Source organism: Cucumis sativus, chromosome 3, assembly GCF_000004075.3.
Source record: "Cucumis sativus cultivar 9930 chromosome 3, Cucumber_9930_V3, whole genome shotgun sequence".
Classification (NCBI taxonomy): Eukaryota; Viridiplantae; Streptophyta; class Magnoliopsida; order Cucurbitales; family Cucurbitaceae; genus Cucumis; species Cucumis sativus.
In genome coordinates this window covers 25222011-25283357 of record NC_026657.2, presented here as the reverse complement: position 1 = coordinate 25283357, position 61347 = coordinate 25222011, and the positions used below count along the sequence as shown (strand labels likewise).

Genomic DNA, 61347 nt, shown 5'->3' with positions numbered 1-61347 from the left:
TTTCTATCTCAAAATGGCCATCCCATAGCTTTTTTCAGTCAAAAACTATCGAACCGAGCTAAAACCAAGTCCATATATGAGAGGGAATTGATGGTTGTGGTTCTGTTGGTACAGAAGTGGAGACATTACCTCTTGGGAAGGAAGTTTACAATCATCTCAGATCAGAGGGCCCTCAAGTTCCTTTTAGAGCAAAGGGAAGTGCAACCCCAATTCCAGAAGTGGCTGACTAAACTCCTCGGGTATGACTTCGAAATACTTTACCAACCCGGACTACAAAACAAAGCAGCCGATGCCCTCTCCCGAATAGAACAACCAGTGGAAATGAAGAATATGTCCACCACGGGTATTGTCAACATGGAGGTGGTAGAGAAAGAGGTTGAGTTAGATGAAGAGCTTAAGGCAATCATTGAAGAATTAAAACAGAATCCTGATGAGCCTAGTAAATTCCAATGGGTGAATGGAAACCTATGGTATAAGAAGCGGATTGTGTTGTCAAAAGAATCCACTCTGATTCCCACCTTACTACATACATTTCATGACTCCATTTTGGGAGGCCATTCCGGGTTCTTAAGGACGTATAAAAGGATGTGTGGGGAATTGTATTGGAAGGGTATGAAGGCGGATGTAAAAAAATATGTGCAAGAATGCGAGGTTTGCCAGAGAAATAAGTTGGAAGCAACTAAACCAGCTGGAGTTCTGCAGCCAATTCCAATTCCAGAAAGAATCTTGGAAGACTGGTCCATGGACTTCATTGAAGGGCTACCTAAAGCAGGAGGTATGAATGTAATAATGGTAATTGTGGACAGGCTGAGCAAATACTCCTATTTTATCACCATGAGGCATCCTTTCAATGCAAGGCAAGTGGCTGAAGTGTTTATTGACCGGGTAGTGAGTAGACATGGAATACCTAAGTCAATCATTTCCGATAGAGATAAAATTTTCATAAGCAACTTTTGGAAAGAAATATTTGCTAGCATGGGAACCCTTCTAAAAAGAAGTACGACATTCCACCCTCAAACGGACGGACAAACTGAAAGAGTAAACCGTTGTGTAGAAACTTATCTGAGGTGTTTTTGTAATGAGCAGCCGACAAAGTGGAATAAGTTCATTCCCTGGGCAGAACTATGGTATAATACAACTTTCCATGCCTCCTCAAGATCAAATCCCTTCCAGATTGTATATGGACGATCACCTCCTCCGCTGCTATCATACGGCAATCACAAGACTCCTCACAATGAGGTGGAACTAATGCTGAAAGAGAGGGATTTAGCACTGATTGCTCTAAAGGAGAACCTGAACGTGGCGCAGAACCGAATGAAGAAAATGGCAGACTCTAAGAGGAGGGAACTTAAGTTCAAGGTGGGAGATGAGGTATATCTCAAGCTTCGACCCTATAGGCAACATTCTCTAGCACGAAAGAGATCGGAGAAGTTGGCCCCTAAATTCTATGGACCTTACCGCATAATTGAAGAAATTGGAGAAGTGGCATATAGGCTGCAGTTACCGCCTGAAGCTTCTATTCATGACGTCTTCCATATTTCCCAACTGAAACTGAAATTGGGAAAAACTCATGTAGTGCAAATCCAACAACCAGTACTACAACCAGAAACCGTGCTGGGCATTCGATGGAATAAGGACTTGGGGGCCAATGAGTGGTTGGTGAAATGGAAAGAACTACCGGAGAATGAGGCTACTTGGAAAGCAGTGTACCAAATGAATCAACAATTTCCCACCTTCCACCTTGAGGACAAGGTGAACTTGGAACCGAGGGGTATTGTAAGACCCCCAATTATCCATACTTATAGGAGGAAGGGTAGAAAAGTAACTGCACAGGAAAATATTATGGAGGAATGATTGGAAGGAAGATCGTGAGTGGTAGGGCCCACTGGGCTGAGAAATATGTGAGTCTATAAATAGGAGTATTGGGTATGGAGTAGCTAGGGTATTTTTTATCTTTTAGAAGGTAGGGCTGCAGTAGCCACCAGGGTCTCTTAAAGCAAGGAGGCCGGTATGTTCTTTCTTTGATTTTCCTTGTTGTTCCTTGTTATTTCTTTTCATCTTGTGACTCTATAATCATTTGGCTATATATAAATAAAGTAAACCAGAGTACTGCCTCTGTTTAAGCCATTTTTACAATATTTTCGACCTGAATTAGTGTTAGTATCCTAACACACAGTTTGTGATCAAAATAGATATAAAGTTAACTGATTAAGGGTATATAGAACTCTAGATTAATCCTAAAAAAGGTTAAAGAAAGTAGAAGGAGAACAGGATAGGAGGGGAACTCAAATTAGGAGATTGATGTTGAATAAAAATAGAAATATGAGACATTAAAGAAGGATGAGACAATTTAATTAAGATGTTTTTGAAGATTACCTTCAAATACACATAATACCAAAATTATAAATGAATCAATGATAATTAGAAGTTGAAAACAGTATTATCAAATATTTCTTTAAGGGTACATTTTGTGGTTCTCACACACATCTTGTGACTATGATAAAAGACATTGAAAGTGCAAGAGTATAAGTTATAGAATAGATAGATTTAAATATATTAGCAGTATTTTTTGCATGGTACACATCAGAGATTTAGAAGTAAGAAATTAATTATATGAACGAAAACTTAAAATAGTTAAGTGACATGACATATTTTCCACAAATCTCAAACATCAAAACATGTTCTCCTTCTGCACCTTAAATTGCACCTTAATCCTCACAAATCTCGAACATCAAAATGAATTAACATAAAGACAAATACCAAAAATATGTTGTAATGCTTTACATATACAAAATGAAGATATTGATTCCAGACTTAAGATTGGAATTTTTAATCATGTATTACAAAAATTATTTAAAAAGAAAAATTAAAAAGGAATTAAAAGGGATTTATTGAAGTGGTTGATTTGAAATTTTGAGGTACAAAAGTTTTAGAGGAACTTTATTGAAGTTTTATAAAAAGTATTATGGATTTTAAGTTATGATTTTTCAAAGAAATGAGTCACGTTTCTGGAAGTTTAAATAGTGATTGGGTAGCGGCCTTGAGTCATGCATGTGTGGGCGAGATGGGTGTGCTTTTTCTGTATAGAGGTTGTTTTGGGTCAGGTTGCACACACATAACCAAGTCATGGCATAGCCGAGCGGCAAGACACGCGCCCAAGCTGAGTGCATGGTACTGCTGTAAGAGGTTAGTGCGATGCACGATGGGTGGATAGCACAAATGCGCGCACTAGGCATGCGAGGGCTACTGGGTAGGTGGCAAGCATGCGTACGACAACTCCTTGCAAAGTTAGGACGCGGTGCGTGGCCCCATTGTAAGGTTAGTACACGCAAGGCTTCCAGGCCATGCGCGCACAGCCAGCCCCCTAAACCATGTCTTTGGATTCCAATGGGTTGTTTTCAAGCTGTGTCGGGTTGTTTTGATAGTTTTAGAAATTTTTAAGGATATTTTGATTATTTTCATGTTCAAAGAGTTAATTAAAGACAAGGAGAATTAGAAGGAATTCCCGAGCCAAGGCTATTCAAGTGTTGTGAGTAACACATTGATTTCTAAATTATTTATGGAGCATGTTTTCAGGCTCTAGAAACAATAGCTTGTGAGTAACATCATGATTTCTAAAGTATTTATTGAACATGACTTCAGGATTACAAGTAAAATGATGTACTAAACATGATCTCAAGTTCTTATACAAGCCATGTTATTGATAAATGGTTACTAAAATGATATTTCCAAGCTATGTTATGATTTCATGATTCAAGGAAATATTTCGAATATTTTCAAGAAAATATTTCATGTTTTCAAATGTTTTTGTGTCATGCCCGAATATTTCATGAGTCTTATTGTATACATGTGGTTAACTTCATACTAATGGTACGTTTGACGAATCTATTTTTAACTATGAGCTATCAAGAAGGGTATATTATTATACCTTAAAGGAGGAGAGTTAACTACCTATCGACTGTTCCGTCTTTGGATGAAGGGATAAATACTGCTTGTGGCTATGAAGGACTGTCTTCGAAAAGCTATGCAAATGTTCAAAGTTTCATGATATGATTATTTTCTGTTAAATGTATTTAAAGCTTCGACTTTATACTAAAATGTTTATGAAAACATGTTTTATAAAATCGTTGCTCACTAAGTCTTTCGACTTACCCTTTAAAAAATGTTTTTCCACTCTTCAAGTACAGATTGTCGATCTCCGCGTGCTGAACATACTGTTGCAAGGCCAACTTAGTTTTTCATTATACAAAAACATTGTTTTATTTCAAAATAGTTATGTGATTATTTAAATACTTATAAATTAATGATTGTTCTCTATCTGTGCTACATTTTTTAAAAGATTTCAAATGGGTCATGCTACGATTTTAAAGTATTTTAAGTTAAAAGACTTTCGCTGTTAAATGTTTTTCGTTTCCATGTCATGTGTTAGTTGAGGTTATTTCGAAGATGAATGACTTCGGCTGACATCACGCCACGTCTCGAGACAAGCAAGCAGGTGCCTGAGGTGGGGTGTGACAAAAGAATCTAAAAAACCAAATCTAAACAATCATTTACCAAATAATCTTGAAAAAAATTGTTTAGATTTTCCTATACCCAAATCCAATTGATCAAATCTCGTGTACCAAAGAAGAGTGAAAAAAAAATCGTTTAGATTTGAGACCCAAATCTAGACAATCGTGTAGCCAAATCTAAACAGTCTTAGTACAAGATCGTGTACCAAATATATAATGCGTGTGTTGACTGTGGCATTTTTATATTTTTCATTATAGGCTTGTGGGCTTTTTTTATTTTCAACATTGTTCTATACAATGTAAATATTTTGCGGTTTTTTTATATTTTTTAAAGAAACACAAATGTTTATCAACCCAAAAAACAAATCATGGTATACTTTCAAAAAACTATATAATTTGTTCAATAAAAAAATAAAAAAGAAAAAACGTATATACATTTATACAAACTATATAATTTGTTTAATAAAAAAATAAAAAAGAAAAAACGTATATACATTTATACAAAAGTCGAGCCACATAAAAACATAGAAATTAATGAAAACAATATACTTACAAAATCATATAACAATGACAATAAAAAGTCAAAATAAATAGAATTTATATGAAAAAGAAAAAATAAACCTAATATTTACCATTAAAAAAATAACTATAATAAATCAAATTTCATACAATTGAAAAAGTATATATATATTATCTCATATTAAATGCTTCAAACTAAAAATGAATAATAAATAGTGAAACTCTAATTTGAAATTAAGTTAGCAAGGAAACTATTTTCATTTTATTTCTATATTTGTGTTATTACCGATTTCTTCTATTTTATTTAAAATAATAATAATATAATGATGGATAGTGTTGGTCATTTGGACCTTACTTTTGTATAAATTTAAAGTCCAATGTGTTTTCTATGAAAAGGAATAATTTTAAGTTTCTTACATAATTTAGTCAATATATTTAGGTTACATGACTTAAAACTCCTATATATATATAATTAAATTAAATGCTATATATAATAATGTTCAATTTTTTTCCACATAAAATAAGACATGGGAATGTAAAGGGTACAAAAGTAGTGTTACAAGTAGGGGAGCCAATTATGGCATTGATTATGGTATGATATAGATACAATGAATTAACTAAAACACAAAAACTCTTTTTTATAATTGGACCTTTAGTGAACATCGTCCCTTTCATTTTGGCCATTTTCATTTTCAAACACTTCCAAAAGTCTTAGCTAACTTCAATTCAAAGACCATCAACTAATTCTTTAATTACCCCTGTCAATATCATTTTCCATAAATATATTTTTAAATTTATCGTTTTTCTTCACATTTATTCCTTTTAGTTAATAAACCCTTCAAAGTTGGAGAAATTAAATAGAGTTTTAACTTTTTTTTATTTTTTTGTTTTTATTATTTATGTTCTATTAATTAATTAATTAATTAAAATTTACATTAATTCTAAATTATATATATATATGTTATTATGTAGTATAAGAATTTTGTTGATTGGTGAAAGTTTGAGCCAATTTTCCAATGGGTCAAAATTGTTAATGGGATTTTAGGTGTATGTTTGTTTAGTATGAATATTAGACTTTTCTTTGAATTTATATAGTCAAAGTCAATAAGAAAATACTTTTTTCTTTATATGATAACATTAGAGTTGTATTAATATTTGCATGTTTTTAAGGGTAATTTGGTCTTTTAGAAAGCACAATTAATGCCTTTGATTTTGGTTTTGTATTTTAACTTAATCTCTCTTTTTTTTCTTTCTTTCTTTTTTTTCTTTCTTTTTTTTGTGTGTGTCTATCATTCCTTTGTCACATTAAAGTTTAAGAAAGATGAGATAATCTCATCAAAATTATATAAATATATTCAAATAAAATGTACTTAGGATTTCAATTGAGACTTTCATTATGAGTTGATAATTCTTTTAAATAATTTAGAATAAATGATTTCCATCTTATTGCCCCACCAATTGTATAAAAATATTTTATTTACTTTGAATTCAAAAATGGGGGAAATAAAAAAGTTTTTTTTTTTTTTTTTTTTTGTCTTTTAGATATAGGTTAATTAATTTGAAATAATTATGAAATGGAAATTTAATTTTAATAATAATAAAGAAATTAATTATATAATTCTTTTAAATTCTTCAAATTAAGTAATAAACCAAATGGAAAGTGGAAACCAATTAAAGGTATAAACTTGAAACCAACCAAACAACAACAATAATAAGGTTCAAATAACAAAGGTAATTCTAAGTAATTATAACATTTTAAAAACTAAGACGTTAAATCTAAAATTTAAAGGACTAGAAACAATTTAATACTTAAACGTTATAATTAATTGAATAACTATTACAATAATCATTTTTATATTAAAAAACAGTAATTGTTTTTATATTATAAAAAAGAATAAGTAAAATTCAATATAGGTCTCTATTATTGACAAAATGAGGTTGACCCATGCATTATCTACAAGAAGATGGAGACATCACATTTTGAGTTTGGCACTATATATAAACAATTTTGTAGATCCAATCATACATATATCTTTGAAAATGATAGACAAGGCTACCACACCTCTATTAATTTCCAACTATGTATCAACCCCTAGCTTCCATTCCATGTAATTAACATCTCATTTTTCTTTTCTTTTAATGAAAATCATATAATATATGATAGTCCTATTTATTATATAAGTAGCAAAATTAACATGTACATATATATTATTAAATTAGTGCAACTTCAAAGAATAGAACATTGCTTTTGGTGTAAGTAACCATTTGTAAATAACATGACAAAGTATACATAAAAAAGTGTGTGAATTTACTTTTGGTCCTACTCCTACACATCATGCTCTTTATATTATTGTAATTATTTAATGTCAATACCGCTTTTATTTATTTATTATTTATGGTAAAAACTATTATTGTCATAAATTTCTTTATGTCACATATTTTCAAAATTGACCTATTCATTTTATAAAAGAAAGTAGTTGCCAAAATTACTTAAATTAGTCCATAGTATCTTTAGTTAATGATGAGTAATGACTTAGGACTTTGTGATTCATGAAATATGGGTTAACTGTTAGTGTTTTAGTCCCTAACATTTTATGTTTTTTGTTTTACTTTTTATTGTTTTAATAGTTTTTTCCTATCATTTTCCTCTTTAACACTTCTATTCACATTTCTAATTTTATTAAAACATTCAAAACATTGAACTAATTTAATATAATATATGATAAAATTTAATTTACATGAAGAAGGAAGATATCATAATCTTTCGTATTTTGAAAACAAACTTATTATGGATTATTTTTAAAAGAAGTAAAACTGAAGTAAAAGGTGGTGGCGCTGGTAAGTGAAAACCGGCAAAAACAAAACGACGCCGTGTATAAAAGTAAAAAGCCGGGTAGAACCGTATTCGGTTTGGGAACACTTGTGTATGAAGAACCGGCAGATCTTGATATCGAAGAGTTCGGTAAATTTCACCAGAAATTCTGTTACTTTTCAACATCGGTCACGTGGAGACGTGGAGAAAGTGTATGGCGAGTGAGTCGAAGGGTCCAAATTGTGCGCGTCAGTATTGACAATATGGAATAAGAATTAAATATTATGACGTGGCAGAGATGGTGGTCCCAGGGAGGATGTGGTGGTCAAGGGCTTTAAAAGTTGGCTGAGGTGTCAGACAAGAAAGAGTAGGCCACGTGATCGACCGACAGATTTGACACGTAAGCAAGGTAAAAAAGGAAAAGTAAAGAGCAATAGTTAATGAGTTGGTTAGCGACAGTTACCATAGGGATTCGTGGGCTTTATTACTACAATTAACTGACGTTTAGGGCAATCATATGTTTTCACCATACACTCCTAATTTCCTATATATATATATATATAGTCATTCAAATTTGAATCTATTTTAATTTATTCTCTATACTTTTTTTTAAGTGAATTTATTCTTTAAACTTTAACATATGTCAATTTTATTCTTGAATTTTCAGTTTTCAGATTTGCTATTTTAATTTCATTTTGATTTTAATAAATACTTGTTTTTAATCTTTAACATTAATGTCTGTTCATTCATACAAAACAATTAAGTTTTATTATTTTTCATCCTTATTAAATTTGTTTTTACAATAAATAAGTATATGGTGTTAAATTTTATGTGAATAATAATGTTATTATGCATTTCACAGTAAAATAAGAGATAAATTGAAATTTTGATACATTGTTTAAATTTAGTAAAACACAGAAAATAAGTAATAAATGTTTATTTATTTATTCAAATACCATCAAATACCACATTTTCTATATGAAAATGTAGAAAAAATAATTAACAATTTAAAGTGTAATTTTTAGTATAAGAATTGTCCAAATGAGAGAACAAATCTTTCATTTAAAGTTAAATTTGCTTTCTTAATTCAAATTATGTTTACTATAAGTTAAAGAAATAAGGAGAGTATTTTGCCATTAAAAATAATATGTCAAAAACGATATAATAAAGAACAAAAGAAATCGTATTTTGAAATAACTTTTAGAAATTATATATTTTTAATTGTGTTTGAATTAGAAGGTATTGTGGAGTCCAAATATTTGTTGGTTGAAATATGTCAATTTAAAATAGCAACAAATATATGTATTCAATTATATTTGCCATAGACTTTAATTATGTAAGCATTTACATTGAATGCATTTGAATGATATGGTATATAAAACTTTAATAAAATTTAATACTTTGAGATTTATTACAAGGCAAACTAAAATAAACACACTCAAATAAATACGCAAACATGTATAATGCAAAGTTATCTATTTATTAGGTTATTTGATTACTCTATTTTTTGGGTTTTTTAAACAAAAATTAACAAACATAGAATAAAACCACAAAATTTATTAAATTTAGATTTTATTTTATAAAGAGTAAATATTTTGTCAAAATTAATTTTGATAATTTTTTTATTTTTTTTATTTCTAATTGCTTAAAATAAATAATATTCATTTTCAAAAAATATTATTTTTTAAATTTATTTGATAAAAGTAGTTTAAAATACACTTTAACATATTTCAAAACTATTTTAACTATTTTGTATGATGGGAAAAGAATTCAATTTTTCTAAAAATAACTTATTTTTCAGAATTAGATACACTTCAAAAGTTTTTAAGTTTTTTTTTATCTTGCAAGACGATAAGTTTTGGGCAGTTATTTTAATAAACTGTTAGTAATAAGTAAATAAATCGACAAAAATAGCCTAATCAAAACTTAATTCATATTCATTTATTAATATCTTACAATTATAAATTTATAGAGATCATTTAAAAAATATAACCAAATCTAAAATATTTAACCTCCCAAGAATTTTAAAAATGAAAAAAAGTCCACGAGCCTACAATAAGAAATACAAAATATGTTTCATGATTAATTGACATTCATCCCAAGTTATATATTTGGAATGATATTTAGATTTGGCTAAACGATTTTTTTCAAGATTTTTTGCTACACGATCGGGATCGTTCATGTTTGGTATATGATCATTTAATTTGATTGTTTAAATTTGGATAACTAAATCTCAACAATTTTTTTTAAAGATTTTTTTTTATACACGATCATTTAGATTTCGTACAACATTATTTATATTTGGTAGACCATCGTTTAGATTTGACTATTTTTTCATACGATCGTTTAGATTTAACTATTTTTTTATACAATAGTTTAGATTTGACTATTTTTTTTTGTGTATAAGATCATTTAAATTTGGGAATCACATCTAAACGAACTTTTTTTCAACATATTTTATATTTGATAAACAATAACAACCAATTGTTTTAAAAAATAAATTGAAAAAATTAATATTTTATATTTGGTACACAATCTTAAACGAAATAACAATGTAGAAAAAAAATAAAAGAAAAATTAAAAGTTTGAAAAAAAAATTAAAAGAAAAGTGTGGAAGAAGAAAAATCACACAATAAGAGAAGAAAGATGATGGAAATTAAAAAAATGGTAGAAGGAAAGAGAAAAACGACAATGAAAAATAGGAACAAATTTAAAATAATTTAAAAAATGGCTAGCTTTAATGAACTTTCTCGTTTTCAATTAAACTTTCTCGTTTTCTTAGTAAGTATTTTGAGTGTTCGTTATATTTATAAAAACTAATCAATTTCTTTTGAATGAAATAATTGAAAATTACGTAATAAAATTTAAGATTTTATGAAAGAGTGGTAGTTGGTTTAGTTCTATGATTATCGAAACCAATCGCCTTCTACACGTAAGAGATCCAAACGAATAATTTTGTTTTATTTTGATTGATTCAATATTGCTTTGGTTTTTGATAATTTGGTTTTTTTTCAAAATTTTATTTTTTTTCAACTTTTTTTAAAAAATTCATTTTTTTTTGCTAACTTTAAATTATAATTGGGTGTATTTTGAATTTCTACTACTATCATAAGTTAGATAGTTTAATTTTAACTCTTACTTAAATTCAATGTTCAATTTGTACAATGTGTAATTTCAAGTTACAAAATTACCCTTACAATTTACCCGACTTTTTTTAAAGATTATTTTTTAAAATAAAAGAAAATTAAAACTTAGCTTACCGAAAATCAAATTCAAACTTCAAACATTCACTCCTAAATAAAATATATATAAACTAAATTTAAATATTTTCCAACAAAAAAATATTGATTTACAAACTTTAAAATCGAACAAAAACCCAAATTCAAAAGTGAGAAACCAAAATGTCAAATATCAATATTAAAACTAAATAAAATTGTAATCACGTTTTTTAATTCTCTTAATAAAAAGGATTTTTTGTTGGTGGAAAATATGTATATACAAGAAATTAACGGCTCAGAAAGATTAGCAAACCAAAATAAACGAAGAAATATATCATGCCTACATCTATAGCTAACTCATGTATAAACAACCTTATTCCATTCACGTACAAAGCAAACTTTAATGGAATAAGAAGGAGAAACTAAACTCGAGATATTCTTTAAAATAATAAGAATGTAATCTTCAACGATGACTGAATACAATGAATGGCGCTAAAAAAATAATTAGTAAACATTGTAGCAAACCACCCTGTAAGAGGAAATAGATAGACAAAGATTAGCATGTTAGAGAAATAATATAATAGTTTATTATTGACTATTTTTCAAAAACGTTTTTATCATTTATTAACATTTACCTAATAAATTTTGAAAATATATTTACTTTGGCATTAGTTTTTTAAAAATTCTAGAGTTTGTGATTTTAATTTAATTTGTAGATTTTAAGATATTACTAAATAAGTTTTTAAAATTTGGATTATAATTTAGTTAGGTTTATGAATTTGAAGATTTATGGTCTCAACCTGTTTGTTAAAAGTATAAATATTGATATTTTTTTTTGTTTGAATTTAAAAAAAGAAAAAAGAAAAAAGAAATTAAGAAATTAAGAAATTAAGAAATTGTGAAAAAGTTTATAAGGTGGGGGCCTATAAAAGGAGATTCTACATCTCAATTTCGTTTCCCATTGAATTTGTGTATTTGGTTTCACAACTACTAGCATTTATCTCTGTCTGTCTCTCATACAAATCTCAGAGATCAAAGAGAGAGAGAGAGAGAGAGAACCCAAATTGAATTCATTACATACACACACTCCTAGCTACTACTATTTCCTTCTCACAACCAAAAACAAGGCTTCACAAAACTTGAATAATGGCGGTTTCTGTCACACTACAAACCTCCACATCCCTTCTCCTTCTCCTTCTCCTCATCTTCTTCTTCCTTCATTCCAGGTATTTCAATTCTTTTCATTTCTTCAAATATATCTTTTTCTCATTATTCTTCTTCTTCCTTCTTCTTAATTCTTTTCTCTTCCCATTCTTCTTAGTTTCGCTGAAGACGAGAGACTGCATAGCTTCAATTCTTCGTCAATGCCCTACCGGTCTGTTTCACTTACAACTACACATATTCTCTCTGTTTCTTTCTTTTTCGTTTTCTGCTTTGATCTTCATCCAGTTTCAATATGAGAATGAAAATGAGGATGGTGTAACATTCTATTCTATTTGTTTATTCAATCCATTATTAACAAACCAAGGTTTAATTTCTGGCATTTGAGTCTGTTCGATCGTATACAAAAATGTCAATGTTGAGATTTCGATTTTAAATATACTTCACGTACTGCGCTTGCTAAACTGCTCGATCACCTTACGAACAAGCATTTTTTCACACTTGCCATAAACTCAATATCTACGCCTAAAGCATAATTTAGGCCGTTGGATATATTCAGAAAGTGCAATTTCGAGATCGGATCACGAAAATCTGGGCCCTTCATTCATTTTCCCTTATTAATTACTTTCATTGACTCTTTTTTTTCTTCTAATCACCAATTTACCCTTCAGCATTCCATTTCAACTCTCGCCTAATTTTGGACCTTTTGGTCAATGGCCATTTTCTCCTCCACGTCCACAACTTTTCTAATTTTTTCACATTTCTCAATTAAATTACTTATGTTAACTTTTTCTTTTCTTATTACAATTAAATAAAATATTTCATTAATGAGCAAAATTTGAGAAATACCAAAATATTAAAAACCTATAGAACAGCCTTCCACCGACCAAGAGCTTATTATTATTTTATGTTGAGATATTTTGATTATGTATTTAAATGTTAATAGTTTTTAACAATATTTTGTTTTAACTGAAAATTTCAGATATATCGAGAATGAGCATGCTGTTGATAATCCAGAGGAAATTGCATCAATGGTTGATTTGTAAGATTCCTGTCTCTCTTTTTTTTATATGTAATTTAATGGGGGCAAATAAGAGAATTAAAAATGATTAATACTAATAATAATAGGTTTTGTTTTTTATTAGCACGGTAAATATGTTAAGTTTTGATGGAAATGTGAAGTTTTAAATAAATATTATAATGAAGAAAAATAATTATTTTTAAGTATTGGAAAGACTTCTAATTGACGTTTCTTTTACTAGTAATAAATGGACTCGGAAAGAGGGAGATCTAATTTAATGAAAAAAAATAATACTTTATCATTAACTTGAATATTAGTTACATTTACCCTAATTGTAGAAAATGTTAGATATCCATATGTTTGAGTTTTGACGGTGATTTTGAGATTTCCAATTTTTCAAATTTAAAATTAATAATATTACCTTTGTTAAAGCTAAATTCTTTTTTTTTTCTTTTTAAATCTAATCTGACGATGATTAGAAATAGGTTGATGATTTAATTTTTCATTATATGTCACTGTCACACCATTTAAGTACCAATTTTCTGAAACATTTTTGAGATTTTAAAGATAATATTCAAAGTTTTGAATCAAATGAGTTTTGTATACTTTAATTTATTGATTAATTATTTAATAATAACATAGTGTGAAGGAGGATATTAGTGATATAAAAATTTATAATGATTGGGAGGGACCCAAACACCACGTTCTTTGCTACTGAAATTTCAATCTCTTTCACACATGCCCATGTGGCGAGATCCACCTGTCACGCTCATAATTTAATTCTTGTCTTTTACCTTATCCAAATTTTTGGAAAATAAACAAATAAATATATAAATAAGCATACAAATTTTATTGAAAAAGAAAGGAAAAAAAAAAAAAAAAAACACCCATCCCCTCATCTGTCTGTGAGATGCATCACTGTATTTTTCTCCATTGCCCAAAAGCATCTTCTTATTTCAATCCTCAAAAAAAAGGTTCCCTAAGGAATGTGGCTAAAGTCTTACATCTACTTTGACAACGTTTTATTCTATTATCCTTTGAGTGTGAAGCAAACGAAACAAGATATACATTGATCTTGTATTTAAAATGGACAATATTATTTCAATCTCAATACAATGATAATTACTTTGGATATAAATGTATTTGTATTAGAAATGTAATGTGATTTCATTGCTTGAGTCCTACACTACATATATGCTAAATATATAAATTAATGTTTTAGATCTAGTTTTCACATTACATTTTTCTTCTCGTTAAATTAACAAATTCAAAATATTTTTTTATGAAATCTTGAACTTCAACTTTGGTGTCTTATAGGTACCTAAACTTAAAAAGTAAGTGTTTAAAAACTTTTTCAACACTCTAACTTGGATGATGTATTAAATAGGAAGTTGAGAGAAACTTGTAAGTTATTTTTTTTGGGTTGAATTTATTGCAGAAATCATGCAAGGGCAGCTGCCTAGCTTGCAGAAACTATATACTAATCAATAAATGAGACCACCTTTTCATTTAAAGACATTCACCGACGCATCAAATTTTAGTCAAATAAACACAAAAAAGAATGGAATTTCTCTCTTTCATCTGTAGCATTAAATTTTCCCATAGAATTTTATTACTTTTAAATAAGGTTCAACATTTTTCGTATGGTCCGTACCCACCTAACTCATCATGTAAAAATGTGGGGTTTTAATTCATAGATAAACGAGATTTGAACCTAATATACATCTTAATCCGTTGTGATCCATTGTGCTTGGTAATATCCCACAGGAGCATTCGCAATAGCACAGAGAGGAGGAACTTGGGGTTCTTCTCTTGTGGAACAGGAAATCCAATAGATGACTGTTGGCGTTGTGACCCACGTTGGCAATTGCGGCGAAAGCACTTGGCCAACTGCGGCATTGGGTTCGGCCGTAATGCAGTTGGTGGCCGTGATGGTCGATACTATGTCGTCTCCGATCCTGGTGACGACGATCCTATCAATCCCAGACCAGGGACCCTTCGCCATGCAGTGATTCAAGACAGGCCATTGTGGATTGTGTTCAAAAGAGATATGGTTATCACTCTAAAGCAAGAACTCATCATGAACAGTTTCAAGACAATTGATGGCCGTGGTGCTAATGTACACATTGCTTATGGAGCTTGTATTACGATCCAATTCATAACCAACGTCATTATTCATGGTTTGCATATTCACGACTGCAAGCCAACGGGCAATGCCATGGTTCGAAGCTCACCAAGTCATTATGGATGGAGGACAATGGCTGATGGTGATGGCATTTCCATTTTTGGGTCGAGTCATATTTGGATTGACCATAATTCTCTTTCTTCCTGTGCTGATGGGCTCATTGATGCTGTCATGGGATCAACTGCCATCACAATTTCTAACAACTACTTCACCCACCACAATGAGGTAAAAAAGCTTACTACGCTTTTGTTCAATGATCCATCAAATGTGTGTGTGCATCACAAATTGGAAATTTGTCTGAAATTTTGGCTGAGAATCATTTCAGGTGATGCTCTTGGGTCATAGTGATTCTTATGTAAGAGACAAGCAAATGCAAGTCACCATTGCTTATAACCATTTTGGCGAAGGTCTCATCCAAAGAATGCCAAGGTACTCTTCTCTTCCCTTCTCTTCTCCTCTCCTCTCTCTCTCTTTCTTTAATTGGTACTTGAACTTTCAACTTTCTATCAGGTAAATCATCAAATTCTAAAAAGTGACTCATAGGAGACAAAAAATTGAAAGTTTAAAGTTTCACACACCCAATATAAGAAGTTTTAGAATGTACGAAATTTATTAAAGACTCGTTATACAAGTTTGAAGTTGAGGGATCTATTAGATATAAAATCGATAAAACTAGATCAATTAAACACAAACTTAAAAGTTTATAACTAAACTTATAATTTAACAAAGAAAAAAAAGTTTTAATGGTTGGTTGGGACCCATCATTTAATGTTGCAGGTGTAGACATGGGTATTTCCACGTAGTAAACAATGACTACACTCACTGGGTAATGTATGCCATCGGTGGAAGTGCTGATCCCACCATTAATAGCCAAGGCAACAGATATCTTGCCCCTGTCAACCCTTTTGCCAAAGAGGTATCTTTCCTCTCTTTCTACATCTCAATCCTGTTTGGAAGTTTGGAACAATAGAAAATATAATCAATATAATGGTTATAATTCATAAGCAAAGATTACAATTCAAACATAGCAAGGTCAATATGGCACCAATTACCATTCTAACGATCGATAATTCAATCTTCCACTCCTGCAAACTCTAATTGGTTCTACTTGTTAATGTGTGAAGGTAACAAAGAGAGTTGAAACACATAATGGTATATGGAAGCACTGGAATTGGAGATCAGAGGGAGATCTTATGCTCAATGGAGCCTACTTCACTCCATCAGGAGCTGGTGCAGCAGCCAGTTATGCAAGAGCCTCAAGCTTAGGAGCTAAATCCTCTTCCTTGGTGGGCTCTATTACTTCAAATGCAGGTGCCCTTGCTTGTCGTAGGGGATACCGGTGTTAATTTCAAGTCACAGTTAAAATAAGATAAATATAAAAAAGGAAAAGCAACGAAGATAAAAAAAAATTGAACATTTAAAGGAAGAAGAAAACAATTTACTCATTTTCTTCTTCCTTATGATTGTTATAGTTATAGCATTATGCCAATGAGTTTGAGGCTTTGAGCCATCCATTCTGTTTACAAACCCCCCACTTTGTACTTGTCCCAATCAAGAATTGGAAACTGTACATTTTTCTTCAGTTACATGTTAATGCCAAATGTTGTAATATTCATATAATTTTATCTTCTGACAACATTACTTAGAAAGTCAGGTTATGGCAAATGGGAAGGATTATGATAATTGAACAGTGGACGTAAAGCTAAAGTGAAAGACTTGTGACTTGTCCATACTCTACATCAAGATTCTTTCCCACTTTAAAACTACTACTTTTCCTAAGCTTCACAAATAAAGGATGAAAAAGGGGGTTTCGACCCAATTTAGAACACTACAAAAACATTCAAACTAACCCACAAGAGAGAATTGACAATGTCATAATCATCTCAAAACTAAGACCCAAGCTGAGCAAATTAGTAACAAGAAATTTAATCCTAAAGAGGCAACCTTGTCTTATTTCTCTTCTTAATCAGGTTCCTCTAGTGAAATACTCAGTTATTTTCTACTGTTCACCACTATCATTCCTTTGCATTTGTGTAAAAAGTGAGTATTAGAGACATTAATGAACGTCAAATCATAAAATGAGAATAAGTCTGAACTAAAGATTCTCCTTCCACAATTCATAAACAGGAGTCTGATATAAAGATTTTTCCACAATAATTCATGAATAGATGACAAATACTACAACTTGGACTGTGGACACGTGGTGTTTAGATGGCCTGTAGTCATGTGTCCATTTCTTATACCTTAAAAAATAATATCGTTTTTTCTTGCCAACTAGTTTGTTTAAACCACCCATGTTGCAATTATGAACTTCACTTGAGTTGTCATCTTTTGCCCATGTGAACTTAGAAGAGGCACTGAGCTATAGCTGTACCATGCCCTCATTGTCTTCATTTTGTACAATGAACGAAAGAAAGGAATCAGGAAGATAAGATATTTTGCAACTTGATAAGTTCTGCAAGTTATCTAATCATCACCATCAGAATTCATTAAAAAAACTAATTAGCTTGTCAATAATATCATATGAGTAGGCATCATGGTAATGCAAGTTTACATTTTTCTTTAAAGGAAACAATCTCTTTCGTTAATATATAAATAAGAAGACAAAAACTTAAATTACAAGAGGATTATACAACGAGCAAAGGAACTAAACATGAGAAGTATAGCAGGTTTACATTAAGTGTCCGTATGAAGGAGCTTCAAAACGAAGCTTCATATGAGCTATACAAACAAAGCCACTTGTTAAAACTTAACTATAAGTGAGATTTTGTCTTCAAACTATGATTGAGGCCTTGCTCAAAAAAACGCCATTGATATTGATAGGGAAAAGAAAACTTACAAGCTCACATGCCTTCAAGAGGCCGTGTCTCTCCTCACCAAACTCAGCAACATCTAACTCGTTTTGTGTACCTATTCTTTCTTAATACTAGTAGTATAACAAAAGCAGGTCCCTACCTCATTCAAAACCTCTTACTTCCGCGTAACTAAGTCATACATAACATGACAAGCCCACAAGTTAGCGAGATACCATCTCCAATACTGATTATAACAAGGGCATTTTATCATGAATCAGAGTCACATAGGAAAACAATAAACTTAGACTTCACAAGTACATTGAAGATAAATCTCAATCTTCACCAAGGATATCAATGGGTAGAGTTCAAACATCAAAACAATTACAAAAAAGTGATATCTGGAACATTGCTTCAGCAGATAAAATTGGTCAAAGTGTACGGCCCAGAAAAATATAGATTTGCATGTTAATAACAAAAAGAGCATTGCATTCGTTGTACTTGTACTCCTCAAATTCATGGTATTTACAACTTCCAATTGGATAAGATACCAGCAAGTATAGCAACCTCTTGTACGGCCGTGTGAGCCCAAAAAATAATAAAGCAGACAAAACTCAGGATTGTTTGGATTGTGAAGCAATTTTAGTTATGTTGACTAATGTTATCTTCATATCCTGGTAGGAGGCAAGACTAGGGGGACTATGATATTTGACAAATTATGGGAAATGATTATACCAAATTCTTACGGAGTATTTGACACTGGCTTTCAGCAGGTGTTGCTACTTGTACTTCTCCATTATTCTTCTGGCTTCTTCAAGAGTTTCTTCTGTAGAGGTTGGGGAGGAGGAAGAGCCTCCACCTCCTCTTGGCCCTTCATCTTTATTCAACGCTATAAATATGAAATAAATTGCTCCCATCATAGCCTGCATTCACACAATCCCTTTTTTTTCAGTATCTTTGCACAATTTAATTGATTGCGAGTGACAATTTCAATGTAGTCGTCGAGGAAAGAAACAGGTCCATGATCAGGCAATCAGAAAAGCATTAAAGATATTCCTTCTGAAACCAGATTTAATCACTACCAGGCATGGCTAAAATGCTCACTGCCAACCATGAGTTGCAATCGATTGATGAAACCAAAAATTAAGTGCTGAAGACTTCTACACATGAATGTTGTAAGGCATGTTGATTGCGAAACTAAAGGTTACTGGGTTGTGAAGCAACATGCTATCAGGGTGTTAAAATTATCACCATGGATCATGGTAGTCCTGAAGGACAGCACAGGACCATCCTAGGCCCCAATTTCATTTCCTAGTGCTTGCGAAGAAACTAATGTTCCCTTCTATAACCAATTTTGTCTTATATCTTAAAGGGTGTTTTCAAAATCTGTGCTAACTTTTTGAAAACTGAAAAGAGCAGTTTTTAAAAACTAGTTTTCGGTTTTGGAATTTGAAAATTCATATGTTTCTTTACGGAAGATAAAAAGAACGTTATAGAAAAATTGCATAAAACAAAAAATCAGATATAACTCTTTCAAATAGCATAGAATTTAGAATGAATGGTATCTATATAAAGAAATAATTACAAATAAAAATTTGAGTAAACAGCTGAACTAGAAAAGATCTTGTCTTGAACTAAGGCAATCAGAGAAGAACCCTATAATGATGATTATTATGATTATTATTATTATACTTGTTACAGCAGTATGTCGTCTGATTTTATTAAAGACAAAACTTGAGTAACATGTTGTACAACATGCCAAAGACATTGTCAATAACATTGTGCACGACAAGCAAGAGCTTTAGTAGGTTATTATTTCCATATATAATATGTAAGCGTGATTTGCAAATTTTCCGATCTGCCTGGAGAAAATTTTCCTGCAAGGAATATCTATTTTCTCCTAAAATATATCCTCAAAGCTAGCCATATTTAAATGGTGCTCTTATTCAATTTTAGGATTAGCCGCCCTATTAGAAAAATTTGTACATTGAATGTTTTGAGCTTAAGGTTTGTCTAAGCTTCAACCTTCAACCTTGATGTATTGTTATTTTTTTAAAAACAGAAACATATCTCTTCATTGATTAATAATAATAATAAAAAGTCGAAGCTCAAAGTACATGAGGGATATACATGAGCAAAACCTAAGGATCAGTAGATGCACCAGGACATCTTAACTAGGTTGACACCCCATTAGCGCCCCTTCATGTAATGTTATTAAACCTCCTTTTACTTATCCTTACGACATTTTTGGTTCGGTAGCCATTGTAGAACTCAAGAGGTGTTTATTTTGATACAGTATTTAGGGGAGCCTAAATATGGTCTTTTTAGGGAGAGCCTAAGCATTTTGTATGGAGGGGATCTCATACAAAGCCTAAAGAAGCATTATTGTGGAAGTGAAAAGAGCTCAAACTTAGGGGGAGCCTAAGTTGAAATAGAAGAGGAACTATACGTAAATCATTGAAGAGGGAGTCTGTCAAATAAGTACTTTTGTTGTAATTGCTAAATTGTTTCGTTCCATCGGGCACACTTTCCTTTAGACGTAGGGGATTTTGCACCAAACTGAGATATGAATCTCTGTGCCTTTATATTTATGTTTGTTTCCATGACTGCCCATTTGCGTACATATTATTTGTGACATTGTGCTCTGCCTGTTAGATTCATTTGTTTTTCAATACTATTACTATTTTATTTATCTTAGTATATAGGGAAGCACCATGTTTGACACATCCCAGAAATGGATACAAAGGGTGTAATGGGTCAGGTCAGACTTTCTTCAAAACAAACTTGACCAAACCTGGTTCAGTTTTTGTCCAGACAAACCCGACCAGACCCAAGTAAGTTCGAGTCAGGTCGGGTTGAGCAAACCTCGTTCCCCACTTTATACCCTTCTTAGTCACATAAGGGGATAAAGTGGGGAACGAGGTTACCGGACTAATACAATCCGCTTCTTATGTGACTAATAAAGTGGCACAGTCTACGGGATATCATCTTTCAGGGGAAAAGTTGAACGACAATAACTATTTCTCATGGTCTTAGTTAGTGAAAATGGTCCTTGAAGGACGACATAAATTTGGTTTTCTGATAGGGGAAATACCTAGTCCTCCACCGAATGACCCATAGGAACGATACTTAAAGGCAAATGACTCTCTTCATTGATCCATATTAATCAATAGTATGGAACCCCATATTGGCAAGTCATTACTGTACGCTGCAACAACCAAAGATATTTGGGACACTACCCAGACACTCTACTCCAAATGTCAGAATGCTTCTCGCCTATACACAAGGAAGCAAGTTCATGAATGCAAGCAAGGAACCATGGATATCACATCCTTTTCTAATAAACTCTCTTAATTGGCAGGAGATGGACCTATGCAGAAAACTAGTATAGAGTAGTCCCAGGGATGGGTTACAATACTCTAGAATTGAAGGGATTGACAAGATTTATGCCTTTCTTTCTGGTTTTAATCTGAAGTTTGATGTAGTTCGAAGGTGTATACTAGGCCAGAGACCAATTCCCTTGAAAGGTTGTTATGAAATTCGCCTCGAGAAAGATTGCACAAGTGCTATGAGTATTTTGGCAACTCGTACTATTAACTTCGTTGCTTTTAGTGCGAGGTCCTCTACCAGTGGCAGTGACAAGCACAATGGAAAACCAATTCTTGTCTGTAAGTATTGCAAAAAACAATGGCATACCAAAGAACAATGTTGAAAGTTACATGGTCGTCCCCCCAAGAAGCAAGAAATGCTCACCCAATGACAAATAGAACACAGGGCGAGCGTATGTGAGTGGGTCTGCTAGAGATTCTCAACCACCTGATCCACACGAGAACCGGACTGATCCTAGTCCTACTACTTTAGGTATCATTGTCCAATTAGGTATACCTCAATCCTTCGGTCTTATTAGTGTTGATGGGAAGAACCCCTGGATTTTGGATTCTGGTGCCACATATCATTTAATTGGTTCCTCTGAACATTTTGTGTCTTATATTTCATATGCTGGCAACGAAATAATTAGAATTGCAGATGGTTCCTTGACCTCCATTGCTAGGAAGGAGAAGATTTCTCCCTGTGCAGGGCTCTCCTTACATAATGTTTTGCATGTGTCCAAAATTTCTTATAATTTGCTTTCTATAAGCAAGATTACTCATGAGTTAAACTGCAAAACAATATTCTTACCTGATTCTGTCCCTTTTCAAGACTTCAGCTCGGGGAAGATGATTGGCATTGCCCAACATAGTAGGGGACTCTACCTCCTTGATGATGACACCTCTTTTAGTAGCATTTCTATAACCAGTCTTTTATCTTTCTATTTTATTACTTCGGAACAATGTATGCTGTGATATTTTCGTTTAGGCCACCCTAATTTCCAATATATGAAACATTTATTTCCTTTTCTTTTTTCTAAAATTCATGTGTCTACCTTATCTTGTGATGTATGTATTGTTAAACAACATTGGGTTCCTTTTTCTTCACAACCATACAAACCAACTCGCCCTTTCACTCTTGTCCATGATGATGTCTAGGGACCATCCAAGATAACTACGTCATCTGGGAAATGGTTGTTTGTAACCTTTATTGATGATCATACTCGTCTTAATTGGATCTTTCTCATATCTGTCTTCAAGGACTTCTATAACATCGTAGAAACATAGTTCAATACAAAGATTGTTATTTTGCGAAGTGACAATGGTCGTGAGTTCCAAAACCACACCCACAATGAGTTTTTATCCTCTAAAGACATTGTCCACCAAAGCTTATGTGCCTACACCATCCAAAAAAATGGGGTAGCCGAGCGCAAAAACTGTACCTTTTGGAAGTTGCTCGTTCTCTTATATTGTCTACTTCCTTTCCTTCCTATCTCTGGGGCGATGTTATCCCCTTAGAGTGTCTTAAAGAGTCATATCCTTCTACCCGCCTCATTTTTTATGTACCTCTTTGGGTATTCGGGTGCACCGTCTGTGTTCATAACCATGGCCCTAACCCATCTAAGTTTACCCCATCGAGCTCAGACATGTGTTCTTGTTGGTTGATACAGAAGGTAACCAACAAAAACACATGTTACCTTTCTCTCGTTACCCGTTTTTGTTGGTTGATGCAGATGGTAACCAACAAAATATTGGGTGATAACCTTAAAGTCTACTAGTCCTGCTCTCGTTACCATACCAAGCCCAGATCCTCACTACACAGTCCTACCTACGAACCAAGTTCCTTGGAAAACCAACTATAGGAGGAATCTTAGAAAGGAAGTTGGGTCTCCTACTAATCAATCAGCTTCGGTCCAAGATTCTGAACCTTTACGAGATCAAGGTATGATTCTATTGACTCACATATTGATAGTAAAATGAGTGAAATGACAGGTTCGAGACAACTATTCCTAAAAATATAGGTGAACAGGGTAATGTTGATACTGAGGTTATCTTGGATGGAAAGAGTAGTAACAATGAAAATGAGATCAGTGCAAGAGTTACTAAGAATAAACTTATGGAGGATCGTTAGGAAAATATCAGTAAGTATGATCTGTCTCTTGATTTGCCCATTGCACTATGGAAGGGTACCAGGTCCTACACTAAGCACTCTATTGCTAACTATGTTTCTTATGAGAACCTATCTCCTCAGTAGCCTTCACAGCCAGTCTTGACTTTACCATGATACCAAAAGATATCCACATTGCTTTAGAATGTTCTCAGTGAAAAAATGTTGTCATGGAAGAGATGAGGGCCCTTAAGAAGAACAAGACTTGAGAGATTTGCGCTCTATCTAAAGGACATAAAACAGTGGGATGCAAATGGGTGTTCACTATCAAATATAGGGCAGATGGAACCCTTAACTGACACAAGGCGAGGTTAGTTGCAAAAGGTTTACTCAAACCTATGGTGTTTATTCAGTTTTCCCTAGTTGTTAAACTAAATACTGTTAGAGTCTTGCTATCTGTTGCTGTGAACAAAGATTGACCTCTTTATCAGTTGGATGTTCAGAATGCGTTCCTGGACGGGGACCTAGAGAAGGAAGTCTATATGAGCCCTCCTCCGAGGTTTGAAGCACAATTCGACCATTAGGTATGTAAACTTTAAAAATCTTTATATGGTCTAAAACAATCACCTAGTGCACGGTTTGATAGGTTTTCTATCTTTGCCAAGTCCCTAAGATATAGTCAGGGGCACTCTGACCATACTTTATTTACAAAGATCTCCAAGGTTGGGAAGGTTGCAGTATTTATTGTTTATGTTGATGACATCATTCCACGTGCCGCTCATTGCTTAGATTTGATGTTGGAGGATATATACAAGATCTCTAATATTCGCAAAGCATTGAAAAGAGGCATGGAGATTAACAACTTCATATATGTTCGTCCTGGATTGTTAAACATGATGTGACGTTTTACTAATCAAAAGGAGTTAGTTAGACTAGCTAAGACTCGTTTTACTACTGCCTACATTACATTATCGAGTATACATCGTCAAAAGAATCCTGAGGAAGATGTTTACTTCAGATTAATGGAAGGATAGCAAATGGAGTTAGGAGCAACAAGGGAAACAAGTAGTTCAGACTATTTTGTTGGCTAGTTTTTGGACAACAATTGTTTTCGCTCTTAAAGTATCTGACCCACTAGTTCAAGTTCTTAGATTGGTTGATGGTGAGAAGAAGCCACCTATGGGATATATTTATAAGGCCATGTATAGAGCTAAGGAAGCTATTGCTAAATCCTTAAATAGTAATGAAGAAAAATACAAAGACATTTCCACCATAATTGATAAAAGATGGGAGCTTCAGTTGCATCGTCATCTGCATGCAGCAGGGTACTATTTAAACCCGTCATTCTATTATTCGAATCCTAACATCGAGGAGGATGATGAAATAGTTAATGGACTCTATTCATGCATAACGAAAATGGTTGCTTCATTGGAAGTATAAGACAATATACTTGCAGAACTAAGCAAGTATAAAAGAGCTGAAGCATTATTTGGACAACCTTTAGCAATCAGACAAAGGGACAAAATATCTCCAAGTAAATTTCAACTAAACGATTACACAACGATACCAGCAACAAACTATTCTATTAATATATATCTTTTTGCTTGTGCCTATAATGAAATGGTGGGCTAATTTTGGACAATCAACTCCAAGCTTGCAAAAGTTTCCTATGAAAATTGTAGGTCTTACTTGTAGCACTTTTGGATGCGAGCGTAATTGAAGTGTGTTTGAACAGGTTACCTTTTCTCTTCTTAAGTACATTGAGAATGAGAATCAAAATTTGTTGATTCACTGGCAATGAAACTTTCTAATTTTGCAGCTTCATAGCAAGAAACGAAATAGGCTTGCTCAAAGTTGTTTGAATGATCTAGTGTTCATCAAATACAATAGAGCATTAAAACGTCGATACAACCTACGAGATATTGTCGACCCCATCTCCTTGAAAGATATTGATGATAGTAACGAATGGTTGATTGGAAGATTGGATGACGATTCTGAGGAGGAGGATGAGTTGGTATTTGACGATGATTCTTTAACGTGGGGTGGTGTTTCAAGAGTTGCCGGAGCAAAAGAACCATCATTCTATTCTAGAGCTAGTACTAAAAGAGCAAAGACTAATGTTTCATGTTCATCCTCGTCTACCACGCGACGCAAACAAGTAAATTTGGATGACTTCGATTTGGAAGAAGAAGATACTGATGGCTATAAGTCTAACGGGAGTGAATGAAGACGGGGATCAATTTAGTGACGATGAGTTTGATCTTTAGGAATGAACTTTTATTTTGATTGTTGATTTGTTGAATACTCAGTAGTTTCTATTGTGTTTTGTTTTTTAGGTAGAAAACTAATTTTATAATATTTCATACATTACAGTTAAGTCTCTATTCCACCTTGGTTATATACTTATATTTTATAAATTGTTGCTCTCTTATGTGTGTGTATATATATATTTTATTTTTATATATAGTGCGCCTTTTTGTGCACCTAGGCTCCAGAGGACCATTGTGCCTTAGTGCGCCTTGAGCCTTTAAAAACACTGCCGGAAATACTAGAGTACAACTACAGACAAATGGAGTTACAACAAAAACAACTAATTTTTTTTATAATATCAAAGGTACCTGAAGAAAATAGTACAAACTTCCAAAAAAGAATAAGATACACAAAATTTAAAACAATATACATAGGCAGTAGAAAAAAAGAAAAACAAAAACAGTAGTCCATCACTAGGTAAGAGTAGGCAATACCAGCACAAATAAGGCTGTAGACAAAACTGACTTGAATAAAAAGAGTCCAATTGTTAATGCAACTATTCCAACAGATATCCTTGCAATTGGTCTTGGTACAGAGTCCTAAAAACAAGGCCACAAAATAGGCAATCAGTTCTTCTATGATGCTTCGCCCTTGAATGAACTAAGAGCATATTCAGAATTGATTTTTAAAATGGTTAAAATCACTTGCCTCAAGTTCAAAATCACTAAAATGTCTTATAACCATTCAGAAACAGGCGTGCCAATTGCATTTGAAAATGTAACATCAAATATCTTTTAACACATCAAATATCTTTTAACAGTTTCAAAATCACTCCCAAATATGTTATTTCACGACTCAAAAGAGAGAGTTATGAGAATATAGAAGAGGGGGACTTACAGGTACTAGGTCTGTTCCTGCCTCAATTCCATCCTTCCCAATCTTCCAAACTGTCTGAAAGACTGTTTCAAAGCATTTCTCAACAGAATTAGAACTTTATAATGTCATTGCAAAAACATAATAATGGAGTGCAAAGACAACAAACGTACAACATCTTTTGACAAATTCTAATGGAGACCTTTAGTTAGAGAAACTCAACCACTTAAATTCCAACTCACTTCAATTGAGCAACTCAACCACTTCAATTGAAATTCGAAACACAAGCCATTAGAGGACAGCAATGAAGCAAAAACAGAAACCTTAAGAGAAATAAAGCCAACCTCTCAAGAAATTGTTCTGAGCGGCATATACAAGAGGAAAAGAAGGAGAACCTCGAGTTCTTAGCTTTTCAATTTGTGGATTAAAGAGGAAAGATTGTTCTTTGAGTTTTAAGGAATTCAAAGGGAGGATCTGGGAATGGAGGGATATAGTTGGATTTCTATGACGTGTTAACGGGTGTCCTGAAATTGAAGGGAAGTTGTGAAATAGACATGAAGAAGCCATTAAAATGGATGATTTTGAAACGATGGTGGAATTGAATTGAGGAAGAAGGTGAGGTTTTCTTCATTGGAAGCTCACAGTCGACTAAGGAAAAGAACCACAAGTTCTCAGCCTCAGGAAGAAAGGGCCCACTCCAACTCCAAGTTTGTTTGGGCTTTCCAAGCCATTTTATTTAGGCCCATCATTTGGAGAGCCAAGCCCAAAGCTAGACATCATATCCTCGTGTGTTGTGAAAACGGGGTATAACCAGAATATAGAATCCCATAAAATATAATATTAAAATATAAAATATAAAATATAAATAAATTAAGAAATTAAGAAAATTAGGAAAATTGAAATTTCTCCTTTTCCGTGGAATTCTCACGGATATTGTTCATACTTACAAACTCACCAAATGTCACTATTTATAGGCAATTTGACAAGCATGAGGTGTGTTACATAACTAGTAAGGATAGATCTCTTTATAGACACATGACATGGGTGTTGGATGATTGATAATGAAGACCTTTGCTATATAGCCACTAAGCACACTAATGGACATCTACATTATTTTATTAATATTTATAATATCTAATATATTTTTATTTTTTCAAATTCTCCCAATAAATTATAAATCTTATTTGTAATATTTAAAAAAAAATATCGATTCTGGTCAATATTTTGTAGATATATTATATTCAAGTATTTTCAAACTATCATAAAATAAATTAAAATATTTTAAAAGATATAACAAAAAATCTCAGATTTATCACTGATAAACACCAATACAATTTTATCAATCTCTATCAGTATATGGATAGAAACTAATAAAAGTCTATTATTGATAGAATAATTTGGAACCATGCTATATTTTGTAAATATTATTGAGCAGTTTTTTTATTTACCATCATTTCTCTATATTATTTATAAGAAAATTCTATTGATTATGTGTCAACTTTATTTAAATCCCCGTATTAATAATTTCAACGATTTACTAATTAACTTTATTTAAATTCCCACGTTAATAATTCCCACCATTTACTAATTAACTAATTTTAAAAATAACACAATAAATTAAAATATTTACAAACTATAACAAAATTTTTGATTCTATCAATGATAGTCATATATCATTATAGCATATCAATGACTATAAGTGATAGAATTTGCTTAAGTTGTAAATATTGAAATATTAAATGGGTAACGAAATAGCAAACATTATGCTTTTTGTATATTGAAATATTAATTGGGTCACCGTTCTTTCTTTAGAGAATGAAATAGTAACATTAATTTGAGTAATATTGAAGAGATTTGCATAGAATAACAAATTTGACAAAATCTTTACAACATACGACAAAATTTTAGATCTTAGACACTGATATATGTTTCTATAAGAAACATTAATAAATAATAATAAAAGTTTATCAGTTTCTATTTACTATAATTTATAAATATTTTATTATAATCGAAAATGCCTCCAATATTTACATATATAAAAAATTGTGTTTCATGACATTATTAGAAAAAAAAAAGGTAGCTTGCGGGTTTATAAAGCTAAAGTTGCATTATTGAAATTAATGTGGTTGTTAATTAGGAAACAACAAACTTACTAATTAAAGCTTAGATGGACAACATAATATCAGGATATACGTATGTTAAGTACAAAAGTCTTCCAACACCCACTATCTAATTGCAACTTCAAATTGGGATCTAATGGAAGATCAGAACCATGGCAAAAGACCATATAATTCACAAGAAGTTGCAATACATTATTGCAACTTTAAGAATCAGATCCATCGAAACAGATGATCGAGCATGCAATGAAAAGCCCAAAAAGTATATGAGAACTCAAATGATCTTTCAACAACAAAAAAAAAAAAAAAAGCACTCGCAATAATGTCCACGTAAATAAACAAAAGTAAAACAAAAAAGTTGATATAGAGCCACAGACAAATAGAAATAATTAGATTTTGATTAGTAATTAAACTAGGACTAAAGCATGAGAAAACTTATGAAACCATAGACAACAAGTCTGTTTTAAGTCATAAATAAAATTGTAAAGATGACAAACCAATCTTCCTTGATTTTCCAACTACATTATGTTTATATCATCTTAATGCAGTATAAGTCCATATATGTACCGCTTCACCAAAATCTTCTAGTAAATATACTTAAAAGTAAAATCACTAAAATAAAACAAGCTCGTCTTGAATTACTAGAACTAAAATTATATTTCAACGAAATACATGCCATCCTGGAGTTATTGCTGGTATAAATTTCCTGTGTACATCAAGAAAGTGATGTATGACATTTATGTCAAAGCTAAGGTGAGTCATATGGTATAATTTTAGGTCAAACAGGGTATATTTAGATTGGAAAATATAAGAAAGGCTAGTTATTGTTGTTCCTTTTTTATATTTTGTTTTCTTTGTACTTAAACCCTTGTTTTTATATAAAAATTCAAAAACTAACTAAAGTTAAAAGAAAAATATATAAATGGTGAAACTTAGTAATTTAATTAAAATTTAAAAAGAAAATATAATAACAAATAAAAACTACAATAAGAAATATCATAAACTCAGAAAGGTGGACATTTAAGAGAGTAAAAGATTGTTGAGAAAAGGAGAATTAATAAAGGGATTTACTCCCAAATAAATCAATCTAAGTTAATAGATCACATGTATATTTGTTAGATTTAGATTTATTATTTATTATTTGAGAATTATATTTTGAGATTAGATGGTTTTGTGTTTAACTTTCAATATACCAAATATATATACACACTGCATTTACCAAATCTTAGTTAGACGTCTAAATTTAACGAACAACACATTTAAATTGTTCTATACATATATACTTACAAATTACTAATATATCATATAAATTTTCAATGTACTACTCTACGATATAGTAGAACACAACCAACATTATTATTAATAGAAAATATTGCTTTATTTCATTTTATTCCCTAACTTTTCATTAGGTTAAGATATACCCTCCCATATGGTTTTTTTGTGTGTTAACAAACTAGTTTAAATTACTTCCCATTAGGGTTTTATCTAAGACCAAAACTTTTAAGAAATTCAGTTAACTGAATCTTATAATAATTAACAAGGCAAATAAGAACAAAAGAGGAAAAAGATTTGTAGAGAAAAAAGGAACTACATTGCTAAATAAGTATACAAACAAAGGAGAATTACACAGCGAATATATTATTCTTCTCATTAACTAACAGTTATTTAAATCTTGCATCCTGTGTTACATGATTATTATTTGGAAACACATAGATTATTGGGAAGAAAAAAACAACCCCATGAAAATTTGATTATCATCTAAAAAATATTTCAATGGGAGGACGCACGTGAGAGGATGAAGAACACGGCGGCGAGCGTGACCGGAAAAAGGAGGAGTAGGAAGCCGGACGGCGGTTGAAGGGAACCGATCACCAGCGGCAGCAATAGAACGAGTCCAACCACCACAAGCATTATCAAAACACTCCCCATTCCAAACACACCAGTTTCTTCCATTCCCACCAGACGACTACAATCCGTCGGTTGTTGCTTGATGAATCGAAGTGAAATGTCAGGAGACCGAGTGTGAAAAATGTATGGAACAAGTGAGAAGAAGAGAATGTGTGTGAAATGATTTTTGTTTATAGGAATAATAAGATTTTACTTGGGATGAATAACAAGAGAGTATTTATAGATGTGAAAAGAAACTAACCATGGCTATTCATGAAAAGATGCAACCCTTCATTGTTAAAAAGTATAAATAAATAAAATTTTGGGGTTTTTTTTAAAAATACAACAAACCGGGTAACTATATAGAACAATTTTTTAAATGAAAAAACGCTCACATGGTCACAACGAAAATATAAAAATAGATCTAATTGACCATAAGCTTGCGTGTAATTTTCTTTATGTTACCGTCTAAATGAATGATCTATGATCGTTTTAAGTAATGATATACGATCGTGTAGTTCATTTTAACAATAGAGGAAAAAAATTCAAATTTAAACGATCATGTTGACCATGACAAATGAACGTGTATATCATGGAAAACGATCGTGTTAATTATGATAAGCAATCGTGTAGCCTAATGTAAATAATCATTCAAGACTTCAAAATCTAACGATCATGTTGATCATACTAAACAATCATGCTGACTATGGTAAGCGATTGTTTAGAATATGTTAACACGTCGTGTAGTTCATTTTAAACGATTGGAAAAAATACTTTAAATTTAAACGATCGTGTTGATCATGTTAACACGATCACGTAGTTCGTTTTTAAACGATTGGACAAATACTTCAAATTTAAACGATCGGATTGACAATGATAAATGATCATATCGACCGTTTCAAATGATATTTAGATGATTTTGATATTCTCGAATATGAAGAAGATGAAGAAGAATATTAAAACAGTCATGGAATAACTTCAAAGAATCTTATGTAAAATGATGAAAATGAAAAAACAGATTTAAATAGAAGAATAAATTGTTTAAAAATAGAATAAAGAAAATCTGGAAGAGGAGATGAAAAAAATTTGAAGAGAAGAAATCGCAAAAGAGAAAGAAGATGAAAGAGAAGTGACAAATCGTCTCCAAAATTTGAGGGCAAATCTGAAAATTATGAAACTATTTTATCAGCTTCATGGACTTTTGTTTTTTGTTATACGGGTTGTAAATATTTTTGGGTTTTGTGACATTTATGTAAATTATCCTAAATATTTTTTTATTATTTTAATGTATGTAATTTAAGGATTAGGGTTTGTTCGATCTGGTGGTTGGCCATGCATATATATATAACTTCTTTAAGCTATTAAGAAATAATTTCTTTGATTTTGAATTCCTTATGTCATGCCACGCCTCAAATGTCACTCCATGGGACAAGATGAATGAATGTCATCTACACATCCATTATGCATCTCTCCGCAAGATGACGCGTTAAACGCTTAGTAAGTAGAACAACTATTTTGCTTGTCTCTTCGCAAAGCTCTTTCATTGAGCCCTAGAAACCTTCATAACTTTTGCAGCGGAAAATAACTCTTTAAACTTAGCTTCACCGCGTAACTCTTAATGCTTAACTTAAACAACTTGTAGGAGATAAGCAAAAAATAAAAAATAATAATAATAAACACAACATAATATTTACAAGCTTTTGGACTTTGGTCGCCACCTAGTACTTTTACATAGCACAACTCAACTTTAACTCCTAAGGGACAACTAAAAAAGATAACAATAAAGCAGCGAAATAGCTTTACTTCTTTTCTTTATTAACTTAACGCTTACATACTTCATAAATTACTGTAACAATCCTTAAACTTTACTTTGCATAAATAAAACCAAGTATGATCTTCTCACGTCCTTCTTCTTCCACGAAGATGCTACTTTTCACGCTAAATTGATTTGTAGTATAAGAACTCCAGACACGACCCTTTTCCTCGAGTCATTAACAATCCAACTCAAAGACAACCTTCAGGGCTTCCTTTTCTTTCTTCGCTGCTCTTCAAGGCAGGCACCTAAATGTGTAAAGGTGCAACTTCATCCTTCGCCTTGATCTCCCAATCATCTCTCTTAGTAGACAACGTTTAAAGCCACATTTTCCCTGATTCAGCTCTTTGGCTCTCTGGCTCACCGGTTTTACATCACCAACCTGGGTATTGCACTCGCCTTCCTTTGAAGTTGGGCCATCCACGCTAAAGAGTGATGCACTTACCAACCGGTTTCTTAGACGTATGATGAGATGACATGACTAGCATGTCATGTAAGACTACAAAATAACTCTACCTTTCCTCCTTAACTAGGCTAGAACTCCCGAGATCCAACCTTCGCACGACTTCTATGAAACCCCAAATTTCCAAAGACTTTTGGGAACTTGTTTAACCTTGAGAAAATGAAATTTAAGGGAAAAAGAAAGTAAAAAATCTTGGAAATATTAAGTTTTGAGGTTTGAGTTTAAGAGAAAGAGATAAGTTGGAAAAAAATTGGTTAAGTTTCAAAGAAGGAAATGCTAGGCGTTTAGTGGTTAGGGTGGCGGCCAAAACACACTAAATAACTTCTAAATGACATATATTGGGTAACCAAAAGAAGGTTGAAAACCTCCAAAGCTAGGCATTTAAAGCGTATGTGGGGTGGCCAAGGCATGAAAAATAACCTCAAAGGATATGACTAGGCGTTTTGGATATGGCTTGCCAATTTTGGAATTGTTAGGTGCTTGTATGTGTTTGAACTTAATAATTTTATATGTCACCGAGTTAGGTCATTGCGTGTAATGCACTCACTGTAACTCTCTGTATAGCATGTTCAATTCTAAGCCATGAGTCGTGGGTCATGATCATAGCATGTAAGATGCTCACTATGTGCCTCTTCATCGCGTGATGTATAAGTCCTCATTGAGTACAAGTTTTTCTACTGTTGGCCCAAGTACAAGCGAAATAGCAGGTTTACCTGGGTGATCCAAAGTTGAACACATAGAATTATTTACAAACATTATTTCTAGAATCCACTTATCATTTAGGTGAATTGAAAGAATTAAAGAATAACAAATGCAAGACTTGCTGACTACACAGCGAAAGTCTATAAATTAAAACGAGGCTCAGAAGAAGGTGTGATGATGCAAACTAACTTGTCTCAAAGAAAGGAATAGAGGAATGTCTACATGTTATCGTGCGACTAAATAATGTGATAAGCTTAATGCTACATAACTCACTAAACCATATTTATAAATAAGGCATGCTTCTCTCGAAGTCATTATATGCCACACATGGTCGCATTTGGAGATCCATATGACTAAGTATGACTTTGTGAGTTATGTCTAGAAAGATTTACTTACAACCCATATAGGCTTTCATGATTAAGGATTGCTACCTCTTAGTACCATTGTCAACACTTGCTCTTCATTCGAGATGCAAATGTTAGATATAAGCTCGCAAGGAGAGATGGAAATCTTCCGCGCTCGTGTTATTTAGGTTCTAGTTACTTTCCCTTTTGGAAAGTTGGCAACTAATGTTGGCCCGACGATGCAATTAACTCAACTAATGCAATATAGCTTATAAACAATTCTTTTTATGAAGAACATATCATCTACCCAAGCTACAACGAATATACTAATTGATGAAAAGTATAGAGATGCTCGATTGAGATGTTATGTGTGTTCAAAGAAATACAAAGAACCTAAATAAGTACAAGCGAAACACACAATATAGGTCGTAGGCTAATATACAATATGTGAAACACACAATATAAAGAATGTAAACTTAAATGGGGGATAGAGGTATGGAACAATGATTCAAGTTAGGAGACCGAAAGGAGTTGTCTTCTTCTTCTTCTCTATCCCAGCTAAGCTCTTTAAACAGACTCATACAAGCCTCTAACGGTCCATTCAAACCTCCCTTCTCTTGGTGAAGATGAAGCGCTTGTATAGACTGATTTTTAGCGGGAAACTTCTATTCCTTTGAGTGTGTCAGTGCTGACATCTGGTCCTGTGAAGTTACATCACTCCAACTACCATCTTTGTCTTCTAGTGAGCTTTCCTCGCGTGATGACATGTTTCCTCACCTGGGTTGTTAACCGCCAAACGAGTTTCCATCGCGTGGCCTCTACGCAAGAGTTTGCTTTTTTCTTCTTTTCCCACTTATCCTGCATTTAGACATGGTAATCACGTAAAACATGTATGACACTTATGTAAAAGTTGTGTATTTCTAAATATTTATGAATTTATAACATGAGTCATGCGTTCTGATCATCTTCTTATGTGTTTTGACCTCATTATTCTAATAAAAAATGCTATAATAACAAACATTTTTGTGCGTTATCATTAGGTGAGAAGAAGGATTTAGAGGTTAGTAGAGTATGATGTGTTTGGCGAGATGACTTTAGAGGTTAGCAAGCACATGTTGGATGGCCAAGACTAAGCATGGAAAGGCTTGGTTGCTTGGAGATTCGTAGTTATAGAGGTTATCATGTGCTAGGCGAGAAATGGTATAGAGGTTAGTGGCTTCTTGATAAGGCTAGGCATTTTGGACAAGCTACGTTGCAAGCTAATGGGAATTGGTTAAAAGCTAAGTGTTCTAAGCTAATTACATGAATTTTTGCGGCCAAGGTGGAGGTGGATTAGAAGCATGAAGTGTAATAAGGAGATTAAGAGGTGGATTAAGCAAGTAGCAGGTGTTATTTCATTCTTAAACAAGGCTTCACTATAACTAGGCAACTTCACTCAAGGAATTTTCACAATCCACTAGTGCCATTTCGTCCTGTGTGTTTTTATTTGGGAAATTTCATTAGATGACAAAAAGAAAAAAAAGAAAAAAAAAACTCATAACATCTCTTTTTTGCATATTGTAAATTTGGCAAATACGACTAAGAATTGATGGTAATCAGACTATAATCCACTTTTAAATTTGCCATTTTTGAAATTTAGAAAATGTAGATGACATGGGCTCTATTATCATAAATGTTTTTGCTATTTTTGTAAACTCTCCTTTTTATTTTGCAACCATAAATCTCAAATACCATAGCGAAACAAGCGGTAAACCCACCGTGCAATGGTGATGGAGCGGTGGTAGAGTGGGACAGTGAGACGAGTTTTAGGCAAAGATTGGCATCTTGAGTGGCGCTGGAACGATGTTTGACTGAGGATATAAAAAAGTGAGAGAGTTGTTTTCGGGTAAGAGTGGGTTTTGAGAACACTCGTTTAGACATGAATGAAGGAGAAGGTGAAAAAAGCAAGTGTGATAAATAGGTGAGAAGATAAATCATTTGCGTTGTCACATTCAAGTTCCAAATTGCATAACTGCTTCTGACTTTACAATTGTGTTTCATGCAGATTGCTTTGGCACTGGATTGCGCCTTCAAATCCTTTCTCCATTGGTTTGTATACATAATGATCAAGGAATTTGAAAATGTAATCCTCGTTAACTCCTTCTTCTTCTTCTCTCATCACCTCCTTCATATTGTCTTTTTACTTAGAAGTTTATGAAGTTGTCTTTGGCGGTGAGGGGATGCAACATGTGTATTCGGAAGGATGAGGTTCAGTCAAAGAGTGCTGATAAGGAAACATCATCTGGTCAGAAGAGGAAGGCGGATCAGAAGTCTGTTGAAGTTCCTTAGCTAATACATTACAAGTTGGGGGGAAGAACGTGGTGGGCTCTTTCTCTAATTTCGCTTTCAGTGCTCACTTGCAAGATTGACAGGAAAATAAGGTAGAAGCATTTACAGAAGGTGGAAAAGATAGTCTTTTCCACTTGCCCATTGAAGCTTTCTAGGTTTTGGCTCTTACCAGGCATGAGATGGTTGATAATGTGTATAAACATTCGTTATTATACCCTTTTTTTTATTAGAGTAATGATGTCAAAACACACAAGAAAAAGATCAAAGTGTGTGATTCACGTTGTAAATTTATAAATACTTAGAAATACATCTTACATAAGTATCATGCCTATTTTACGCGATTACCATGTCTAAACGCAGAATAAGTGAGAAAAGAAGAAATGAGAAAATCACAAAGAACAACTTGTGCAGAGGCTACACAATAGAAACTCGCTTGGCGATTAATAACCCAGGCGAAAAAACATGTCATCACGCGAGGAAAGCTCACTAGAAGACAAGAATGGTAGTTGGAATGACGTGACCTTACAATGTCAGAGTCAGTGCTGACATGCTCAGAGGAATACAAGTTTTCCGACGAAAAGATGCCTATGATGCACTTCGTCTTCACTAAGAAGGGGGAGCGCCTGAATGAGTGTAAGGCTCAAATAGGCCATTTGAAGCTTAGAGTTCAACCAAGAGAAGAATCATTCTCCCAATTTTCCCCTAACTTGTAGGATTCTTTTCCACTCTTCTTTCTCTCTGTTTTTGCACTTTATTGTAATATATGTGATGTTTATATTGTATAGTGGCCGAATGCCTATATTCTTTATGCATCTATTACATGTTTACACATTTTCAATCCATCATTTCTTGACTTCTCACCTGTCAAAGTGTTATTAGTAGTTAGAGTTGTGATAGGTTCTTGATAAGAAGTCTAGCTTATAAACCTTGTTGCATTAATTGAGCTATATTCATCACTTGGATAATGTCAATTACCAACTACCCGAGAAGGCAAGTAGCAAGGATAGGGCTAATGCGTACAAGGAGGAGTTTGACAATATACTCTACCTTAGCTAGATAACTTCCAACATTTGTATCCTGAAAGGTGAACAAGTGCGGACATTAGGCGCTGAGAGGTTGCCGTCCTTAAAGGAGAAGTTCTATAAGTATTATAAGCAAAGTCTTCAAGATATAGCTCGCTTAATCAAGCATAGTGATTTACATCCTGAAAGGTGAGTAAGTGTGACGTCTAAACACTTCAAGAAAAGGTCACCTTATTCTTGTGCTGATTATGCAGTTATATGGCATCAAAACTTTTGCATTGCTTCCTCACCTAATAATGTGTAGACCTTCCTACACTTTTTTCTCGAATACAAGTTAGTTTGTTCAACCCTCCAACTTTGCCACACATTATTCTCTATGCATGAGTCTCTAAGTGTAAACTAGTAGTTTTAGTTCCCTTTATATTCTTTCTACTTAATTGTCATAACGCTAAACGATAAGTAGATTCTAGAACTAATGTCTGTAAACAGTTCCCTGTGTTTGACCTTAGATCACCCAGGTAAACCTACTGTTTTGCTTGCACTTGGGCAAGCAGTAGAAAAACTTGTACTCAACGAGGACTTAGGTATCATGCGATGAAGAGGTACATCTTGAGCATCTCGCATGCTATGATCATGACACATGACTCATTGCCTAGAAGTAACACATGCAATAAAGAAAGTTATGGTGAAAGCATCACGCGCAATGACCTGACTTAGTGACATATTGCAGTTGCAATATACTTATGCATCCTACCAGCCAATGGTCCTTTTAAACTTTAGGCTCCCATGCCTCTTTTTTTCTTGTTGTAGAAGGAGGGTTTACATAGGCTACTTGCGCAATGAAACGTCTATTCCTTTTGTACATGTCAACGTCGAGTGTAGTTTTCTCATGATTCTTTTGATTTAGTCAGAACCGATTGTCAAGGCTATTGGAAACCTTGTCAAGTCACATCGATTCAAACTAATATTATTTTCTGCTAGTGAATCTTTCTCACGTGCTAATGTGGTTTCTCGCCTAGAGATATTTAGTTGCTAGGCTAGCTTCTTTATCGCATGAGATGCGCTCCTCTGCGATTCAATATCTTTCTCTTTTTCTTCTTAATCCTGCGATAAGATATTAGAAAACAGGGAAAAACAGGCATGGAGACTTATGCAAGTTGCCTTCTCTTTTCTTTATGAATTCGTGATAGAAGCTACATATTTTGACATATTAACGCGCATTTTGGTTCCATTGTTATACCTCAAAAGTCATAATAACTTGTATTTCTACAAGTTATCACACCTCCAAATTTAGAACAATGCTTGTCCTCAAGCACTACTTTGTATCACTGCTTGTCCTAAAGCACAATTCTATTTTGAAGACTTACCTTCCTCTTCGCATCCCTAAACTTATCATAGTACGAGTGTTTTATTCCTTATTCAAGGTGTACTCTCATCACGTACTCCCTACAATGTAAATATTTTCAGGTTCAAAATGCAGTAAGCTTAATACTCAAAATAGCTTTGTTCATTCCTTAGAAAAATCTTATTTTCAATTTCTAAGAATGACTAATATTTTTTAAAAGTTTGACTCCTTAAAGAAGACTTTTTTTTATTCACTTATTTGGTTGGGACTTTACAGTGAGTGGAAAGTCATAGGTACTCTATGAGTCCGTTCCTCTCTTCAAATATAACTCTTGTCACCACTTATTTACTCAACTCTTAAAGTTTTGTTTTGAAGCTTTGCTTCTTATTTTTGAAATTTTAATTGAATAAAAGAATAAAAGAATTTTTGAAATTTTAACATATTTGGCTTTGTTTTAACTTATGTTAAAACACATAATTTTAAACGCTTTATAAGATTTTCAAAAAGTTTCAAAAGCTTTAGCTCGGACCTCGCAAACCCCCAAATTTAGAATGCGTCAATGTCCTCATTGTAAAAATAATAATTATAAGATTTAGTGTAGAAAAGTCTTAAAATGGAGGTTTGAGGTAAAACTTGTTTGTCTAGTGTATTATCTCGAAATATTTTCTAAGTAGGTTTTCTTGATAAGTAAATTCCTAAACAAAAAATGAAGCTTACTTGTTCATAGAGTATATAAATTAAGTTATGATTGAGATGCGAAGAAAAAATAAAGTACTTAGACGTGGAGATGCAAGCTTGCAATAAGGAAAACTAAGCATAGTAATGATATCAAAATGTAGTGTTTGTATTGCAAAGAATATAAATTAAGGATAATACAAATTATTTAAGTGCAAAAACATGATACCACAAAAGAATAGTTTATAAAAATAAATACATCCCAAATGTAAGTTTGACGCGACGGTGGTTGCAAAGGTCCTCACATATCACGTTCTTCAAATCATCTCAGATGAGGGGTCTCACTATTTTTTTATGGGATTTTAGGTACAAGTATAATGCTATAGATGGCTGAGTGAAGGTAGCATATTGATGACCTGTACTGAATATCGTTCCTAAAGGAAGTTTGTTCGATCATTTTGATTATTATTATCTTTTAGCTTGTCGTTTTGCACTGAAGCCTTTGAAGTTTCTTTTGGCATTGAAAGTAGGCTTGTCTCGCTACCACAATGGTTGTTTCCTCCCTCTTTTGGAGTGGGTCATTAACTGCCTGTTCAAGGATTTCTTTGTTAGGCGACACCTCAGATATCAGTGTCGCACCGCCTGTATCCTTAAACATAATGTTAGTAAATTCTAAAGGATAACATATGGGATCTTGGAATAACTCCTTGTTTGACTCATCCCCTTGATTAGCTGGGGGATCTTCAAGGTTGGAGAATTTAGCTAAGATTGGATCGAACAGAACTAGGGCGGACTGGGCGTTTTGGATTTTTCAGGAGTTGGATTTTTTATTGATGGAGGCAGTTGTGTTTCAGAGGATGAGCTAATGACTATGGCCTCTGTGGTTGTAGGTTTTGAGGGCTAGTTGATCTTTTTGGGTGTTTGGCCTGTGGTCAATTGGGTTGTTGTGATGGAAAAGGTGTATGTGGAATCCTTCGCCTCGATGGTTTTAACTTTCTTGGATCCAGAGGCCTCTCCCTCTTCTCGTCTTTTTCGCTTAAGTGGGATTTCCTTTTCTTCTCCCTCTTCTTTTTCAGTTTCAATTTCCACTTCACCAACATCCTTTTCTTTCTTTTCTTTCTTGGTCTTAAGGCATTTGGCTTTTGCCTTGTTTTGGTGGTGGTTGATTATGTGGGAAAGGCTAGGTGTTGTACAAATTTTATCTTTCACCGTCGTTTTAGAAAGTTTTTCTAATTATGGGGATGCCTTTAGGCAGAGCTTCTCAATTAAGTGTGGAAAGTGTATCACTCCGTGAAGATGCTTTAACCCATGCAACGATGTGCTTGCTTGTTGAGGTTAGTGCGATAAAAGGTGCAATTCTATTTGTGACAGGTGCTGCTTGTGGAATAAATGCTTACAACGATGCCAAAAACTTGGCTTGGTGGTGTTTAGATTGCATGCAAGGTACTCATTGTATTTCTAATATTCGTATGAGCACTAAATCTTCGTTGAATACAAGGTTTCCTATCACTTGCCCAAGTGTAGGTGAAATGACTCCTAGGTAAACTAGGGTTGAATACAAGGAATTGATATCAAATCTTAGTTATAAAACTTACTTTTTCATCTAGGTAGTATAAAGCTATACATTGTAAGATAAATGTGTGTCTAAGCTAACCTAATATATACGCTAGAGATTTTTAAAAGATGGTTAGAGGAGAGATAAGTTCGAGATGTGAACTAACCTGCATTTAAGGAAAAGTGAAGGAACATTTTGTGTTAATAGGTAACTAAGACATGTGGAGGCCCTAGATTCAATACAATCCAATTAACTAGCTTCAAATTAAGGCGAGCACCTCTTAGTGCTTTAAATGTCACACTTGCTCGCTTTTCGGGATGCAAATGATAATACTTCGTCAAATGATTGCTATTTAGAAGTGGTTGTTTACAAGACTCATATTACCTCTCTTTTAAGAGAATTAGAACAAACTTAAACTAATTATAGCTTAAAGTGGAAAAGTGAAGAGAGAGAGTCTAAATGTAGGGTAAGAATTCCAACTAAGCTCAATTCACCCCATACAAAATACACAACTTAGAGTAATGAAAGTGCAAACTTCAAGTTAAAAGTCTGAAAGTTCTCTAAGCAGTCAATATTTTGATATGTCAGGGAAGGGTGTTTAACTAAATCTCTTGAAATGTGATAAACTACATTGAAGCAATTGGAACATATTTATCTATTCTAGCTGGGAAGCAAATAATTACTTCACTAATCTATATATTATCGTTATATGTACAACAACTAACAAGATTAAATGGAAGAGTTTTGAAACCCCATTTGCTTAAACGATGAAAACAATTAACTACACAGCTCCAAGAGTCCAATGCGTGATGAAAATGCTTTCTGTCAATCATCTGTAAAATGAGATGAAGAGATGAGAATTAATAGGTTGTATTTTATCATTTGCAAACATGAAGTATCTAATCTTCATTATCAACCAATCCTAGACAGTCAGATTGTTGTTTAGTCTTTTATGATTCTGACAAACAAATTCCAAAAAGTTATTACCAGACAAGAACACAAAGAAGCAAGGCAAATAATGTATTGAAAAGTCAACACAATCCTCATCATTTTCGGCAGTGAATTTAAATATTATCCAAGTTTAAACTCTAAAATGAGATGAAGAGACGAGAACTAATAGGTTGCAATTTATCATTTGCAAACATAAAGCATCTAATCTTCCGTATCAATCCATCCTAGAAAGTCAAATTATTGTTGAGTCTTGTATGAGTATGACAAAAGAATTCCAAGGTTATTAGCAGACAGAAACACAAACAAGCAAGACAAAAAATAAAATATTGAACCCTTCCCAATCTACACAAATAAAAAGGGGAAAGTTGAAGATTATACAAACTAATATGGTATGAGTGAGACGTACACGTGTAATTGAATAGACATACTTATTGAGAAGATTTATAGTATAAATAATTTAACTTATATTATGAATTAGGAATCAATTAGATTTTTTTTTTTTGACAGCTTAAGCAATAAGAAAGCAAAAAAAAGCAAGAAAGCTAAGAAAGCCTGCTCTTTTTCTCTGACCATTCCCCTTCCCCTTCCCCTTCTCTTCCGTATTTTCACCAATTTTCCTTCTCCAAAATATATCAAATCCATTACTATTCTCCATTGCCATTGCTTCCGGAGAAAACCCTCTTCTTCTATTTTTTTTTCCTTTTCTTTCTCTTCGCTTTTACAACCAACTAAAGAAAGATTTGGTTTCTATCAAACCCTTCTTCCATCGATTTCTGTTTCTAGACATTCCCAATCTCTGTTTCTATTACAATGGTAAACAAATGGAGGAAGGTGTGAAGATGGCTCTTGGCAATGGTATGTGTCTTCACCTTCCTCAAGTTGCTGGAGATTCCACAACCTCTAGTACCCAATCCCTTTCTCCTTTGCCTCCTATTTCTAATTGCCACCAATCCACGCTGACCCATTAATTCTCTTAATTTTTTGTTTTTGTTTGTACTGATCCTCTTAATTATTAGATTTCATGAAAATTTCAACAGGGTTTCTGAATTTTCCATTACCTATTTATTACTATTTTTTTAAATATCTTATATTAATGTTTCTTGTGGGTGGCTATTGGTGTGATCATGTCGAAATAAGTTCTGATTTTGCTATTGGTACTTTCTGGTCTTGTCTTAATCAAAGGTTGTTACCCTCTTTCGTTATTCTTGTGGGGTACAATGTCCCTACAGTGATTGGATTTATTAGAACTTAGTTTTTGATTTGTAAGAAGGCTATTTCTTCTCGGGTTCTGTCGTTTTTACTCTTTATGTTATATTGCTATTATCTTTTCTTTTGCTATCTTTTAACCTTTGATCAAGTGGTGGGTTGTCTGTTTGGTGAGACTGTTGTTTTGTTTTGTTATAAGTGTAGACTGGGTAGTGGTTTTCTTTTAGTACTTTTGATCATTTGTATAACATAAAACTGCTATTTTGAACTGCCTTTAGTATTTTAGTAAGATTTGATGTTAATATTTAATCTCTCAGCCATTAAATTAAAAGAAAAAACTTAACAAAATTTAGCAGCCGTTATTTCATTCCACTTTTTTCCACTTAAACCCTTCATTATTTGTTTCTTAGACATGCACCCCACAATCTATTCTATCACAAAGAAAAAAGAAAAAAGAAAAACCCCAGTATTTTTCTCTTCTCTCTTCACAAATCCAAAAGGCCAAAACCCACAAAAACCTTCTAAATCAGAAGAAAAAGGAAAACCCCATTTCTTGTTTGCTCAAATACATTACAATTTTTTTGTTTTTGTTGAAGGAAAAATTGGATTCTCAAAATGGTTAGAGCTGTTCAGCAATCAAGATCATTATAGTTTGATTTTGGAGAGTGGACAAGAGGGTTCAAGAGATTCTTTTGAACTCCAAAAAATTGAATGGGCTTTGGGTGACACCAAAGGTCCTGTTTCTTGTCTCGATGCACATGGTATTAGAGCAAATATAAACATAGACCCAAATATTGAAAAATACTAAAAAGAGAGAACTCAATATTTTTGCCTTGTACACAAACAAACTAAACCCAAGCACTAAACAACAATTTACTGATCCAAAATCCCCCTCTTCAAACAAATATTTTTATTTTCGAGATCAAATGTGAGATCCCTTTCTCTTAAAGCCATGTACTCAATCTCATAGCCTTTTGACTATAAAAGCCAAAATTCACTTCACATCACAAAGTAATATAGAAAAGGGAAGTGCAATCGAAGATGAATGTTCAATCCCAATGCAAATTTCCTAATCATTGCGACATAACAATGGTCATAAAGTTATGAAAAGAGGAAAAAGTAAAGCACTCAGCACTTGAATAAGATGAAATTTCCAACGTACCAAGTGCAAAATTTCAAAAGTCTTGAAACAACTAAAACATCCTCAAAGTCAATCTCAAGGACATCAAAGGGACCTTCAAATTAAGCAAGAAAAAAAGAACCAAAACAAGAAGAAGAAAATAAACACAAACTCCCAAACATATAAAAAGTTAACAACATAACTAATATAGCATAGCATTGGTAACGGAAAAACAAGCATAAAAGAAATTGTTGAAAAAGAAAAAGAACAACACAGGAAATGGGTTGACATCAATATTTAGGTACCAATAACCAAACAACAACATTGTAAAGGAATGGTAGTAGTGGACGATAGAAAATATAATAGAGTATTTCACCAGAGGATGCAAAATAGCAATCAAAGAACTCAAATTTTAGCAAAAAGTGTAAACGGGAGAATAGAGAGTGAAGAGAACGTACCAGCAAAAAGGATCACTATAGTAATGAACTGAGAACGAACCGGATAGAGGAGAGAATGTAAACCCCAAACCCTAAGAAACTTGGATTTTTCAAAGACTTTGAAAGGATGATTTTAAACAAATTTAAGATGGAAAAGTAGGTTTGAGAAGTGTCACTATAAGTGTGTCATGGTAGGTGGAAGGAAGGAAACTTATAAAGAAATGGTTTAAAAGTCAAAGGGAAGTTAAGTTGAAAGGAGGAAAAAAATTGGCAAAGTCCACACCTTAGGCGTTTTGGACTTAGTGGGTAGCCAAAAGAAGAGAATAACTTCTCTAAAGAGGTTATTTTGGCGTTTTAGGCATAGGTATGTGGCCAAGCTTGAGCATGTGTGGCTAGGCGTTGAAGGCTTTCCCATAGAGGTTATTTGAGCGTAGTGGCCTTTTCTAGGTAAGAAGACATGCCCATAGAGGTTAGTGGTTGTTTTGGCTTCGCGAGAAGGATTCCTTAGAGGTTAGTATGACATGACCATGCGCTGTAGCTTGCGGCCATAACAAGTGAGGCTAGCAAGGTGTTTCGACTTAATGTTTGACACTTTGGCATTTTAGTTCAACAAGATGATGAAGAGGTGGAGTCGATGAAGTGATTTACAGGTGTCCTTGCATGCTTGAATTAGATTTCGGCTAGTAGGAGGTGTCAATAAAGACTCATGCAGGGTTCTGTATAAATAGGTCACTTCAGATGAACATTTCTCTCAAACTACTCATACGTTTTGGCTGAAATTACTCTTAAAATATCAAATGTTGAGTCTAATTTGTAGACTAGGGCTTCTAGACGATTTTGAGCAAGGGATGGTTAAGTTTGAATTGAAGGAAGTAAGGAATATCAGTTTTCGGGTGAATCTGTGCAAGGTGAACTTCCAAAGGGCCGTGGAGCTGTTCCTTTGAAATTTGTAGTTGAAATTTTGAGGTAAGAAAGTTAAGACATTTTTCAACAACTTTGTTGAAGAAATATTTTCATTTGAGTTATGGATTTTAAAATATTAAGCTTTAAAGTGAAGATAAGGTTCTAGCCGACAAATGGTGTTTTGGCAGTGTATGTGGTTGGCTGAGTATGAGGGGTTGCTAGGCGAGATGGTCGTGCACTTTTGGTTAAAAGAGGTTAGTGATGGACTGATGGGCTTGGAGGATGCATAGCCCATGCAAAGCAAGCCACGCGCAAACTTGCACACGACCAAGCAAGCACAGGGACAAGCCTGCACGCAAGAAGGACCACGCGAGACGCAAAGGGCATGCATAATGTCATCCTTGCAAGGTTAGCACGTGGCAAGGCGTTCCCAGGCCCTGCACGCGCGTGCCAACCTTGCCTCCCACCCTTTGCTCGTCAGCCATACCAAATAAGTGATTTTGGGGTAGTTTTTTGTGTTTTTGGGATTTTTGAGTAAAATTATGATGTTTTTATGATAAAAAGGAAATTAAATAGAGTTATTTTCCTTTATTTTAGGTCAAGAAGAGATCCGACAAATTTACAGGCTGAGGGTCTAATCTACCTTTAATGAGTGACAAAATGAGTTTAAAGTTGATTTCTAAATATGATTGATTATAAAATGTCTAAAGCATGCTTTAATGTATGAATATTTGAGTATACTGCTTGTGTGATTTTTCTTCACGAAACTTTCGGGCCAAAATGTATTGGTTGTGAATGTGATTGTTTCAAAATTAAGATTGTGTTTTATAGGACTTGCTATGGAATAAGTTTTGTTGTTTCTTAGAACAATATTCTAAAAACTTGTCTATAATCAAGGCACACAGACTTATTTTTGGTGTGATGATGTGTTATTGAATACAGATCATTGCATGCAAAATGCTTTTCAGCATTCTCTTCTTCATCATCATCATGCGGGTGGACATGATCATTGCATGCAAAATGCTCCCAATGTCCCCACCACCTATTTTCAAGTCTGCATTGTGTGAGTATTTCTTTTGTTTGTCCAAGTGTAAGCGAAGCAATACGTTTTCCAAATGAACCAGGGTCAAACACAGAGAATTGAATATCAAAGCTTAGTTCTAGGGTCTCATCGTCAACTAGGGGTTATGACAAGTGAGTTAAAAGAATATACAAAGAATCATAACTACCTATTTACACCTAGAGATGCATGCATAGAGGAACAAAATAGGAAAATTGCATCAGATGACAAAAACATTTAGAAAAAATCAGCTAATGACATCTCTTTTTTGCATATTCCGAATATGACAAATATTACAAGTAATTAGTGATATTAGACTACTATTGGAGGATTATCAAAAGGCTATCAGAGAGTTATCATTTTTTAAATTTACAAATTTTGCAATTAAGAAAATATAGTGACATGAGCCCTATTATTATAAATTTTTTTGTTACTTTTGCAAGCACCCCAATAAATTATGGCTAGATGGAGGAGTGAGTGAACTAACTTGTGTTAAGAAAGTGTCTGAAGGAAGGTCTCATGTTGCAGGTGAATAAGCTATACCACCACCTCAATGTGATATAATTTTTATGATTAAGACGTGCTCCTCTCAGAGTCATTGAACGCCACACTTAGTCTTCTTTCGAGATCCAAATGACTAAGCCTAGTTAAGTAAGGTTTATCTAGAAGTATTTATTTATATTACTTATAGTGTAACGACCTAACTCTTTATATGAGATGAAGTCATTACCAGTAAAATAAATAATTTTTTTTAAAAAAATAAATTAAAATACTAAATTTAAAGAAAACATTTTAAATATTCATTTAAAATCAATAATATATAAAATGTGCCAAGAAAATAATAAATTAATATTAGGTAAAATACTAGTTCGAACCCGATTTAAAATAAAAGAAATATCTAAAAGTAAACTTGAGTTTTGAAATAATTTTATGAAAATTGAATGTTGAAAACAATAAATGTGGAATAAAATATATATTGTCCCTTATGGCGATCCACGGTCTCTTCTTGTCATTTGTCAGTTTGCGTTTATCTCTACCTTTGCCTATAAAAAAAATTAAACATAGAGAAAGGGTGAGTATAATTTATACTCAGTAAGGGACCTACTGTTAGTCCTACTAGGTGTCTGTTAGATTCCTGTTACAGTCTAACTATTGTGCTCCCGAAGGTATACTATCCAGTGATCCCTTAGAGACACAATGAGACTCTTGGTGACCTCGAAGGAAACACTCTAAAGGAGAGTCGGGCTGGAAGTGATCCCATCGAATCATACATAAAACTGGCCGCACATGCATAAACAAGTAGTGATCCCAAGGGACACCCATATGGTACGACTCTAACAGTAAATCTAACGAAACATCATAGCCTCTACAAATATATCATATCATAAATATCATAGCTCAGTCAAACATAACCCAAACATAGTTCAAACATAACCTATCTAACCATAGCATGCCTCAATCGTAATGTATCACAATCATAACATCTCAGTCATACATGTCTCTCTTAACTACATTAACACATAATATAGAACATGCATGCAACTACATTAACACATAATATAGAACATGCATGCAACTACATTAACACATAATATAGAACATGCATGCAACTTAAATGTGGAGTTTAGTAGAAAATCTCTTACCTGGAACCAATCTCAGCTTTCCAACAGGCAAATTCTAGAGTTGTGGTTGAATTCCAATTCAACCTTGGGTGGATAATTTCGACGCTTTGAATCCTCCAAAATAGCAAACTAAACCTTCAAAGCAATAAATAACCCAACTTAAATCCAATCCCACTGGAAATTTACTTAAGGACCAAAGAACAATCATTTGGGCGTACCAACCCAACACAACTCACCCAAATCGCTCAAATAGGATGCAAGAAAGGCTAAAACTAAGGATGGCTCGACTAGAAGAGGCTTCGACTCAGTGAAGATGGTAGCGGCGCTCGAGTCTGAAATGTGGCTCACGTGTGCGGCTTGGTGGAGATGGTATCTGCTCGGATCAAAATGGACGCCTGGGATCACCGGAGTTGGCGCAACGGCAACACAACGACTAAGAATGCGCGCGACTTCGTCGGAGGTTGAGAGAATGAGCAATGCCGGCGAACAGAGGCATTTTTGGAGATCGGTAGCGTGTAACAGTGGAGGAAATGTCTTGCAGCTATCTTTCCGAGGCTTCGTCAAACCAAACAAGGCTGATGGCGTGGCTGACGGCAAGATGAATGGCAAGCAACGAAGGAGAATGACTTCGTCTGAGCAGCGGTGGTCGTCGACGGCAGAAGGAGGGTGAAGAGCGACGACTAAGGCTTGTGAAGAAGGAGGAAAAAGGTGAATAGTTTGACACGTTTCACGAAGTGGGTTTTTAATATAAACAATATTATTATTATTATTATTATTATTATTATTATTATTAACAAGTATTATTATTATTATTATTATTAACAAGTATTATTATTATTATTATTATTATTATTATTAACAAGTATTATTTTTATTATTATTATATTTCCTCTTTCCTTCTCTTTTTACCTTTTCATAAAATTTCTCTCTCCATCTTAGATACACATCAAATCAATCTTTTACCCTTTTCCAAAACATAACAACATAATAAATCTCATATCCTTACCTAATTAATTATCCATTCAATCATCTTTTCCTATTTTATCTATTTATTTAAATATTTTACCAAAACAAAAAATATATCAACTTAATAATTATATTTTCTTTAATATAATTATTATTATTTTCAAAATTAAATAATACTTTAATAACATATCTTCCTAAATTATTATATTCTCCCCAATAATATAATTATTCTTATCTTCTATAACTTAATTAGTAGATCAATAACATTCCACAAAAAAGATAATACTCACCAAAAATCTCAATTTAAAAAAATTACCTTAACTAATTCTTTTTGGGCGTTACAATTGGGAGGAAAACATAAAAATTTCCTCCTAATGCTCGAAATTAGGAGGAAAACATAAATGAATAGGTATCATATTTAAATGAGAGGTATTCCGAGGACATAAAAATAATGTTAAGAAATACTTTAAAAAATTAAAAGTTAATACCTATACCAACGAGGTGCACCTTTCTTTTCAGTGACTTGATCATAGGAACTCTAAAGTTAAGTGTGTTTCGCTTGGAGCAATTCTATGTTGGATGACCTCTTGGGAATATTCCTAAGATGCATGTGAGTGAGGACAAAACATGCTGAAATGACTTGTTTTGGTTTGTGGGAAGAACTTTCACTCTAAAAGCTTTTAAGGATAGTAAGGATGATGTTGTAGGGGATGCAGGGAAATGTCGGAATCCAAATTCTAAATTATGGTTTGAATCCTAGGCTTGGGGTGGCGTTACATATAGAGTTTTCTGTTTAAGGACGACAACCTCTTGATGTTTATTGTCCACACCTATTCACTTTTCAAGATACAAATGACGGAAGTTATCTCGCCAAGGTCAAGAAACCTCTTCCTTGTGTATGTTAGCCACTTTCTTGCTACTTACCCTCTCAGACAATTGGCAACATACACTGGCCAAGTAATTAATCTAGCTCGGCTAAAACAATAAATATTATAAGCAAAACTTCTTATTTCATAATAATATGGATGGACTGAGAAGTGTATAAATATACATTGTATTAAAGAATGAAGGTCTTTAACCACTGTACAATATGAATACCTACAATGTAAAGAAAAGAAAAAATAATACAAGTTAGGGGAAGATGGGAATGAGATTTTCTTCACTCAGGCCAGCCACAAGCGTTCACTCTACAGACTAACTTGAAAAGATGAAGAAGTGCTTTGCAGATGGTGGTAAAGCTAATCATTGCTACCAACTCTCTAGGTTTTGGCCTATTAAGACCTTTATGACCTATACATGCCTTCTTTTCTTGGTGGTGATGGAGTTTCTTATATAGGCATCTTTCAATGAGAAATCTATCATTCTGACCATGTCAGCACCAAAAGTTGTCCTTTTTGTCAAGTCACATCACTCCAACTACCACTTTTGTCTTCTAGTAAACCTCTTCTTGCATGGTGATTTGGTCTTCTCGCATTGACTTTACGCGAGTTTCTCTGCAATTTGTTAGCTCATTATTTTGTTAATATTCCTACATTTAGACACTAAAAATGGAGTAAAGCAGACATGGAGCTTATGTAAAATATATTGTTAAATAATTATGTATGTACAACATAAGTTACGCGTTTTGACACACTTATCATGTGGTTTGGTCCCATTATTCTACCTAAAAGGCCATAATAACTTATATTTTTACAAGTTATCATATACTGAATTAAAAAGTGTTTCTAAAGTATGAGATTTGAAACATTTGATAAGCATGTATTTTTTTATGATTTTGTTGATGAGATTTACAAAGCAAGTATGTTTATGAAAAATATTTAAGTTAAAGAATGATTCTAACATGTTTTAGACTATACCTACAATGTTCTAAGATATATGGCAACCCTTTGGGAGATATTATTTGTGCACAAAGGTTCCTTTGGTAATGGTATTTAGTAGATATCTATTATCCTATAATTAGGACAAATTAATGAGATGAAGATTCTACAAATGCTTGGTTCCATCTTAAGAGAGGAGGGCTTGTACGAATGTCTAGTCTCCATCTCGTAGCTATAACGAGCAAAGACACTATTGATGCCTAGATTCCATCTCGTAAATATCATATCACAAGATGAGGGTCCACCAAAGTGTATACATTCCATCCTTGTGATTCATGTGGTATAGTAATTGAAAAGAAAATTTGAGTTAAACGGTTGAAGTTGATATTTATTCTAGAAAGTAAAAGATCCTTGACTCGTTAGAAAGAGGTTTAAAGTAATCTTTATTATGTTTCAAAAGATTGATTTCAAAGTTTATTCATTTTAAAAGTATGTTTTACATGGTCACCACTCATTGGGTTTTTTAGCTCACCATTTCCAAATGTTTTTTTCACTTTTCAGGTAGAGGTTGTGATCCACAATCTAGGTTTACTTTTGTGGTGTACATAGTTAGGGTTCAGTTCAACTGTTTAGTTTCTATTTGATATGAAAATAGTAGTATGTAATTAATGACATTTAACCTTGACTCCTTTGAGGTTATGTAATGAAGTTTACTTAATGTATTTTTATCATGTTTTTCCACTGCATAAGTTTTATTTTACTCAAGTTACTTAGCATGGAAAAAGGTTGAGTAGTTAAGGTCAACTGATGTTGTTTAGAGGGAGAACGATATCGGTTGACTTCACCCTGTCTCTCGGGTCTAGAGTAGGTGATATGGAAGGGAGTGTGACAGGGAACAAGGACAAGCAATACATGGCGGAATACGACTTGACGAAGGTAACCAAAAATTGATTTCGACAGTGTTGCAAATGTGCGGTGCTTTGAAGACGATTCCTATAACATATTTCGACAGGGAATGGCGTTTTTACGGTGCTATCAAGTTTTGACGGTGTTTTGGTGTTGTGGCGTTTCGAAGAGAGTAGCTAGAGGATTGTTTTGACGGCGGTGGTTGGAAATCTAGAGTTTTTTTAGAGAGAGAGAGGAAAAACTAATCTTATTTTATTTTTGAGAGTAAGGAAATTTTGCAACTTCTACATTGACTATTTTTTCATTTGAAAACTTTTTTAATGACATAAAAAATTTATCGTTAATTAATGACAAGAAAATGGTGTCAAGTAAAATTTAGTATTTTTATTTTTAACGACACATTTTACCCCACCTCACCCATTTTTTCTTGATTTCAAATGTCATCAAAACTTATATTTCTAGTAGTGATGGTAAACGATCATGTAGTTCATCTTTGTCAATGATTGATTGATGATTGATTGAAAACAAGACAATAGCATAAGTATAATGAAAAAGAGTAATAATAATAATTGTAGAACAATGATGATGATTTCAAAAAAATATAAAAGAAAAATTACGGAAAAATAAGAGAAGGTGACCGCCGTTGCAAAGAAGATGGAAAGGAAGAAGGAAGCAATTGGAGCCGCAAGCAAAGACAAACCTTGAATATTTAAAAAATATGATCGATTTCATGGACTTATTATTTTGTTATACGAACCGTAAATATTTTAATGTTGTTTATATATATATATATATATATATTATATATATATATATATATATCAAATTCGACCGAAAATTTTAACTAAGGAAACACGAACAATGCAATGCATGTAGTACTCTAACAGGTGGAATTAGACAAAAATAAATTAAAATTGGTAACCTAATCATCTATAAAGGAAGAGAAATGTTGTATAAGCTAACAAGGACACCGTACATTGCAAATTTTGGCAAGCAATTAATTTGGCCATTGATAATAAAAGGAAAACCTAACAGAATTCTTTTAAGCATCAAAATTCAAAGAATGAAAGGAAAAAAAATCCAAGTATTATTCTACCACCTAAGATGGAAATAAAATTTGTATTTAAATAGTGACGAAATGATAAATTAGTACAAGTGAACACATCCAAAGAGTATAGGAAAATCAAAAGGCTTTCTACTTGGTCGTAAGTATATTTTAATGTTCTTTTTTTTTTTTAAAATTATTTCGTTGATTTAATTTCTCAAAATATATATTAAATAGAGATTGTTTCAAATATGCCAATTAGATTTTGAATAATTAAATATATAACGACATTTTTAAAAAGTTGCAAATATAACAAAATCTGTCAAAATCTATGAATGATATCAGTCTACCACTGATAGATCATATAACAAATAGTAAGATATTGATAGTTCATATAGCAAATTGATATATCACTAAAAAACTATAAGAGTCTATCAGGATAGAAGTCTTCTATCGCTGATAGACTTTTGCTACATTTGCATTTTTTAGATGTGATTACATACTTAATAATTATTTAAAAAATTACTATACATTATACTTATTCTTCTAAACATGAATTCTAACTAAAAGATCCCAAGTGCAGATCTGGTTGAACTCTAAAAACCTTTAATCTTTTTGCTTTGTTGGACTTGATTTTGAATGGGTAGAAAAGCAATACTAAATCTTTTTTAGATGAAACAATGTTATTTTGTCTGATATTAATTTATTTAAAAATTTAATTTATATAGGAAATTTTTTAAAAAATAGTAGATTTTACGAAATTATCTTTGAGTATATAATTTTTAGTCCTTTATTTTCCATGTATGTCGACAGACCAAATGATGATGATCATGAATCTCAAGCATTGCAAGGGCTTACTAGTTTTGGTTATAACATCATTATTGATTGTTATTCAAACAAGCGATGGAGCTCCATTGGAGCATTGGGCAGTGCAAGTAAAGAATGAAATGCAAGGGCAAAGCTTACTTCTTCATTGCAAGTCGAAAGACGATGATTTTGGAAAGCAAATTTTAAAACAAGGGCAATCATTTTCTTGGAAATTTAGAGAAAATCTATGGCAAAACACACTTTATTGGTGTTACATGAGCAATGATCACAATCACGTGTCATTAGAAGTGTTTTGGCCAGAAGCAGCGTCTAAACCGTATCTTTCTTACCGATGCAGAGATAATGTATGCTATTGGTCAGCAAGAAATGATGGAATTTACATCTATAATGTTCCTGAAAATAAGTTTGAGTTGCATACTAAATGGTTGCCTGGTTTGTAGGGTTATATGTGTGGATAGAAAGTAAAGAATTACTTTTCCATCACAATACTGTAATAAATAAGGACATGTTTGGATTTGAAACAATATTGTTTCACACAGTTATGAAAATAATTTAGATACCGTTTGTTGACGTTCTAGCTTTCCTGTTTGTTTCTTGTTTCTCGTTTCTTATTTTTTGAGAACTAGAAACAAGAATATGATTGATAATTATTTTTGTATCTCGTTTCTTGAAAAAAAAAACAAAAACATGTTTGATAATCATTTTTTGTTGGTCTAAATTTTTTTATCATTTTATAGTTTGAGTTTGAAAATTAATTTCTATGTGTATATATAATGCATTAAAATATAAAAAGTATGATTATAAAACATCTAATTTTTTTTAGAACAAAACATTTACATTATTGAATACACATAAGTTTGAAGCAATATTAATAAGTAGGATATAATTGTTTTTATCATTCATATGTTCTAAAAATTCATGTGCAACATTATTTTTCACTGATATCATTTGTCTCATTCTTGACTCAAATCAAACATAATTATATTGGATTTCACATAATAATATTATATTATGAAGAAGTCTACATATACAATATCAAAGTGATTTAATTAATTAAATTAATGTCTTAGTAAACAAAATTAAAATAATATAATATGTAAACCTAGTCTTGGAGTAATAACTATGGATTTTCTTACTCTTTACTTTTCTTATAGCTTATAGAATGGTTGAGAAGTCGCATTTGGGTTGTTTGCTTTTGACTAGATCGGAAGAATAGTGTGATTTAGTTTGTTTGGCTCAATGAAAATATTATTAAGAACTTAGTTCAATCAAGTTGATTTTCTGTTGCTGCTGTTGTTTTTCAATTAATTTAATAGCATGAAGTTTTTTCTTACTTTTTAGCTACTTTATGTTTAAAGTTAATTTAAAGTATTATTTGAGTATGCTTCATGTTTTGTTGACTATGTTGAAAAGCTAACAATTTAAAGCTTCTAAAAACTATCTAGGTTGAGTTTAGACTTGTTTCATCTTTATTCATATTGATAATTCTTGTATTCAGGCTTTGTGATATTCATAATTCAGACTTGTTCCAAAATTTTGCAATCTATAGCAAATTTTATCACTCATAGTCATAATATGCTATAGTGATAGAATCCAAAATTTTTCTACAGCTTGTAAATATTTTAATTTATTTTGTTATTTTTAAAAATGTCCATTCAATAAAACTAAATTATTTATTAATTCTTCAACTAATTAATAGCTAAATTAAATATCTTATAGGAAAATTTTCAAAAATAGCAAATTTTACAAAATACTTCCAACTTATAGCAAATTTTATCACTGATATTCATTGATATGCTATAGTGATAGAAGACTATCATTGATAGAATCCAAAATTTTGCCATAACTTGTAAATATTTTAATTTATTTTGCTATTTTTAAAAGTGTCCCTGTCTTATATTTATCTTAAATTAAATTTGAATTATATTAAAATATAAGTTTCTCTCATAGCCAATAATTTTAATATGAATACAATTCACATTAAATTAATATTTGAACTCATTCAAATATTTTATCTCTCATAAATTAATTTTGAATCATATCCAAAATTAAATTTATATACTAAAGTTAAATAAACTTTATATTATAATGTATTATACATTAAACTAATTCCCAAAGTAAATTTGAACTTTTCAAATTACAACCAATATGAATAAATACCATTACCCTTTATGAGCTAGGAAAGGGGACTAATGGACCTACATATCCAAAGCTACAACGATATGCGATTAATTGGCTAAACTCATTAACAACATTAATCAATATTCGTTAACTGTGTGTACACTCGACTAAAGACTCACAGGTGAACTCTTCTTACTGTAGATATATTTATGTGTCCACGAAAATAGACCAATAACAGTAAGTTAGTCTTTCACAAGTGTATGTAACACCAACTGGGTTAATTTACCATTTTACCCTTGGGTTATCTCTAAGCTTTAAATATCAGTGCTCCTTTAATGAACAATCTGTTTATGGTCCGACCAATAAACAAAAACCCCTCTCGTGCCATAGAGTGGTAAGGACCTTTGTTAAAGACCTGGAAACCCCATTTAAGAGAACACTCATCTACTTATTCTAAAGTTGGGAACGAGTCATCTTGTGTAATTATGTTCCCAGCTCCCCACTCGGTCTTGTCCTCAAAATGATAAGTTTATTGAGTTGTTGATCTGGTCACTCTCACCCGTATAAAACAAGGGACAATCCCTCGCAAGCAGGAGTTCATAATACACTCAGGATTAAGACTAAATTACCTAAGTCATCCTAGTAAAATAGAAACTTAACTAGTTAACGAAGTTACATCTAATGGTTACTATTTTGCGGTCCGGTCTTATGCAAACTCATTGCATAGAATACCCTCACTAGCATGTCAACTACACGAACGCGTTGGATCATTGCGTTTGTATCAAATACAATGTGAGCCGTATCCATAGTGTTACTTGGATAAAGTGTCCAACCTTATCCCTATACTATAGACCCTTTAAGCTGATCTCGAACATTGATTCATGTATGTCTCTACATACTGTTCAAGACTCATTAAACAACTTAGAATGTTAGTTTATTGGATTTGGGTTATTAAGACAGAACTAATAATATAATTAGTAACAATTATTACAATAATATCAATTTATTAATAACGATCAATGAAATATATTTACAATCTACGAGTTTTAGTACATAAATCTCAACACTCACCAAATCTTACTTTGTCATGTAGATCCCGAAAGAAGACTATGTGTGGTGTTCAATGACTCTGAGAAGAGCAGGCCTTAATTATAAGCTGGTTGAGTAAGTTAAATCACATGAAAGCTCTCATATTGCTTAAATACCTAATGGCGCGTAGACATTCCTTCACCCTTTTCTCGCATACAAGTTAGTTCGCATACTATTCCATTTCGCATCCATTTACTCCCCTTTATAGATTCTTAAGGTGTACATAAATAGTTTTAATCTTAGTTTTGATTCTTTTATACCTTATTAGTTAATTTTTATACTGCCTAACTATTGAGAAATTCACTAGAACTAACGTCTATCAACAATTTCTAGTGTTCTTCAACCCTGCATCACCCAGGTAAACCTAGTGTTCGCTTGCACTTGGACAAGTAGTAGGAAAACTTGTCGTCAACAAGGGCTTAGAAACAATGCAGTGAAGAAGTTCATGGGAGCACTTCAATTGCAATGATCATGATTCATGACTCGTCGCTTAGAATCAAAGCATGCTATACAGAGAGTTACGGTGAGCGCATTACACGCGATGACCTGACTCGATGACGTATTGCACTTGCATTATACACACACAAAAGTAGTAAGTCCAACTGAATCGACAACCACTACACAAGTTACTGCATGCCCCGTCCATACCTCGTTCTTTCTATCAACCACCTCAGCAACGTCACCTTTACAACATCTCTAGGATACTTAGGTTGTTATGATTCTTCTATATTCTTTTAACTCATTTGTTATAATGCCTAGTTGATGAGTAGACTCTAGAACTAAGCTTTAATAATAATTCCCTGTGTTTGACCCTGGTTCATCTGAGAAAATCTATTGTTTTGCTTACATTTGGGGAAGCAATAGGAAAACTTACACAACGCGGACTTGAAAAGAGGTGGTGGGGACATTGGGAGCATTTTGCATGCAATTATCATGTCCTCTCGCATGATGAAATAATAATGGAGAGCATTTTGCATGTAATGATCCATATTCAATGACACATCATGAGAATCTACACCACAAATCAAACATACAACCTATAGCAGGACCATACAATTTAAGTCTTACTCGATAAGTTTGGTGCCTTAATTCAAGGCAAGTTTTTTAGAATATTGGTCTCAAAGGCAACACAATCCCAATTTCAAAATAATCACATTTACAACGAATACATATTTGGGTGAGAGTTTTGTGATTAAATCAACAACAAGCAAGTTTTTTGGCGTCATTATCAAATAATTGATTTTTGAAACACGTGAGTAGGGTTTTTACTTTTATTTTAGATGAAACACTTGATTTTGATGAATCATGTGTTCAACCAAAGAATGCTTGAAAATGTTCAAGGTACCAAAGTAATTAGTGATTGCTTGAACCAGCCGCAAGGTCAAGTGCTTTCTTTAGTAAAGTGGTATCAATGGATGAATTTAATCACAAAGTAAGTTGAGCACCTCAAGACGCATGGGTTTACGAATGTCTAATATAATTAAAAGCATCAAAGAAAGTGTTCCCACGTTTAGGTTAGCGAGATGAGTATCTTATTTAACTGTGCAACAAGGACCAAGATAGTTTTTTTGGACATTGCAATGACTGATTGAGAATAAGACTTATTGCGAGAAACAATCAAGATGCAAAAAGTCATGTCACATAGAATCAAGAAAGTTCAGGAGAAATGATGCGGTTAGGAAAGATATGCAGAGCAGTATACGATGAGACCACAACTCTCCCTAACCAAGAACTTGAACGTGAAGATGTATTTGTGAAGTATAACTTCTCCAACGACATCCATAAATTTGTGTTTATTTTATTTGTAAGTATTTTTATACGTGTAAACTAGTTTTGTAATCTAAAGTTGTATATTCTTCTTAAGTTGGGGAGCGCGAGTTAGCTCACAAAGTACATAGGTTATTAGGAAAGGATGTATGCTATAAAGCTACTCCATGGGAAGGTTGGCGTAAAGACACATGAGGCGTTTTGATCTTTTTGCAAGACGTGGCTGAGTTCAAGGTTTCATCAGGAATCATTAGGGTTTTAAGGAACGCAAAACATCTCATCTCTCTTTAAAATTCTGAATTTTAAAGAGTAATGATTACGTCGTACATCATTTAGATTTGGATAGAAAAGAATAATCAAATCTAAATGATTGTTTACCAAATATATTACACATGTTGGATGCCAATTAATTAGGAAAATTGCATCAAATGGCCAAAACATTTAGAAAGAAACAACTCATGGCACTATATTTTTGCATATTGCAAATAAGGAAATTAGTGATATCAGACGGTTATCATAAGTTATCAAAGGGCTATCAGATGGTAATCATAGGGCTATCAAATGGTCATCACTTTTAAATTTGCTACTTTTACAAATTTAGAAAATGTTGTGACATAGACTCTATTATCATTTTTTTTTTTTTGCTATTTTTGCAAAAGCCTCAATTAATTACGAGACATTTTTGGTATTTTTCATTTGGGCCTATGGGCTTGTAAATATTTTTGGTTTTGTTATTATTTTGGAAAGACCTCTATATTTATTTTAGGGAAACTTGCAAAAATGGCAAAATAAATTATAATAATTAAGTTCATAGCACACACTTTATTATTTGCAAAAATGCAAAAAAGGAAGCCCAACCCAGACATTAAGAGGTAAAATGTCACAAATGTCTTCATTACTAATATACGTTTGATACACATTATACACGTCTGATACACATAATACACCCCTTGATACACCTAATACACCCCTTGATACACCTAATACATTTGAATTGATACACTTGATGCACCTAAGACCTTTTGATACACTCGATACCTTTTGATACACACCTGAAACGTTACTAATATATGTTTGATACACTTGATACACTGCAGATACATTTAGTATTTTTCATTTATACAATTGATTGATTAAATGCACTTGATATGCTTAATATACAAAAATAAAACAAAATTATTTAGAATCAGATTCAACTCAAAATACACATTGAAGAAAGTAAAGAAAAAAACACAAATGAAGTTAAATTACTCCGATCAGCAACCATTATATTATATTTCATATCGTAATAATTGTACTCTTGATATTTTAAAATTAAGATTAAGATAGAAAGAATAAATAATTTTTCTAGTACAAGAATAAACAAATAATTAGAGACTTAAAAAGTGAGAGAATAAATAAATAATGACTAGGACATTCAAATGAGGAAGACAAATAGTAGTTTAGGAATAATAACAAATTTAAGAGAGAGAAGTGAAAATTTTGTCATATTTGTAAAATTTTAAAACAATATGTTATAATTACTATATCATATTCTCAAAATGGAATGTTATCCTATGTAATTTTCGTTTATTTTAAGATCACCTTGAAACGTAACATTAGAAAAGAAAACAATAATATCATTCCTTTATAAACTTTGATCTCTCAATGTTCACATACGTTGGTGTGCTGTATTATTACCTTAAAAAGAGAGTATTTCAATTCATTATTGTTTGATCATTCCCATCCTCATTTGTTATTTAATTTAGTACTTCTAGGAAATGAATTAATTTTTTTAAATACTTGTAGAAAGATCATAAATGAGATTGTAAAGTTTGATATCTATGTATATATGCTACTTTAGTAAATTAATTCAAAGTTCCAATGTCTATAAAATGGCTAAGCAAAAGAAAGAATATAACCCAAAAAGGAGAAAAAAGTATAATATGGCAGAGAAATCTAGATTGAAGTTGGCTTTCGTTGTTGTGATGATGTTGCTTGTTGTGTCTAACTTTGGTAAAATTCCAAGATCTCAAATTGTTACCTCTGTTTTTTATTTGTCTTAAATTTCTTGAAATTTTGCAAAAAACTAATGCTTTTTCAAGAATTTTTTTGTGCAGTCGAAGGGAAACCATTTGTATCAAAGGGGAGTCTTTTGACACAAATCAAATGTAAGACCAATGCTGATTGCAAAGATCCTAAATGTATATGTGCTGACTTTAATTTATGCTTCTGTGGTAATGAATTTGCAACTCAACAACTACGCTCCAATAATGAGATGGAATTTCAAAAGCTTAAAGGAGGGGATCTCAAGAATTAAGGGTAAAAAGTAACAATATCAACCTTGATTTCATTGTTATTTGCTTGTTTGAATAATGTAAAGCTTTTAATTGTCTTGGAATTTCAAGAATAATGAAAAGTAATGTAGCCATGCACATCTTACTACTACTACTATATATATA

General features: G+C 32.7%; 3 protein-coding genes and 1 long non-coding RNA gene across 5 annotated transcripts; 1 reads left to right on the top strand and 3 right to left on the bottom strand.

Moving 5' to 3' along the window:
* Nucleotides 1–12010: 12010 nt before the first annotated feature.
* LOC101207204 (probable pectate lyase 8) lies at nt 12011–17063 on the top strand. The gene is made up of 7 exons (XM_004151966.3): nt 12011–12286; nt 12382–12435; nt 13204–13263; nt 15010–15652; nt 15753–15856; nt 16205–16343; nt 16552–17063. The coding sequence occupies exons 1-7, from the start codon at nt 12207–12209 to the stop codon at nt 16771–16773; spliced, it is 1302 nt and encodes a 433-aa protein (XP_004152014.1). The 5' UTR covers nt 12011–12206; the 3' UTR covers nt 16774–17063.
* Nucleotides 15982–16621, bottom strand: LOC105434928. The gene is made up of 2 exons (XR_969048.2): nt 16480–16621; nt 15982–16373 (listed from the first exon to the last, which is right to left on the bottom strand). It is a non-coding gene; the product is annotated as an uncharacterized LOC105434928 (long non-coding RNA).
* A 1444-nt stretch (nt 17064–18507) lies between the features above and the next one.
* Nucleotides 18508–27475, bottom strand: LOC101207451. 2 transcript variants are annotated; one of them, XM_004151967.3, is made up of 4 exons: nt 27162–27475; nt 26842–26903; nt 26439–26543; nt 18508–19142 (listed from the first exon to the last, which is right to left on the bottom strand). In XM_004151967.3, exons 1-4 carry the CDS (start codon nt 27382–27384, stop codon nt 18999–19001), a joined length of 534 nt encoding a protein of 177 aa, XP_004152015.1. In that variant the 5' UTR covers nt 27385–27475; the 3' UTR covers nt 18508–18998. The 2 variants fall into 2 exon arrangements, with proteins under 2 accessions (XP_004152015.1, XP_011651636.1); XM_011653334.2 differs by lacking the exon at nt 26439–26543 and having other exon boundaries at nt 27162–27468.
* A 3229-nt stretch (nt 27476–30704) lies between these two features.
* Nucleotides 30705–30887, bottom strand: LOC105435116. The gene has a single exon (XM_011654518.1). It carries the CDS (start codon nt 30885–30887, stop codon nt 30705–30707), a length of 183 nt encoding a protein of 60 aa, XP_011652820.1.
* Nucleotides 30888–61347: the final 30460 nt, after the last annotated feature.

What these genes read in the sequence shown, in the direction of transcription:
- LOC101207204 (XM_004151966.3), top strand. Translation starts at nt 12,207, where the DNA reads ATGGCGGTTTCTGTCACACTACAAACCTCCACATCCCTTCTCCTTCTC. An exon ending in ATTGCATCAATGGTTGATTT is followed by an intron (nt 13,264 to 15,009) that starts GTAAGATTCCTG and finishes AATATCCCACAG; the next exon opens with GAGCATTCGCAATAGCACAG. An exon ending in CTCATCCAAAGAATGCCAAG is followed by an intron (nt 15,857 to 16,204) that starts GTACTCTTCTCT and finishes TTAATGTTGCAG; the next exon opens with GTGTAGACATGGGTATTTCC.
- LOC101207451 (XM_004151967.3), bottom strand. Translation starts at nt 27,384, where the DNA reads ATGGCTTCTTCATGTCTATTTCACAACTTCCCTTCAATTTCAGGACAC. An exon ending in CAGGAACAGACCTAGTACCT is followed by an intron (nt 26,544 to 26,841) that starts GTAAGTCCCCCT and finishes CCTTGTTTTTAG; the next exon opens with GACTCTGTACCAAGACCAAT. An exon ending in CTACAGCCTTATTTGTGCTG is followed by an intron (nt 19,143 to 26,438) that starts GTATTGCCTACT and finishes GTGTGAATGCAG; the next exon opens with GCTATGATGGGAGCAATTTA.
- LOC105435116 (XM_011654518.1), bottom strand. Translation starts at nt 30,887, where the DNA reads ATGGAAGAAACTGGTGTGTTTGGAATGGGGAGTGTTTTGATAATGCTT.